The 72,089-nt window shown below is 38.8% G+C and overlaps 1 protein-coding gene and 1 long non-coding RNA gene across 13 annotated transcripts; both read right to left on the reverse strand.

Annotated features, from left to right (window-relative positions):
* Window positions 1-3,621: 3,621 nt before the first annotated feature.
* On the reverse strand, window positions 3,622-39,871 carry LOC110785816 (pheromone-processing carboxypeptidase KEX1). 12 transcript variants are annotated; one of them, XR_008922526.1, is made up of 5 exons: window positions 39,036-39,864; window positions 32,466-36,207; window positions 28,747-28,807; window positions 6,891-6,951; window positions 5,503-5,760 (listed from the first exon to the last, which is right to left on the reverse strand). XR_008922526.1 is itself a non-coding variant. In XM_056830561.1 (4 exons), the coding sequence occupies exon 4, from the start codon at window positions 26,464-26,466 to the stop codon at window positions 25,780-25,782; it is 687 nt and encodes a 228-aa protein (XP_056686539.1). In that variant the 5' UTR covers window positions 26,467-26,474; window positions 28,746-28,807; window positions 32,466-36,184; window positions 39,317-39,871; the 3' UTR covers window positions 25,606-25,779. The 12 variants fall into 12 exon arrangements, 6 of the variants coding, with proteins under 6 accessions (XP_056686539.1, XP_056686538.1, XP_056686536.1 ...); XR_008922530.1 differs by lacking the exon at window positions 32,466-36,207 and having other exon boundaries at window positions 3,622-5,760; window positions 39,036-39,841; XR_008922528.1 differs by lacking the exon at window positions 6,891-6,951.
* Window positions 39,872-41,231: 1,360 nt separating this feature from the next.
* Window positions 41,232-42,731, reverse strand: LOC130464113 (uncharacterized). The gene is made up of 3 exons (XR_008924428.1): window positions 42,711-42,731; window positions 42,498-42,567; window positions 41,232-41,290 (listed from the first exon to the last, which is right to left on the reverse strand). It is a non-coding gene; the product is annotated as an uncharacterized lncRNA (long non-coding RNA).
* Window positions 42,732-72,089: the final 29,358 nt, after the last annotated feature.

Raw genomic sequence — 72,089 nt, forward strand, 5'->3', positions numbered from 1 at the left:
ATCCTTTGATTTTTGGAAAAGGATAAACCGGGAAAAATTATCGCTGCAGCGACTAAGGACCTGCGTGGTTAGTGACGCAGACCTCGCCCGCTGAAGGTGGGCGAGCCTGTCCGCTGAGGGTGGACGCCCCGTCCGATAGAAGTGGACGAATCTGTTTTGATGTTTTGAAAATAAGGACCTACGCGGTTTGTGACGTAGACCCCGCCGGCTGAAGATGGCGAGCCTGTTTTTGTTTTTGAAAAATTTATTTTCTTTTCATTTTCGAAAACTGAGGACCTGCGCGGTTAGTGACGCAGACCCCGCCCGCTGAAGGTGGGAGAGCCCTGTCCGCTAAGGGTGGACGCCCCGCCCGCTGGAGGTGAGCGAACCTGAATTCGTCTTTTCGATTTGGGACTCGCGTGGTACGTGCCGCGATCTTGCCCGATTGAGGTGGGAAAGTCCCTATTTCATTTGTTCTTGTGATTTCTTTTGAGTATTTCTTTTTATTCATTCTTGTAAGAGCGAATTCTTTCGAGGGATGCTCAGATTTAGTTGCAACCTGAATGTGGGTTGACAACGTGCTTAGACGGACCATTGTCTCGTGGTCATCATCTTTCATGGTTTTGAGCTAGTCTTTACGGCTCAATTTTGCCACTACCTGGGTCCTTGATTAGGGGACTATGTATAAGTATCAACGGCGACCTTTGTCTTGAGGTCGTAATCCGGTTTTATCTTTTGAGATTATCCAAACACGGGAATTCGTACAGCGTAGTCTGGGAATATTGTTTTAACTTTGCATATTCTCTTTTGAAATATATATTTTCTTTCGAGCCCCCAAGCACTCGTGCTTGACGGTCATTTCTTGTCAAAGAGGTTCCTTGGGGATACGCATTTTGTAATGTCCTTGATCGTGTTTGGGATCGTGCTCGTAAGTGCGAGCGATCTTTGTAGTGGTGTGCTACTCTTAAGAAATCGGCAATTTTTGAGTCGGATGGATACGGCAGGAGCCTATAGAAGTCAGGGCTTCTTTTGGGCCTGGGCTCATTTTCGGCGCCCAATCCTGGGCGTTAGAAATAATTCACGCCCAAGTGGGGCGTTGAAAATATTGTTTGGGCTGGTCTTTTGATGACACAGTTGGCCTCTTGTTCGTTCGTTTATTTCACTTGGAAATTTTACGTATTCTCTTCTCTTTTGTTTTTCTTTATTTTTGGAACGTAGAATTTTATTAGAGATCACAATGAGTTGAGTGATCATGAAGATTTCTCGAGAAGCCGTAACCGATTGGTGGACTACGGTGTTTGTCTCTTTGGGGCGATTATTGAAAGGAACTGTCGCTCTTAAGGCGTACAGTTATTGCAATAGTTGGGCGAGTCTATATGGCCCGAGGAACATACCTTGAGGCGTAAGATTTTGATCGCGTATATATTTTTATTTTGCTACGGTCGTTTTGTAGCTTGGAGCCCCCAAGTATGCATGTTGGGATGCTTCCTTTTGGCGTACGATTTTTGTAGGTTCTTTCGAGAAAGATGCCTTGGGGTCCTGCTCGTGTAGGTACGAGCTATCCCTTCCGTGGTAGGTAATATTTTGCTACCTTTAATCCTTAATGTAGAAGTCATGTGGCTTGCATTTTGAATTCGGGCAATAAGTAGTCTTTGCCTCATACTCTTGGTCGTGCCCGCATTAGTGCAATATGCCTTACTCTTTTTTTTTAGACTTGTACCGTGGGATGGTTGAACTTATGGTGCGATGTAGGCTTGTGTGGCCTAACAGCGTGTCTTAGAATATTCCTCTAGGTGTTGGGATATCATTATTATTTTTTGCATTGGAGTACTTCATCACGCCTCGTTCAGGTGCTCGAACAAGTGTAGCACCTTCTGCGTGGGTGTGCACGGCTTATTACTTCGTTCGATGCGAGGATTCATAGATGTTTCTTTCCTTTTTTTATCCTTGATTTTTCTTTTGCTTTTGCTTTGGAACGACGTAGACTGTGTAACGGGCGCTTGTAGGGCGAGCGTTATGTGTAGTAGTTTGATCGGAGTTTTGGTGACTCGCGATTTTCAGTTACCCTTGGTAGTGGGGTGACTTTATATATTCTAAGTAGCGCTTAGAATTTGGGAGGGGTTGTAGCCATTCTAAGGTTCGTTTTACACGATCAAACCTTAGGATTGTGCCCCTATGACGTGTGTATAGCATTAGCGTCGAGAATTTGCGATAAAATCGTTATTTCGAGCATTTTTAGAGTGTCTTTCTCAAGCCCCCAATTGTAGCTACGGGATTGGCTTGGTGCTATAATGCTTGGCATACGTTTTTATGCATTCATGGTGACATCGATCATGAATAGTTTGAACCAGACTCGTTTAGTGCGAGGTACGTTGGAGTAGTGATTTGCTACTTCTCTTGTAAATGTCGTATTGTGCGACATTGCCATGGTTAAGGTAGTCACATGTTGAAGTGTGCCTTGACCAAAAGCTAGGTGCCTTTCTTTACCCATAATCATATTTAGAAATCTTTTTGACTCACTTGCAACATCGAGATAAACGCATACTTAGCTTAAACCAACGACACTTTATTATGTTCGAAGAAATCTTTGAAAATTATTTGAAATCCGAGTCCTACTGTGTACAATCCGAGGTGTCCTAAGTAAGTTGACTTATAGAAGGGTTCGTACAGGATTACATGAGTGAATCATAATACTGTTACGATTTTCGGAATGCTGTCTAAGGATTTGCTGTCTAGTGGTGAAAGAAGGTCTTTAAGTGAGTTACTTTGCTTTAGGGAGGGTCAAGTCGAGTACTTTAGAGGTCATGGACGCTCGCGCTAGCCCCCATTCAATTGAGGCAAAGCGATCTTTTGAGTATTGGCTAAGTGCCTAGGAGTGTGAGTGCTCCTTCTGGCAAGGGTACGTGCCCTTATTATTTTTCGATGTGTGCTCATTTTGGCATCTTGATGACTTGGATTCTTCCTTAAATTTTTCTTTCGATTTGGATTGCAAGTAATTAAATTACAATAAGGGACTCTATTTTTTATTCTTGTTATTCTATATGCTTTAACATTTTTGCAAATTGGTTGGACCGAAACATGGATTGCCACGTATCCGCCTTAAATAGATTTAATTTGGAATCAGGTCTTGCGTAGTTCTTAGCCAGAAAATGGTTTCTTAGAATGCCAATTTTAAACAAGTACGTTCGAGTGGAATCGTAATGTTTGAAATAGGGTGAAATATTTTATATGATCTTCTACCCCCAAGTGTTCGTTATTCTTCCGCATGTATATAGGAAAATATACGAACACTTTTAGGAATTGGGAGTTGAAAAGTGATAAGCAAGAACGGCGCCCAGGGCTGGGCGTTATTATTTTTGGCGCCCAGGTCTGGTCGTTGAAAACGCGTTCTGGGCTACCTTTTTGTGCTGCTCCTTTTCGTTTTGTGCCAAATATTTGCGAATCTTTTTTTGTGCGCTAAATGCTTTTTTTTAGACGAACTTTAAAGGCGCTTTGCAAAGTTTTTATTATTATTATTATTATTATTATTATTATTATTATTATTATTATTATTATTATTATTATTATTATTATTATTATTATTATTATTTTACGTTAATCGTAGAATGTACTTTTCATTTGTCTTTTTTTTTTTTTATTCGTGACTCAAGACGGCTTGAAAGATGGGTTGAATGAGATAGGATAATTTGTATAGGTATTAGTCAAGCATGAGGACTGGAAAGGGTAGAAGATCGTAGAACTTTATGTAGTTTTTGTGGATTGGTTGACTCAATTCTTTTCCTTCGTGTACTTGGGTAAATTTCGCACTTTGGGAGGTACGGGCTAAGTATTTCATGGCTCGCTCTTTTCGCTCTCCCTTTTCTCTTTCTCTTTTTTCTTTTTTGCTTGGGATTCCTCCCCCTTTTTATTTGGGCTAAAAGGTGGCTGGTTGTGGTCTTTGAGTCACTAGGCGAGACTGAGTGAGCCTCGTTTGGTAGGCCTATAGTGGACCTTTAATTTTAGTAGGCCTAGGGTGGACCTTTAAATTGTCTTACTTTGCAAGCGTTTTTAGTTGTTTCTTATAATGTGCAGATAGAGTAGATTCAAAATGTTGTTTTTACTTTATTGAAATATAACGAAAGAATTACATCGAAAATATTTTTTTGCTTCTTTTAAGATTCCAGTTTTCGGGATTTATTTGGAAGTTGCGATTTAGACTCGAACTTTCATTAATTTTTCTGATTATAACCCGTGTATGAATACAAGGAGGTGGCCTGGACTCAAAATAATGACGTGGCGTAAGCCTATAATACTTGACCAAGCGACTTTCAGACTTAGGCTAATTGGACCATAACTTTCGTTGGTTGACACTTTAGATTTTAACCCTTGGGTGTTCATTTGTCATGCGCCATTTTGCTTAACGTTGGCATGGTAGTTAGTTGGGGAGATCGAATTTTCATTTTTGCAAGACTAGAATCATTAGTGCGGCTTCCCTCTTAGTGTGTATTGCTTTACCCCAATGGTAGCCTTATGGCATGCCGACTTGGGTATTTTCATGGTTCGTCATGTTGCATTCATGGAAAATCTTTTAGTCCGTACTTAGGAGTACTTCAAGGAGCGAGTGGCTCGAGAGGACTATGATAGTCGTGACCCAATGTGATCATAAGACTTGAGGCCATTAATATTTTTTTTTTTTTTTTTGCCAATGGTATTGACACCTTAGGCTCACTTTGGGGGTTGTGCGACTATGGATGAATGATTTTCAGAATGTGACTGTTTCCATTTTGCAAATACTTGAATTACATAATATATTCTTTTTATTGGTGAGAGAGAGTATTGAGGCCGTAGATTCATAGCAAGGGATGACAATTACATATGGGTGCTTATTGAATTCTTTTAAATGTTAGGAAGGGAGACTCAATATGGTTTAACCTTTTAACTTGCAGAACGACACCAAGCATTAGGACCGATTCTATGTATAAGACAACTAAGACTTAGGATTTAGATTGTACTTTGGCATAGCCTAGTCTAGACTCGGATTTATTTATTTTTTATTCGAACATTATTTTTTGAACACTTTGCCCATGTGACATTCAAGGTCATTTAATCAGCGTGCTCGGTTTAGTGCCGAACATAGTCGTCATAGGAGGCCTAGTAACGACACAATGAGTTGTTTAGTTTATAAGTCGTGTTTCAAAGTCGAGTGCCTTTTTTCCAATACGTCCTTGCAACAGATTTGTCGCTCATTATTCATTTTTTTTATGCGCGGGCACCAAAGCTGCTGGGCCTGACCAGTAGGCCATGCAGCAACTTCGGCGCCCAGGCTGGGCGTGGGAAATGATTGGCGCCCAGCCAGGGGCGCTGAAAATGCGTCCCTGGCTGGTACTCTTATTCTGTTCGCGTATCCTTTTTTCGTATATACGACTTGATTTTGCGTGTTTGCCTAATAACGTTGTAACACCGTAATAATTCCTTGCTTTTATAAAACCATTTTCCAACTTAAAATAAAGGAATTACTAAAGCATTACCGCCACCGTGATAACGGTTAAGGCTATTACCAGAATTACGCAGTGGAATTAAATGTCAACTAACTTTTAAAAACCATAATTAATGAAATATTGAGGCCTCCTACAATTTGGAACCATAATGGCCCAAAACCCAAAGTATAAATAATTCAAACATTTCAAACATAATTAAAATATTAAATAAAATAGTTTTAAAGAACGAAAGCATGCAACTCTCTCAATCAACCCAAGCCACATGATTTCGATCGTACTTGATCTACCAACCTGCTATATTAGTCTACTCCCCAACAATGCAAGTGCAAATGATGGATCATCATAGGGTCATTAAGGAAAAGGCCATGACCAGAAACACACAAAGCACATAGTCAGCAAAAGCTGAGTACTTACAAGCATAGAGTAAATGAAACTAAAACATGCATCACTCACTAAGTACTAATCAACATGCAAAAGCCATATAATAACAAATCAAACAATCATGAGATCCAAGACTCGACTCTTGACTCGACTCTTGACTCACAATTTAATTAGAATAACCTTCGAACGGGCCAAAAGAATAATCCACAAAGGGAAAAGGTGATGGGAGCCAACCATACACCAAATATATTAATAATAAAATCGGGCCATACCGAGTGTCGGGCCATACCGACGGAATTCCTGCGCATAGTATAAATGAAACAACGTCTTGTATCATTAGTAGGAGTACGAGCTTTCCGGCAAGACTCCCCCCATTGTTCATACTCAAGGTATATACGTTCCAAGAGTTTTGAAGCTTGTTCCGGTTGCACTTTACGTTTATTAATATTTTATTAAAGGCGAACTCAAGACTCGACAACATGCATACATACCATTAATAAACAACAACCAAAACAATCTTATTTTAATGCTTTAAGACTTGTGATCAACCAAGCAAGACACTTGTGATATTACTACCATGTTCCTCCTCACCAAAGTGAGACTCCACATCATGCATATTAACATGAGGGTTGTGCCCTTGCACGAAAAATCCTAATTCATTTCATACATAATATTCCCAACTGAACCATACATGTGCGGTGGCTTACGTGAGCTAACCCTTCACATTGGTAAAATAAATAGTACAACGAGGTACAAATAAATGGCTCAAAGTATGCTAGACATCCCGTACAATAGCATACAAATAATTAATCCATCCCTTGCATGTGAAATAAACCATACATGCATAAATATTGAACAACATGATTGATAATGAAATCCACACTCATAATAATTTCAACATGCTTGTTCAACAATTAATCCAATAAATCCAACATCACCAAACACATGCTCGTTCACCAAAATAAACATGATTCCACATAATGTAATTCACATCATCAACAATCATGTAATGTCATTGACAAAAAGGTGTGGTCGCCCTAGACTTGTACTTACCTTGAATACCTAACCGTAGGGGCCACTTTGCAATAACGAGCACTCAACTAGAAATCACCTCCTATCATTAAAATAATGAAACTTAAATTATTTCCATGTTCATTAAATTTCCAGCAACTTTATAAAAATTAAAACTTCCTTTAGACTTTAGAATTCAATCGTTTTTCAATAATAAAGTCGTCTCAATTTGCAAAATCGATCCCTAGTACGAAAACATACTTTTTCTACCTTTAAAATCAATAAAAATCGATATTTTAAACCTTTATTCAAATCTGAAAATATAATTGATTATCATAATTAAAATCATCACCTAATTATGCTAATCATTTGACTCATTAGGTCTAGGTTAAAACCCTAATTTGAAAATCCCAATAACACTAGTTTAATATCATAAAAATCAATGCTTTATTAAATAAACAAATCTGAAAATTCATCCTTTAATAATTAAAACAAACCTAATGAATCACAACAACAAATCCTTAAACCACGGTATTCATAACCGGTTCCCAGCATTTTAATTACTCAAAACAATATTAATATAATAATTTAAAAATACGGAATTTAAATAGAATAGGTAAGTGTGAGGGGATCGAAAAAGCGCGAGGCTAATGCGTGACCTGTCCCTCGTGGGTGTGACGATCCTTTTTATTCAATCAAGTGTAATTGGATTTCCTGTGAGTATACACCCAATTGACTAGTAATATAGGAGTCGCCATTCAGTTTTTAACAACAATGAGAAAAACTAACAAAACCCGGTTATCGTGACATAAAGGGAGTGCAATTATGTTTGACCACGACGGCCGTAGGTTCCCTTGTGATCCCTGGTGTGGGGATCTCTCAATATACTTCCGCAAGGTAGAGATTGAGGGTTCGGGGGACTGTAACTACCGAGAGGAGTAATTCGCTCGTCGATAACTCCAGAGGCAGGATATCCTTACTAGCTCAGCATAAATAATTGAAGGGACATGCGTTAACTATTAAACTAATCTGAATTGATTTTAGCAACATGCAGCATATAATACTAATTCGATCGTGATTATCTGATTTAAATAGCATTAACGGACCTAGCATGATAATCCGATTTCCCAAAAATATTATATTTATTAGGCGTGATAGAACAATCATATTAGGTTAGTTTAACAGTTCATAAAAAGGGTGAGGAAAGCAGTTAAATCATCGAAAAGGGACACATTACGACGCACCCTTGAGAGGTGCGTCAGGGTTCTCAGAAAAATAACCACTTTGACTTTGCTATTTCTCCTTTTTATTTAACGAATCTCGATTATGGGACAGGATACGTTCTGTTCGATTTATGGATCGATTGCGACAGAACGCGTGAACAGTTTCGCAGCGAGAGGCTTAGGCTAAGGGGTTTAGAGTCAATAATCAGAATATATTATGTGTTGTTGTCTTGTTTTACGTCGAAACTAGGGGCCTATTTATAAGGAGGAGTTCGTGGAAAGATAGAATTGCAGAGTTCTAATCCGCAAAGAATTAGGAAAAGAAACGTACCCATGTATTTTCAGCGCCCAGGCCTGGGCGCCGAAGATTTCGGCGCCCAGAGCCAGGCGTTGAAAATAGGGTCTGGGCAGTTTTTGTTTAGTCAGATTCGGATTCTAAAATCCGTAGAGTTTGAGATTAATTTGAGTCTTTTAGCGCGTATCAATTTGTGACGGAATGCGTCTAGGCCCATTACGAACTCTAGGCTCGTTAGGATTTAAATTAATACGTAACTCTTATTTCCGAATCCTATTAGGAATAGGGTTCTCGCGGTTTTCTATCTCATTTATGATTTATGTTGGAGTGCAACACCTAATTCTGACAGGTTTCTATCTTTTATGATTTGCCACTTTAGACACTACCTTTTACGGCAGTTACTATTTTTAGCAGGTTTCCATAAATAGCAAGTTTCGGGTGAAATGAAATGGGGAATCGAGATTCGTTTATTTTATAGGAGATGCGTTGTCAAGTGGAGTTTTTATGCTTTCATCATCGAACCTTTCCCTTGCGGGAATGGGGACAAAAGTAGGTGTCTACAGTTAGCCCCCACTTTGACTGAGTCTTGGAGTAAGACGATGGTCAGAGTATTAGACGGAGTGCGTCGCACAAGCCATGGTGTATGTGACCTGTTTTGCGAGGGTCTCACGAGCCCCCGAGTGATAATATTTGACTTAAGGGTCATCACTTGAAGTGTCGACATATCCCTCACGTGTCATTGGGATTTGTCAACTGATAGTATAGAAACTTCCTCACTTTGTCATTGGAAGGATCTAAAGGTGCGTAGAAACCCCCTCACTTTGTCATTGGGAGTAACTACAGATGTTTTCGAAATTAAAGCTGTAAAGTGTAATTGGGCCTGGCCAAGCCCAATCACGAGGTAGAACGTTTTTAAAGATTCTCATTTTCAGGGCTGGCTAAACGAGAAAACCCCCTTGTTTTTATAGGATGTAAAACGAAGGAAAATCCAATACCCTTGTTTTTATAGGAAGTAAAACGAAGGAAAATCCAGTAAAAGTTATCGCTGCAGCGACTAAGGACCTGCGCTGTTAGTGACGCAGACCCCGCCCGCTGAAGGTGGGCGAGCCTGTCCTCTGAGGGGGACCCCCCGTCCGATAGAAGTGGACGAATATGTTTGATGTTTTTTTGAAAATAAGGACCTACGCGGTTTGTGACGTAGACCCCGCCCGCTGAAGGTGGCGAACCTTGTCTGCTGAGGGTGGACACCCCGTCCGATAGAAGTGGACGAATCTGTTTGAATTTTTTTTGAAAATAAGGACCTACGCGTTTTGTGACGTAGACCCCGCCCACTGAAGGTGGCGAACCTTGTCCGCTGAGGGTGGACACCCCGTCCGATAGAAGTGGACGAATCTGTTTGATTTTTTTTTTTAAAATAAGGACCTACGCGGTTTGTGACGTAGACCCCGCCCACTGAAGGTGGCGAACCTATTTTAAATTTGAAGTTTTTATTTCTTTCGAAAACAGAGGACCTGCGCGGCTAGTAACGCAGACCCCGCCTGCTGAGGGTGGGCGAGCCCATTTTGAATTTCTTATTTTGCCTATGTAGAAGGGCTATTGTGATTACAACCTGTTGGTGGGTCGTAATATTTCCTGATTAGATGTGTCCTATAAGTGGGTCCACATTGTGTATGTTTAACAATATTTTTTGAGATATCCAAACATGTTATGGCGCGTGGCGCAGTCTGGGAATGTGATTTTGATTGCACGCTTTGTTGGAGTCCACTTTTCGCGAGCCCCCAAGTGTTGGGGCTCGTTGGTTGTTTTTCGCGTCTTGTAATCATGTTTGGGGTCACGCTCGTATGTGCGAGCGATCTCCTATAGTAGTGTGCTATTTTAGTGAAGCCGTGGAGTGCGACTTTAGCTTTCAGGCGACATCCGGTTTCGGCTTGGCCCGGATTATCCCTTTGACAGACAGACATTTTCTATTTGGAAAACCAATGACTACATATTTTTGGTGTTTCGAAGAATGACCATGATATTTAACTTGCTTTTTATTTTTTGAAAAGTGTACATGAGCGTTTTCTGAGATGAGTCTAAGTTTCGACCAAGTTTCACTGTTATTATTTTTTTTGCTTATTTGGGAGCTAAAGGTGCTTTGGGCTTGATCTTACTTGCAATAGGGCCTCGTGTTTTAGCAACACGGTCTTAAGTCCTTTCCTATTCCGTGTTTTTGTGAAATCTGGGCCTTGGGCTGCATTTTCAGCGCCCAAGCTCCGGCGTTAAAAATTTCGGCGCCCAGAGGTGGGCGCTGAAAGTTCTTTCCTGGTAATATTTGATTTTCGGATTTCTAAACACGTTTCCGAATGGGATCAGGATGTTTATTGGGTGCGTTCAGCTATATATAGGGGGCTAGGTACGTCCTTATTTTCCACCACTCTCAAATTCTTTCTCTCTTTTTTGCCGTGCTCTAATTTATTTACTGCTTTTGCCATGTCGACCCCTACTTTCTCACTCCAACGGACTGTTAGGCGTTGGCTACGAGCCCTTACTCCCACAGAAAAAGCTTTGTTAAAAGAATACCACTTAGAGGCACTTTTAGGCTTACAACAAATTAATATTGATTATAATTTTCTGCATGCTGCCCTAAACTTTTGGGACTCCGATCATCATGTTTTTTCCTTTCGGGGCAATGAAATATGTCCTTCATCCTTGGTTATCCTACTAATGCTACTCCTGTTACCCCTGGCACTATTGAAGAGGGTAAAACAACCATAAGGGCTTTCCTAGGGCTAGATGATAACATGTTTGCTAAACTTGTTGTAGACGATAAGGTTAACTTGGCAAAACTCGTAAAACATCATTTTAGGCCTAGTAAGAATATGACCGAACAAAAATTGAACATTCGAGCCCTTGTATTTTGCTTGTTGAATCATTATTTGCTGTCGAATAATAACGGTGAGTTCGGTGACATAAGGCTGATCCCCTTGATTAGCAAGATGGAAAGTTGCTATTCTATTATGCCGTTGGTTGTTGCTGAGACTTTGCTGAGTGCGGATGAGCTGAAGAAGGATGCCAAATCCGAAATTTTTAAGGGAAGCCCCCTGTTACTGCAGGTAATCTACTTTTTTCTTTGCGCACATATACGCCACTTTTCTTTTTTTTTTGCCTGGGGCTGAGTTTCAGCGCCCAGGGCTGGGCGCTGGAATATTCGGCGCCTGGTCCTGGGCGTTGAAACTGCGCCCCAGGAACCTTTTTTCTTTCTTTTCATTTTTTTGATTCGATCATACCTGTTTTTGCAGATTTGGCTTGCGGAACGGCTTAGACTTTTGGAAGCTCCTGCCGATCCTAAACATTATCGCCCTATAGCTTTGGGTAACCGAAAATACTTGCACCAAGGCCAGGACGAGGCCGAATGGACCTCCTTTTTTACTTACGGCATTTGTTCTATTAAGTGGGTGGTACCATGGTGGGGTTTGACTACTATGACAGGGGGGTCTGATGTATCGGTTTATATTTCTTTGTTGGGGCTATCTTGTCCCATTTATATTTTACCTTACCGAGTCATGCGTCAATATGGTTTAAGGCAGACTATCCCCTTTTCTGATACGGTACCACCTAAGGTAGCGACCTTTGCTCAAACACGGGTCTTAGCGTGGGCTAGGTATTATGATGGTCTCCCACGTTGGGCTGTAGCTACAAATGGGTTTGTGGGTCTTTCTGAAAACTATAAGTTGTGGATGAGTTCCGATGATAAGGATGTGAGGACCGAGGCTCGTAATGGGGAGCCGGCTGAGCTTTTGATACCTCGTATTCGTGTTAAGTATGAGGGTCCTGATTCTGCCAGACCTCGTACCTATAGTTTTAAGACTGTGAAAGCTCGTCCTGATCGAAAGCGAAAGGAAGTTCTTCCCCGTTCCAGTGTCAGGCCTAAAAAGGTGCCTAACATGAAGGGGCTTGCTGTTGTTAAAAGAAATGCAAGCTCTCGCGGAGATCGTCGCCGGAACAATGTATGGGTTAGGAAGGCTCAGCCGCCTGTAGAAACAGTGGCTGGTCCAGTCGATGATAGTAATCCTTCTCCCACCACTGTTTGTGCCCTTGAGGCTGAGCAGGCTATAACTGAGAATGTTTCTAAAGCTTTGGCATCTTTGGAAGTTAGTGTCTAGGAGCCAGTTCTTATGGAGATTGATATTGGGGCAGCGCAGAAGACTATGGGGATGGATCCTGCGAACATTGCTCTCTTCAAGACTTTATTTGATGATTTGGAAGAACTAGAGTAGTGTAGTTCTTTGCTAGGGTGTAAGTGCCCTCTATTTATTTCAGTTGTGTTTGTTTTTATTCCTAGCACTTTGTTTTCCTTCTTATTATATTTTAATAAAGGCGTATTTTTAGTTTCCATTCAATTTTGTTTATATGTCTAACACTTTTTTACACAAAGAATATAATTCTGTTATTATTATTATTTGGACCGAATCCTTGGTAAGGATTGCCTACGTATCTTGTCAGAATCAGGTCGCGCGTAGTTCTTAGCTTTAGAATAAGTTCTAGTATGCCGGATCTCGGTAGATATGTCCTGAAGTGGAAACATATTACTTAATCGGTCAAATGAGTGAAGTATTTGCCATTATTTTCATCTGCCGTTCTCCATAGGTTGCGGAAAATTCGACCAATTTGTTGGTAAACCTATTTGGATACGCACTGTACCCCCCAAGTGTTCGTTATTTTTCCGTTGTGTGCGGATAAAATGACGAGCACTTTTCGAAAAAAGGAAAACTTTGGCAGGCAGAGAGTTTCAACGCCCAGGCTGGGGCGTCAGAAATTTCGGCGCCCAGCCCTGGACGCTGAAAATAACTTGGGCGGTCAATTTTGACGTTTTGCTTCACATGTTCTTGCGTTTATTTCTATTTCGTTTTTTGTGCCTTGATATTTTGCTTCATAGTTAAAGTTAATTTTGAGGCTGTTTTGGAGGTTTTTTACTGTTAGCGTGAAACGCATTTTTGTCCAGATTAATTTTTTCTATTTGTGACTCAAAACAGTTTTGAAAATGGAGTTAGGGTGCGGAACTTATGAAGATCTTTGTGGAGGGTATGATGGAATCTTATGTGAAAGCTGTTGGTGGATTCTACGTTTTATGAATTTATTTTTTTGGTAACATTTGCATTTGTTTTAAATTTTTGATTTCTTTTTGATTTTGGGTTGCATGGGTTGGCTCTCATGATGACATTGGTTGGCTTTTTAGGTTTTGAGGATGGGATAGTGTGGTTTATTTTGTGGGTTTCGGGAACTGGTTCACATGGCATTATTTCAAAACCGAGTGGGCTTTGTTTGTTGGGCCTATAGTGGGCCGCTTCTTTATTTTTTTAGTTTGCAAGTACATTTGGTGTTTATTTAGTGTTAGAATAAAATTTTTAGGAGAAATATTACGCCTTTATTGATTTGGAAAGTAAGGAAAACACACTGAAATAAAACTGACCCATATTCTAAAGGGCCTTAGGACCATCTAAAGTCTCTATTATTTTTTCTATCAATCTAAAGAACTACTAGGCGCTTTTTACTAATGGTGCCCTATGTGGCTCAAGCCTGGGGTTTAGTCTCATAAAACTTTGGTCCTTCACCGGTACTCATCTTAAATTTCATTCCTTTTTGCGTTGACCCACTGATATATCTTCACCCATCCGTTCCCGACCTCTTCTAGTGTTGATGCAGGAGAGATTAACCGGGTTGGATCGAAACCTTCATCTTGTAAAGCTAGGCTCGTTATCACAGTCTCGTTCTCCATAGGCCTCGATTCGTTAAACAATGTCCATAGAGCCTGGTTGTCCAATATTTCAGCTGTTTTAGTCTTGGTGAGGTGGGGTGCCTCATCCAAGGTGTGGCAGTCATGGAAAATTTCAAATCCGGGTTTTAGCAGGCCATCCTGAACGAAGGGTTCAGGGAAATCACAGCATGGGTGTTCTTCTCCTTCCCGAACAAACATCCCGTTAAGGGTCCTTTGATATGGGGGAAGGAGGGTGGTTTGTTTGGCTTTGTTAAGGCGTAGCCTAGATAGGCGGTCAGCAATATCTTCCTCCGTTGGTTCATAGCCTAAGCCAAAGGGAGTAGATTTGTCGGGAAAAGGATGGAATGTGCATTCCTTCTTCCTTATGCCCAATGGGGTTCCTGGAAAATAACCTTGAGCCAACAGCATTCTAGGGATGACTCGGGATGCATGCGGGTCTAGGAATGCTGGATCGATCATAATCTTCGATGAACTGGATTGCTTCTTCCATTTGAAACCCATAAAGGTCATCTGTAGTCTCGGCTGTTCTAACCATAGTACAACTGACGTCGAGAGAAGGGGCGCGGATTTCTAGTATTACCCCGTTATGGTTAAGTTTAACCATTTGGTGCAAGGTAGAAGCCACACCTCCTAAGTCATGGAGCCAAGGTCGCCCCAAGAGGAGGTTGAAAGTGGGCTTGATGTCAATTATTTGAAACTCCGTGGTGCGTGCCACAGGCCCAGTTTGTATGGTAAGGTTGATTTTTCCCAACACAGGCCTTCGGGAGTTATCATAAGCTCGTACCCCTTGTGAGGAGGTTTGGAAGTCATCGCTTCCTAGCCCCAAGCAATGAGCGGTTTGCAATGGGCAGACATTAACCGCCGAACCATTATCTACGAGCGCTAGGGGGATGTTTTGTCCTTTGCATCCAACCACTAAGTAAAGGGCTTTATTGTGAGCACCCCCCTCTTTGGGTAAGTCTTTATCAGTGAAAACTATGGCCTTTTCTCCGGCATCTCTCGTGACATGGCTAACCAGTGAGTCAGGTGTGATATCTGTGGGTACTGAGATGAGGTCAAGTGAGCGAATAAGCTTTTCGCGATGTTCCTTTGAAGTACACATAAGATCCCAGATGGTAATCTCAGCCTTGGTTCTTTTCAGTTGTTTCAGGAGAGGATTTTCAATGACTTCCGCGACGGTGGCGTGCCGCCCGTTCTCAGGAGTTTGCCTAACCGGGATGTCGCCCATAGGAGGTGGGTGAATATCCGGTTGGTATATCCTTCCGGATCGGGTGAGGTTGTCGACCTCGGGCTCCTGAGGGGTGGTGTCAATGAGAGCATACCCGGGCCAAGTTTCAGTGAAGAGGTCCTGGCCCGAGACTTGAGATAGGTAAATATCTTCAGCATCATCGTTCCACACACCGCACACTTCCCCCTCGATTCGATCCATAGGTACCACAGCGAGTGGTGCACCTTGAGGTGTAATATACACCGTGGGGTCGAAATTCTCTGGTTGGTCGAGAGAGATGTGACAAGAGCCGAGTGGGCTCTTGTTGTTGTTGGGCTTGCCAACGTTAGGGAGAGGTATTACTTCATCCTCTATCATGTCCTGGATCGTATGTTTTAGATACCAGCAGTTTTCAGTGTCATGCCCATTTCCTTGATGGAATTTGCAGTAAGTACCTTCGACCCAATATTTGTTTTTGACAGGAGGGTCGCGGGTGGGGCCTATAGGTCTCAACTTTCCTTGATTGGTTAGTCTTTCAAAGGCTTGTACCAAAGTTGACCCGAGTGGGGCAAACTTTCGGTCTCGGACCCATCTTACAGGGTATCTTCGGGCGGGAGCCTCTTCTACAGCATGGACTTCTTGGGTTTGGGGTGTGTTACCCCGATTATAGGTGTTGGTCTTATATGCAGGTTTGCTCTGTATGGTTTTGGCGAGGTCGTCCTCGATTTTTATTCCCACATCATAAACTCTTTTGAAAGTGTCGAGTCCCAGGTACCTAAGGTGTTGTCTGTAAGCCGGGTCTAAGTTATCAATGAATTTTTGGACCAATTCTGTTTCGGAAGGCCTATTGATTAGCTGGGCCGCCTGGTCTCTCCATCTAGCAAAGTAGGTTGTGAAACCCTCATTTTTCTTTTGGAAGAGAACTTCCAGCTCGCGCATGGTGACTTGGAAATCCAAGTTCGACGAGTATTGCTTGATGAAGACATTGACAAAGTCTTCCCAAGTGGGGAAGAGCTTAGGGTCCTGGTGATAGTACCATTTGAGAGGCACAGGTTCCAAGGACAAATGAAAGGCAGGTAGGTACATGGACTTGTCCACGCCTTTCAAGTTCATGGTGTTCACAAAGCTCAGTAGATGATCACGGGGGTTATCCGTGGCCTTGAACTTTGGTAAGTCAGATGAACTGAACTTTTCTGGTAATTTGCCAGAAAAGGGTTCAGGCTCGAGGGAGAAGTATTTGCTCCCCATGGTTTGCTGTAGGACCATTTTTTCGATCCTCTTCTCGTTTTCGAGGTCATTTTTGGCTTGCGCAGCCGCTAAGGCTTCATTTTCCATTTTCAGTTGGCCCATGAGTTGGGTCATTTGGACCATCTGGTCTCGCAAATCTTCGATGGACATGTTTGGAGGTGCGAATCGAGGTTGGGGAAGCGGAGATCCTTGAAATGAGGGACGACGGACGGAGCTTGGAGTTTCTAGACTTGGTGATGTATCTTCGAGACGCACTAGCCGTTGATTCCCTGATCGGCATCAAGTGGCAGGACCGGTCCTAGGCATAAGATAAGCTAAAGTTTAGGGTCCCAAAGTTTCAAGCATTACTTAGTCTAGACTTCGACTCTCTAAATTGGTTTTTCACTTTTTCGGTCTTTCTTCTGTCGGTACACTTTTTGGGGGGTTTTTTTTATTTTGGTCATTCTTTGGATTTTCGAAACACTTGCCTGTGTGACATTCATAGTTGTTAGCATGTTCGATTTTGGTGCCGAGCATTGCCGTCGTAGGAGGCCTAACGACGACACAAAAAGTTATTAATTTTTCGCGAGTCGCCTTTTGAAATCGAGTGCTTTTCTTACGCCCTCGTAGCAATTCTTTTGATGAACATTTTTTGTGCTACGTACTTTCTTTTTGCTTAGGCACCGAGGCTGCTGCGCCTGATCAGAAAGTCAAGCAGCAACTTCAGCGCCCAGCAGTGGGCGTGAGAAATTTTGGCGCCCAGCCAGGGGCGTTGAAAATGCGTCCCTGGCTGGTTCTCGTTTTCTGTTTTCTGTTTATGCGACTTCGATTTGCGTGCTTGCCTAATAACGTCCTTTACGTGTGACAACGTTTGTGGGATTCGTTACAGGCCATCCCGAGCGTCGCTTGTTTTGTGGCGATCATTCGGGTTTGCGGAACACGTGTTTCGGTATAACTCTTTGGCAAATTAGTCTATGAATGTTTGGGCAATTTTTAAGGTCATTGGTTTTCTAGGATAGTTTGTCACACACAATCACATATTTCGCTACACATAACTACATTACAAACATGGATTTGAAAATTAAATATGCCACGTAGTTTATGATAGGCTTCTATGGGTAGTTTGTTTGCGCCTGGCTTGGTACCGCTTCTATCGTAGATCCAACACATGCCCCGGTCGAGGTAGTGTATTCAACAGACGAATTTCGTCTAAGAGGCCAACCCGCAAGTGCAAGCCAAGGGGGCATGCAGGCGAGAGGGACCTAATGGGGGAGCGATTAGGTTCGGGATAGGTGTACTACCTGCACCAGTACCGAGTGGGAAACATGCGCGGCGTATGCACCCCCCTATTGGCGAAAAAGGTATCCTTAGTCCCAACTCCCGAGGGAGTCGAGATTCGTTATGATGTTCTGCCCGTTCACATTAATATGCTGATTTTCAGGTCGTCCCAACTTGATGGGGAAATAAACGCGGGGTAGGATCGTTTCACCCTTCGGCTATTTTGATTACCTACAAGCACGAGTATTTCCTTCACTATCCCCAGTGGAGTCGCCACTGTGAGGGGGTCGAAAAAGCGCGAGGCTAATGCGTGACCTGTCCCTCGTGGGTGTGACGATTCTTTTTATTCAATCAAGTGTAATTGGATTTCCTGTGAGTATACACCCAATTGACTAGTAATATAGGAGTCGCCATTCAGTTTTTAACAACAATGAGAAAAACTGACAAAACCCGGTTATCGTGATATAAAGGGAGTACAATTATGTTTGACCACGACGGCCGTAGGTTCCCTTGTGATCCCTGGTGTGGGGATCTCTCAATATACACCCGCAAGGTAGAGATTGAGGGTTCGGGGGACTGCTACCGAGAGGAGTAATTCGCTCGTCGATAACTCCAGAGGCACGATATCCTTACTAGCTTAGCATAAATAATTGAAGGGACATGCGTTAACTATTAAACTAATCTGAATTGATTTTAGCAACATGCAGCATATAATACTAATTCGATCGTGATTATCTGATTTAAATAGCATTAAGGGACCTAGCATGATAATCCGATTTCCCAAAAATATTATATTTATTAGGCGTGATAGAACAATCATATTAGGTTAGTTTAACAGTTCATAAAAATGGTGAGGAAAGCAGTTAAATCATCGAAAAGGGACACATTACGACGCACCCTTGAGAGGTGCGTCAGGGTTCTCAGAAAACTAACCACTTTGACTTTGCTATTTCTCCTTTTTATTTAACGAATCTAGATTATGGGACAGGATACGTTCTGTTCGATTTATGGATCGATTGCGACAGAACGCGTGAACAGTTTCGCAGCGAGAGGCTTAGGCTAAGGGGTTTAGAGTCAATACTCAGAATATATTATGTGTTGTTGTCTTGTTTTACGTCGAAACTAGGGGCCTATTTATAGGGAAGAGTTCGTGGAAAGATAGAATTGCAGAGTTCTAATCCGCAAAGAATTAGGAAAAGAAACGTACCCAGGTATTTTCAGCGCCCAGGCCTGGGCGCCGAAAGGCCTGGGCGCCGAAGATTTCGGCGCCCAGAGCCAGGCGTTGAAAATAGGGTCTGGGCAGTTTTTGTTTAGTCAGATTCGGATTCTAAAATCCGTAGAGTTTGAGATTAATTTGAGTCTTTTAGCTCGTATCAATTTGTGACGGAATGCGTCTGGGCCCGTTACGAACTCTAGGCTCGTTAGGATTTAAATTAATACGTAACTCTTATTTCCGAATCCTATTAGGAATAGGATTCTCGCGGTTTTCTATCTCATTTAGGATTTATGTTGGAGTGCAACACCTAATTCTGACAGGTTTCTATCTTTTATGATTTGCCACTTTAGACACCACCTTTTACGGCAGTTACTATTTTTAGCAGGTTTCCATAAATAGCAAGTTTCGGGTGAAATGAAATGGGGAATCGAGATTCGTTTATTTTATAGGAGATGCGTTGTCAAGTGGAGTTTTTATGCTTTCATCATCGAACTTTTCCCTTGCGGGAATGGGGACAAAAGTAGGTGTCTACAGTAAGGAAGAAGAGAATTATACCAATCCGGCCTATAGCACGGAACAACCACGAATTAATGTGATTGGGCGAAAAAGAAATCAAATACGAACACACACACACACACACGAACGTGTGTGTGCGCAGCAAGGGCGACGAGCGCGAGCGGGGAGAGGGGGCGCGCGCGCTGGGCGCAAAGGAGAGCGAGAGGGCGAGCGGGCAGCGCTGTGCGCGAGGGCACGAGCGAGAGAGAGGCAGCAGGTGCAGCGCTGTGCGCGAGGGCACGAGCGAGAGAGGGGCAGCTGGTGTGCACAAGTGCACGAGCGAGAGAGGAGAGGCGAGGGCGAGTGCTGTGGGCGAGGGCAGGCACGAGGGCACGAAGCCGTGCGGGCGTGCGGGCGCAGCACGAGGGCACGAGCCTTGAGGGCGTGCGGGTGCCGAGCAAAAGAGAGAGAAGAGATGGAGTGAGGGGCAAGCAAAGTAAAAAGGGGCTTTATGAAATTTTAGGGGTTAATATAATGATGGGGGAGTCTATTTATAGGCTCCCTAATCCCTTGATGGGCTAGGCTTAGGATATTTGAGTTGGGCTTAGGAATTAAATGAATTGGGCTAGCTTAGGATTTAAATTAAACTGTTTGGATTGGGCTTGATTAATAAAACGAACTGGACTTTTTATTTAAAACCCGAAGCTTTAAAAATCATTTGCAACTCATTTAATTTCCCGACTCAAGAATTTAATTCGTTTCGTAATTAATTAAAATAATAAATATTCTAATTAAATTAAAATACATTAAATAAAATGCATTTAAATATTATTTAAATGATAATAAATCGTAAAATGCTTTATAAATATAATAAAATATATTTATAAATGTTATAAAAATACGAGGTATTACAGTCTACCCTCCTTAAAAGAAGTTTCGTCCCGAAACTTTGGTTCGGAAATCAAAATTCAACTCAAAACTTGAGACTTTCTGAGACTTTCAATACGTTCATTTACCAAAGTTTTAAGTTGTTGTACTCTTTACATGATTAAACAGGACAATAATAAGTGCAAATTCAATAGAAAGCACTAAATTGGGCATAAAATAGGGAAAAACAAGGTAAAAGCGCGAAATTCTACCGCACTCTACCCCCCTTAAAAGACACGAGTTACGACCCCGTAACTCAACTAACCTCGGGAAAAAGCTCGGGATATTTCTTTCTAATTTCGTCCTCCGCTTCCCAAGTGGCTTCCTCAGATTCTTGATTAGACCACAACACTTTGACAATTTTAACATCTTTAGTACGCGTACTACGCACTTTGCTATCAAGGATTTTGACAGGTCTTTCCTCAAAGGTTAGACTTTGGTCTAATTCTATGGTCTCCGGTTGCAACACATGCGATTTATCCGGGACATATTTCCTTAACTGAGATATGTGGAACACATTATGCACTCTCTGCAAGTTCATAGGCAAGGCTAGTCTGTAAGCTACCTTTCCGATTCTTTCTAAGATCTCATATGGGCCTATGTACTTAGGGCTTAACTTCCCTTTCTTCCCAAATCTCATGACACCTTTCATTGGTGACACTTTGAGCAACACTTTATCACCTATGTTGAACTCTTCATCCCTACGTTTCAAGTCTGCATATCTCTTTTGGCGATCCTGCGCCGCTTGAATCTTTGATTGGATGGTTCGGATTTGGTTCATGGTGTCCTCTATCATTTGGGGTCCCAACACTACGGTTTCACTAATATCGTTCCAACAAAGTGGACTTCTACACTTTCGTACATACAAAGCTTCAAATGGTGCCATTCCAATGCTATCATGATAGCTATTGTTATAGGAAAACTCAATCAGATCTAGGCTATTTTCCCAACTTCCTTGGAAATCAATAACGCATGCCCGAAGCATGTCCTCCAGGGTTTGGATAGTCCTTTCAATTTGTCCATCCGTGGCTGGGTGGAAGGCTGTACTCATTTTCAATGTCGTACCAAAACTCTTCTACACACTTTTCCAGAAATTCGAAAGAAACCTTGAATCCCTATCTGATACGATATCCTTAGGAACTCCATGTAACCTCACAACATTCTTAATGTAGGCTTTAGCAAGTTGTTCCATTTTCCAGGTTTCCTTCATTGGTATAAACACTGCTGACTTGGTCAACCTATCTACTACTACCCAAATTGTATCATTCCCAGTCTTTGACTTCGGTAAACAAGTGACAAAGTCCATAGAAATACAGTCCCATTTCCATCTTGGAATCTCTAAAGGTTGGACCTTCCCTTGAGGTCTCCTATGCTCAATTTTCACCTTCTGACAAGTCAAACATCTAGCCACAAATTCAGCCACTTCGTTCTTCATCCTTGGCCACCAATAGACCTTTTTCAAGTCCTTATACAACTTGTCACCCCCTGGGTGCACATAATATGGCGTATTATGCCCTTCTTTCATCAATATCTCTTTCAGTTCTCCACACTTTTGAGGCACGCACCACCTGCCTTTGTACCTCAAACTTCCACCATCATGGATTCGGAAGTCTATCTCCTTACCTTGCGAAATCTTTTCCTCGATTCGCTCCAACTTCACATCACCAGCTTGATTCTCTCTAATCTCATCAAATATTGACGGTTGGATGGTTAAGGCATTCATTATTCCCACAAGGCTTTCACCACTTACTATTTCAAGGTTCAAACGCTGCATGTCCTTACACAGCTCGTTAGCAACTACTAACGCATTAACATTATGACTTAATTTCCTACTCAAGGCATCCGCAACTACATTGGCTTTTCCCTCGTGGTATTGGATATCCAAATCATAGTCCTTAACTAACTCCAACCACCTTCGTTGGCGCATATTCAAATCCTTCTGTGTGAAGATGTATTTTAAACTTTTGTGATCCGTAAATATCCTACACTTCACACCATACAGATAGTGTCTCCATATTTTCAATGCGAATACTATAGCCGCTAGCTCTAAATCATGGGTAGGGTAATTGGATTCATATGGCTTCAATTGCCTTGACGCATACGCAATAACTTTCCCGTTTTGCATCAATACACACCCCAAACCATTCTTAGAGGCATCACTATACACATCGTATGCACCACTCTCATCTGGTAAGGTTAACACTGGCGCGGTTGTCAATCGCGTCTTTAAGGCTTGGAATGCTTCCTCACACTGGTCACTCCATTCAAACTTGGTTTCCTTCTTCATCAAGGTAGTTATGGGGTTGGCTATCCTAGAGAAGTCTTGAACAAATCGTCTATAGTAGCCAGCTAATCCCAGAAAACTACGAATGTCAGTCACACTCTTGGGTGTAGGCCATTCACTAACATCTTTGATCTTAGCAGGGTCAACTGCCACTCCTTTTGACACAAAATGTCCCAAAAATGCAACTCTTTCCAACCAAAACTCACACTTTGAGAACTTGGCATACAACTGGTTATCTCTCAAGGTACTCAACACCGATCTCAAGTGTTCCGCGTGATCTTCTTCACTCTTTGAATACACTAGGATGTCATCTATGAAAACCACTACAAACTTGTCCAAATAGGCATGGAATACACGGTTCATTAAGTCCATAAATATTGCAGGGGCATTGGTTAACCCAAAAGGCATAACAGTGAACTCATAATGTCCGTATCTAGTTCTGAATGCAGTCTTTGGTATGTCATGGTCAGCGATTCTCAATTGATGATAACCCGAACGCAAATCGATCTTAGAAAAGATTCCTGCTCCTTTTAGTTGGTCAAATAGGTCTTCTATCCTAGGTAATGGATATTTGTTCTTGATTGTGACCTTATTGAGCTCCCTGTAGTCTATACAAAGCCTCATACTTCCATCCTTTTCTTCACAAACAACACTGGTGCTCCCCAAGGCGATGCACTTGGCCTAATATAACCTTTCTCCAATAGATCCTCTAGTTGGCTTTTTTATTCATTCATTTCTCCTGGAGCCATTCGATAAGGTGCTTTTGAAATAGGGGCGGTTCCAGGCACTAAATCTATGGTGAAGTCAATAGGTCGATTGGGAGGCATCCCCGGGATCTCTTCTGGAAATACATCAAGGAATTCATTGACTACTGCAATATCCTCAGGCTGATCCTTGATCACATGCTCTAAGTTCCTTACATTACATAAGAAAGTTGGGTTCCCTTTACTGACTAGCTTCACGAGTTCCATTGCCGTGATGATTCCTATGTTCTTAGGTTTACCAAAACGACGATATGACACTACTTTGCCTAGGCTAGACCTCAAGTGAACCTTCTGCTTCTCACAATCTATTTTGGCTTTGAACTTGGCCAACCAATCCATCCCTAGAATTACATCTAGCTCTCCTAACTCGAATTCGATTAGTTTAGATAAGAATACGGTATTGGCTATGGTCATAGGCACATCTCTATGGATTTTGGTACACTTTACTATACTACCAGTAGGTATGACTATAGGTACTTCAATCGATTCAGGCTCTTTCAACCCTAATATCCCCAAAGCATCTACTGATATAAAAGAATAAGTCGCACCAGAATCAAATAGAACTTTAACTGAAACGGAATTAATAGAAAAAGTACCCGCTATGACGTCAGAGGAAGTCTCCGCTTCTTGCCTAGATATCACATTCAAATTTCCTTGGGCAACTCCTTTGTTATAGCCACCTCCATTGGTGTTCCCATTGTTGTTTCGATTCCCATTCTGCTGTTGGTTCCCTCCAGGCTTTCCATGGTTCTGGTGATTGCCATTGCTATTGCCATTGTTACCACTTTGGTAGTTCCTTTGATTTCCACCTCCATTTCCCCCATTCCGGTTCTGATTATTCCGGTTATTGCCTTGGTGGTTACCTTGATTAGGCTTTCCATTCTTAGAATCGCATTCATACTCCCTATGGCCTAACTTTTGACATAATCTACAAGTCACCAAATTCCCATTACAATCTTTTCCAGGGTGATTCATGTTACAGTGCCTACATTCGTAGGTCCGTACTCCATTCCTTCCAGACTGATTTCCACCACCTTGGTTGTTGCGATTACCACCATTGTTAGCCCTAAACTGGAAATTCCCATTTCCTTTGCGCTTCTTAAAATTCCCCTGATTCTGATGGTTATTTCCTTGATTCGAGCTTCCACCATCCTTTCTCTTTTCAGCACTACCATTCTTCCTTTGCTGTAACCCATACAGGTGAGCAGCTTTCCGTACAGGGTGTCTAATGAGGTAAAGGTCTCTCCAGACAACAACAGCTGTAAGTCCATGGTCAAACCATTCTTAAATCTTTGAGCCCTGAGCTCTTCCGTTGCCACCACTTCAGGTGCAAACCTAGACAGCTCTATAAACTTAGAATAGTATTCCGTCACAGACAGACCTCCCATTTTGAGTTCAATGAACTCCTGCGCCTTTTGCTTCTTCAGGTAGGGTGGGTAAAACTTGTTCCTTAGTGAAGTTTTAAATGCTTCCCATCCAAAGTTAGGTGTGGCTCTAAGGGTATTTTCACATCGTTGCCACCACAAATCAGCTTCACCTCTCAGGTAGTACACATCACTATTAACCCTAAGGTTTTCGGGGCAATTCACAGCTACAATGAGTTTATCAAACTCTCTCAACCAGTTCTCCAACACACTTGGTTCAATCTCTCCGCTATAGAGTGGAGGCTTGCTTTGAGCTATTTTCTTTAACATTTCCCCAGCCGGGTCATGCATTGGGTTTGCTCTGGTTTGAGCTAGGTCACGAACTACCTCAGCTAGGTGTCTAACCACTTCAGAAATCTCTTGGCTAGCCATATCCCTTCTCCTGAATAAATAAAAAGGCTAACTTTAATATTGGTTGGACATGACATCACTAAGGTACTGGTTCTACAACGAACCTACTCACAACAAGAACACACTTAAGAGCCACCTAGGGGGAAGAGTTGGCGCCATTTTCGGGCCTTCTCACCCCACTATTCGATGCAAGTAAATTTAGATGGTTGCTACTAAACCACCTTGCACATAAAATTTCATTGAAGAAATAACAAATAATCCCTTTGCGATACCCACAAGACTTAGAATTGAGAATTAAACTTAAAGAATAACGAAAATGGAAATTCTATTCTTTTATTAAAACTCCAATGAATAAGTCTTACATCCACTAATGCCATAACATTTATTCTCCAACTATAATAAACTAAAACTATAAATAGTAGCTTTGCCACTTTATTAATCAACGAAAAAAAATAAAAAATAAAACTAAGGATTACATTTCTCTAGAGACTAACGTCATCACGACGATCATTTCTTTCCTTGTATTGCTCTGGAGTAAAGTCTTGATCATTAGGATCATCCAAGTCTTCTTCCGGATCCGAGTCTTCATCCATAGCCTCATCATTTTGCTGTGGCTCACTATCAACCACATTATTCTCTTCAAGCTCATCTTCAGATCCACTGGATATCTCAATGGTTGGTTCAGGAATTATAGGGTTAGGATTCTCAATCTCTACTACATCATCATCACTATCCTCCTCAACATCACTAGCTTGCTCATCATGGATCATGCCATCTTCACCATCACTTTCTATTCCTCCATAGCCCATACCTAGACCCGCAGAATACTTTCCATCCTCATAGCTAATTTCCGCAACCTCTAGGATAGTAGCAAGAACCTCAGAATCATACTTCCACCTACCATCACTAGTCCCATATTTGTACCAATTAGGGGTACCATCACCATAATGCATGTCACTGAACCTATTGTTGAGGTCTATGTAAGGGTTCTTATGGGGTAAACAATGTATAATCATACTAGCCATCATATCTTTGTGCCTAAGGTGGGGCATATTCTTGGTCGAAGCCAAATAGTCACAAGCAAACACGATCTTCTGAACATACGTGCGAGGAGTCTCATTATCCATCTTCTCTAAGTATCCTAGACTGGTGAACTTAGAAGGTAGCATCCTTAATTCCCGAAAATTCACAACTCAAAAGTCTTACTAACGCGTTTCCATAGAAATTCCAACCCCAAAAGGATACAATAAATAGTTCGTGGAGCCATACAATTTCAATGCACAAATATATGCTCAACATGAAATATGATGCAATTAAGAAGCAAGATAAAACATAGTTAAAACATATACATGGCACTTAATAATCACATTGTCACATAATATGCATTCTTAGACTAATATGCCCTTCTTAGTCTACCCAATTCTCACTTGAAAATAATATTAATTTTCGAAATTAATTAAGAAATAACTCCTAACTTTGTTGAAATTGTTTAAATTAAAATCGAAAATTAATAAGAATTATTGATTAATTAAATAAATAAATAAATAAATTACGGATAAATAAAAAAAGAAATCCGAAAATTTTAAACATAAATTCGAAATAATATTCGAATAAAATAAATAAATAAATAAATGATTAAAATAATTCGGATAATTAAATAAAATAATTTCCGAAATTAATAAAATAAATTTGAAATTAATTCGAAAAATTCAAAAAAATCGGAAAAATAGAAAAAAAATTCGTTAATTAATATTAAATAGTAATCCGACTTTTCCACTAATTTCAAACGACCCACAATAATTGATATTTGACCTTTAAAATATTGAGTACTCAAAATAATACGTTTTGACTTTAGGAAAATAATTTTCGAAAATCCTAAAGTTCCGCAATCGTAGTTTAAGGATTTACCACTTTGCACTATTAATTAATGCAAAGCAGCTCTCAAACTAGAGCTCTGCAAATACCACTTTGTAACACCCTAATAATTCCTTGCTTTTATAAAACCATTTTCCAACTTAAAATAAAGGAATTACTAAAGCATTACCGCCACCGTGATAACGGTTAAGGCTATTACTAGAATTACGCAGCGGAATTAAATGTCAACTAACTTTTAAAAACCATAATTAATGAAATATTGAGGCCTCCTACAATTTGGAACCATAATGGCCCAAAACCCAAAGTATAAATAATTCAAACATTTCAAACATAATTAAAATATTAAATAAAATAGTTTTAAAGAACGAAAGCATGCAACTCTCTCAATCATCCCAAGCCACATGATTTCGATCGTACTTAATCTACCAACCTGCTATATTAGTCTATTCCCCAACAATGCAAGTGCAAATGATGGATCATCATAGGGTCATTAAGGCAAAGGCCATGACCAGAAACACACAAAGCACGTAGTCAGCAAAAGCTGAGTACTTACAAGCATAGAGTAAATGAAACTAAAACATGCATCACTCACTAAGTACTAATCAACATGCAAAAGCCATATAATAACAAATCAAACAATCAGGAGATCCAAGACTTTACTCTTGACTCGACTCTTGACTCACAATTTAATTAGAATAAGCTTCGAACGGGCCAAAAGAATAATCCCCAAAGGGAAAAGGTGATGGGAGCCAACCATACACCAAATATATTAATAATAAAATCGGGCCATACCGAGTGTTGGGCCATACCGACGGAATTCCTGCGCATAGTATAAATGAAACAACGTCTTGTATCATTAGTAGGAGTACGAGCTTTCCGGCAAGACTCCCCCCATTGTTCATACTCAAGGTATATACGTTCCAAGAGTTTTGAAGCTTGTTCCGGTTGCACTTTACGTTTATTAATATTTTATTAAAGGCGAACTCAAGACTCGACAACATGCATACATACCATTAATAAACAACAACCAAAACAATCTTATTTTAATGCTTTAAGACTTGTGATCAACCAAGCAAGACACTTGTGATATTACTACCATGTTCCTCCTCACCAAAGTGAGACTCCACATCATGCATATTAACATGAGGGTTGTGCCCTTGCACGACAAATCCTAATTCATTTCATACATAATATTCCCAACTGAACCCTACATGTGCGGTGGCTTACGTGAGCTAACCCTTCACATGTGGTAAAATAAATAGTACGACGAGGTACAAATAAATGGCTCAAAGTATGCTAGACATCCCGTACAATATCATACAAATAATTAATCCATCCCTTGCATGTGAAATAAACCATACATGCATAAATATTGAACAACATGATTGACAATGAAATCCACACTCATAATAATTTCAACATGTTTGTTCAACAATTAATCCAATAAATCCAACATCACCAAACACATGCTCGTTCACCAAAATAAACATGATTCCACATAAATCAATTCACATCATCAACAATCATGTAATGTCATTGACAAAAAGGTGTGGTCGCCCTAGACTTGTACATACCTTGAATACCTAAGCGTAGGGGCCACTTTGCAATAACGAGCACTCAACTAGAAATCACCTCCTATCATCAAAATAATGAAACTTAAATTATTTCCATGTTCATTAAATTTCCAGCAACTTTATAAAAATTAAAACTTCCTTTAGACTTTAGAATTCAATCGTTTTTCAATAATAAAGTCGTCTCAATTTGCAAAATCGATCCCTAGTACGAAAACATACTTTTTTCGCCTTTAAAATCAATAAAAATCGACATTTTAAACCTTTATTCAAATTTGAAAATATAAATGATTATCATAATTAAAATCATCACCTAATTATGCTAATCAATTGACTCATTAAGTCTAGGTTAAAACCCTAACTTGAAAATCCCAATAACACTAGTTTAATATCATAAAAATCAATGCTTTATTAAATAAACAAATCTGAAAATTCATCCTTTAATAATTAAAACAAACCTAATAAATCACAACACACAAATCCTCAAACCACGGTATTCATAACCGATTCCCAACATTTTAATTACTCAAAAAAATATTAATATAATAATTTAAAATACAGAATTTAAATAGAATAGGTAAGGAAGAAGAGAATTATACCAATCCGGCCTATAGCACGGAACAACCACGAATTAATGTGATTGGGCGAAAAAGAAATCGAATACGAACACACACACACACGAACGTGTGTGTGCGCAGCAAGGGCGACGAGCGCGAGCGGGGAGAAGGGGCGCGCACGCGCTGGGCGCGAAGGAGAGCGAGAGGGCTAGCGGGCAGCGCTGTGCGCTAGGGCACGAGCGAGAGAGAGAGAGAGGGCGAGCGGTGCAGCGCTGTGCGCGAGGGCACGAGCGAGAGAGAGGCAGCAGGTGCAGCGCTGTGCGCGAGGGCACGGGCGGGAGAGGGGCAGCAGGTGTGCACGAGTGCACGAGCGAGAGAGGAGAGGCGAGGGCGAGTGCTGTGGGCGAGGGCAGGCACGAGGGCACGAGGCCGTGCGGGCGTGCGGGCGCAGCACGAGGGCACGAGCCTTGAGGGCGTGCGGGTGCCGAGCAAAAGAGAGAGAAGAGATGGAGTGAGGGGCAAGCAAAGCAAAAAGGGGCTTTATGAAATTTTAGGGGTTCATTTAATGATGGGGGAGTCTATTTATAGGCTCCCTAATCCCTTGATGGGCTAGGCTTAGGATATTTGAGTTGGGCTTAGGAATTAAATGAATTGGGCTAGCTTAGGATTTAAATTAAACTGTTTGGATTGGGCTTGATCAATAAAACGAACTGGACTTTTTATTTAAAATCCGAAGTTTTAAAAATCATTTGCAACTCATTTAATTTCCCGACTCAAGAATTAAATTCGTTTCGTAATTAATCAAAATAATAAATATTCTAATTAAATTAAAATACATTAAATAAAATGCATTTAAATATTATTTAAATGATAATAAATCGTAAAATTATTTATAAATATAATAAAATATATTTATAAATATTATAAAAGTACGAGGTATTACAAACGTCCTTTACGCGTTGTGCGGCGTTGTGGGATCCGTTATAGGCTATCCTCGGCGTCGCTTATTTTTGTGGCGATCGCCCGGGGCTGCGGAACACGTATTTTGGTACAACTCTTTGGCCAATTGGTGTTTATGAATGTTTGGGAAATTTTTAGGGTCGTTGGTTATCTAGTATTATTTGTCACACACAATCACATAATTCGCTAAACACAACTAACATTACAACATGAAGCAAAATAATATGTCACATAGTTTATGATAGGCTTCTATGGGTAATATTTGCGCCGGCTTGGTACCTCCTCTATCGTCAATCCAACACATGCCCCGGTCGGGGAAGTGCATTCACGAGCGAATTTCGTCCCAAGAGGCCAATTACGATGTAAGCCAAGGGGGCATGCACCAATGAGAGGGACCTAGTGGGCGAGCGATTTGGTTTGGGATAGGTGTACTACTAGAGAAAGTACCGAGTGGACAACATTCGAAGCATATGCACCCCCCGGGTGGCGATGGGTATCCTTATTCCCACCTCCCGAGATGAAACATGCCAAGGGAGCCAAGATTCGTTATGCGGTTCTGTCCGTTCACATTAATATCCTGATTTTCAAGTCGTCCCAACTTGATAGGGAAATAAACGCGGGGTAGGATCGTTTCACCCTTCGGCTATTTTGATTACCTACGAGCACGAGTATTTCATTAACATCCCCAATTGATTCGCCACTGTGAGGGGGTCGAAAAAGCACGAGGCTAATGCGTGACCTCGTCCCTCGTGGGCGTGACGTTGTCAGATCAAGTGTGATTGGATTTCCTGTGAGTTTACACCCAATCGACTAGTAATATAGGAGTCGCCATTCAGTTTTTAACGACAATGAGAAAAACTGACAAAACCCGGTTATCGTGACATAAAGGGAGTGCCATTATGTTCGACCACGACGGCCATAGGTTCCCTTATGATCCCTGGTGTGGGGATCGCTCAACGTACACCCGCAGGGCAGAGATTGAGAGTTCGGGGGACTGTAACTACCGAGAGGAGTGCTCATCGATAATACTCTAGAGGCAGGTTATCCTTACTAGCTCAGCATAAATAATTGAAGGGACATGCGTTAAACTATTAAACTATCCTGAATTGATTTTAGCAATATGCAACACATAATACTAAATCGATCGTGATTATCTTATTTAGATTGATTTAAGGTACCTAGCATGATAATTCAATTGTCCAAGGTATTATCTTATTAGGCGTGATAGATCAATCAAATTAATAGTTTAACAATTTTATAAAAGGGTGATGAAAGCGATTAAATCATATGAGGGACACATTACAACGCACCCTTGAGAGGTGCGTTGTGGTTCTCAGAAAACTAACCACTTGGCTTTGCTATTTCTCCTTTTATTTAACGAATCTCGGGTTTCCAAGCAATGTTCCAGTATTTAGGCTTAATTCATCAAGCTACAAGGGGCAGGATGCGTTCTGTTCGACTTTTGGGTCGATTGCGACAGAACGCTGGATCAATTTCACAGCGTGAGGCTTAAGCTTAAGGCTAGAGTCAATACTCAGATTATGAAATTGTGTGTTATTTTCACGTCGATTTTAGGCTGTATTTATAGGAAAAGAGTGTGTGGAAAGATAGATTTTAAGATACGAATCCAAAAAGAATCTGGAGATAAAACGGCCCCAGGCACTTTCAGCGCCCAGGGCTGGGCGCCGAAGATTTCGGCGCCCAGATCCAGGCGTTGAAAATGGGATTTGGGCCGAGTTCTTTGTCAGATTTGGACTCTTAGAACACGGAGCTTTTGAGATTTATCCGAGTCTTTTAGTGCGTATTAACTTATGACGGAATGCGTCTGGGCCCGTTACGAACTCTAGGTTCGTTAGGAATTTAATTAATACGTAACTCTTATTTTCGAATTATACCAGGAATGCAAATTCTATCTCTTTTAGGATTTATGTTGGAGTGCAACACCTAATTCTGACAGGTTTCTATCTTTTATGACTTTGCCACTTTTAACAACTACCTTTTACGGCAGTTACTATTCTTAGCAGGTTTCTATAAATAGCCGCTTTGGCTGAAATGAAAGGGTGATTGAGATCCGTTATTTTATAGGAGATGCATTGCCAAGTGGAGATTTATGTTCTCATCATCGAACCTTCCCTTTCGGGAATGGGGACAAAAGTAGGTGTCTACATATATAATGGGCCCAAAAATAATCTTATATAGCCATACCTTATAAATTGTATCTTCTTCATTGAATCTTCTTTGTCTTTTTCTTTATTAACCAAAGAAGGAGAGGAGAAGCATAGCAGCACAAGGCAGAGAAGGACAATTCACAACGACAACACACATCGGCAATAACCACCAACCAACAGCGATCGAAGCACGACACAAGTGGCACCAACACCGGCAACAACCACTCTTCGGCGACGCCGACAATTTTGTGCCTTGTCGACGACCACCAGTGGAGGCGGCGGCGCTGGGACAGAGCACCGAAAACGGAGGGGGATGCGAATGGTATTGTTGGTAGAGGAGAGAAAACCCGAGAGAGGGAAGAGAGCTGGGGTTTTCGGTGGAGCAAGGGTGGTGTTTATGGTGGTTCCCATTGACCAACATAGGATCCCAGTGAGAGGAAGGATATGGAATGTTCTTGAAGGTTATCTCTCTTATTTTTATTTTTTTTCATTTAAGAAGTGTTGAAAATGAAATTGGGGAAAGGTAGCTTAATTTGGGTGTTTTGATTAATCATTAAAGGAAAAGAAAATGAGCCAAGCCACTTGTCCACTAATAAACATAATTTGAGACACCTCATATGTATTTAAAATAAGGTGATAAGAGTTTTGTTGAATAATCATAAAAATACAATTACAAAATGAACTATTACCTCTTAAAAACATTTATACGAAATGTTAACACTCAATTTAACTAATAAAATATATTTATCAATTAATTAAAAGCTGCTTAAAATTTTGGGCTATTACATTCTACCACCCGTAGAATAAGTTTCGTCCTCGAAACTTCAAAACATAAACTTTAGATCATTTGAGAATAAAATACCTACTATTTTGAAATTATATCTCTTCAAATTACAGTGTATGGAATAGACCAAGGTAATTTGAACACTTTCACAGATACGAGTCGTATATGAGTATTAGATTTCGAATGCAATGAATGGATTGGGGATTAACGATACTCAACCTGATTAAAGAAAAAGGAGAACACATATATAGATTGAAAATCGCAACACACTGGAATACTTGATCAGGAGATGGTGTAAAGAACAATATATTTTATAATCAGCTTAACCAGACTCTAATTACATACCTCGAACAATCTATTCTAATCTCTATTTATAGTTATTCAATATGAGCGATGGAATTTGATATCCTTAATCCATCATTTCCAAATACATAACTGTAGGGGGTTTTTTGTGCAATACTTGTTTCCCGTTCTACAAGAGGGGCGGTTCTTTAGAAAACCATAGAATTTTTGTACCTCGAAGGAGTCGCCACCAAACATTGTTTAAAGTCTCGTTCGGAAAGACCGCAAGTGACTCTATTTTGGATAAGACTTTGAATCCTCGAAACGGATGGGTGAGATCCGGGCACGGGAACAAAATGCTTATTCCGCGAGCTTTAGAAATATTCAAGTACGTTGGCACAACATTTTTTCGAAAATATACCCTAGATTAGACTATGTGGGTTTGAATTTAGAGCAAATAGAATCTCTAATTGTATGGTGGTCACTTTGCTTTAAAGATTGATTTAAGGAACCTAAGGCCGGTTTGTCCAAAAAATTATCTTTGTTAAGCGTGATGTAACCTTTGTACTTTGTTGTATTTAGCATGTGCGGTGACGAAAGCAATAAAGCAAATAAAACAACATCACAATACTAAATGAAGTGCGGATTTAGTAAATACAAGACCCCCTAGAAAAGGACTAAGGAGTAGGTCCACATTGCCTAGAAATGGACTAGGCAAGTAAAGATGCGGAATTGAAAGTGCGGAATTGAAATCGCGGTATTGAAATCGCGGTATTGAAAGTGCGATATTGAAATTGCGGTATTGAAAGGTGCGATATTGAAGGGTGCATAATTGAAATTTGTACTTGGGCACATGAGATTCGAACGCCAAGCGACTCCTTAAAAATAAGTGCGCCCGACACGAATTCAAAGCCAAAAATCTCAACTTGGGAGAGGTTGCTCAACCCAAATATCCTAGATTTTGCATCTGAAACTTGAACTTGAAAGCTTGAATATTGAAGTTTTGAACTTGAAATAATTGAAATTTGAACTTGAAAGGATCCTAGTTTAGGGAAGTAACCATGAACAACCCTAAACATGGTGAGATCTTGAAAATTGAAAACTTGAACTTGTATATTGAAAAATGGAGTTTTGAATCTCAAAAGACTAAACCTTTAAATGTTAAAAGGTGTCATCTTTGATTACCCCACATTTGAAGGTGATTCTAGTCCAAAGAGGTGATTGTAAACAACTTTGGACATCCTTGAATCTTGAAAGTTTGCATTTTGTATTTTGAAAAAGTTTGTATTTTTGGAAAACATGTATGATTGTTGCAAGTGGTGTTTTTAATGATTAAAAAAAACACCAACTTGCTAATCATTTTGAAATCAAAGCAACATAGTTGATTAGAATGGGATTCGGATTTACCTAGTTAGGTTTAGGCAAGAGCTCCCAATTGCTTTTGAATTTAGGAATTTTGTATGTGTTTTTGAGGAGTTTTTTGAGTTGTATTTTGAGGCGTAATGTCAAAATTACGACGTTGTATTGTTGTTCTCCTCCTCATTATGCTGAAAATGAGTGGTATTTATAGGGGGAATGGGTGCAAGGTGCCAGCACACGCCAGCGCAGGGCGCTGGACCAGCGCAGTGCGCTGCTGACGTGGCTTGAATGCCGCCAAAGCAAGGACGCGGGCTCCGTCCTTGTTTCGTCTTGTAGTGTTGTACTTGTTGTACGAATAGTACTACGTTTGGCGTTTTGTATTTTCTTGGAGGTTAAGGCATCATTTAGCGTCTAAAAACAAGCCTTTCTCGGGTTTTGAATTCCGGTTTTACGGGACGGGGCCAGACATGCTCGGTTTTGTGGGTCGGCGCCCGAATTTGAGTTGCCTTACGTTTTTTTGTGTGGAAAAGGCCTAGTAAAACCAATGGGATGGTCTACTAGATGAGATTGTACTTGGATTTTGAAATTGGATTTGGAAAGTTGTATTTTGTACCGAGAACCGAAAGGGGAACGGTCTCGGGGGTTGGATTTTGGATCTTGAATTTTGGAAGTATTCTTAGCAATTGGGATTTCCGCCTGGAGTTATTCCAATCACCTAGTAAGGATAATGGTATCGTCATCATCCCAAAGGGGAGACACAAATTAGGTGTCTACAATAACCAAACTAATGTCTATAATCCCAATTTAAATCCTCTAACACTTCTTGCCTTAATGCCAATGAAATCACCATAATTCCAAAAACATATGTTTAGAATATAACAATTAATTCCTAAATTTCAAATTCCCAAATAGATATTCCACAAGCCAAATATCATCAATCTAGATCTTCATTTCAATTCAATAATTCCTCTTTTGAAGACAAAAGTCTTCGAGTTTGTCATCCCAGATGTAACTCATATTCTCATTGACTCTTAATAAACCCAATAAACTTATTTTCATCTCATACGCTATGATATGAAGATCATGGCAGACCCAAAATCAACCTTGACTCTGATACCACCTATAACAGCCCGCTCTTTTGAGCTGCTAATTAGACATACTTATCACTGACTAATAAATTACGAGATAAACCTGAATTAATTCCCACAATTGAAATTCTCTAAACAAAGACAACTCAAACTATTACAAATCCATGGATCTCTCACAATATTCCAGACAATAAGTTTCTTCCACATTCACCTCCTTGATCTATATCTGAGCCTTCCCAATACCTGCAAAATCACTGAAAATGAATCTGCCCCCACCAGGACAGGTTCAAAGAACAAAGTCATGGAAACTGGGTACACATTGTCCAACCTGAAACTTGTCTTGGTGGCTTAAAACATGATATTGTGATCCATGTATTTCAAGGAAAACATGAATAAAATAATATTTCAAAAGCTGTCCGGCAAACAAGTTGCAACAACTTAAAACATTTCACAAGAAAGCCTTGAATCATAAACTTGAGTGTTTTATAAAATAAGCCAAGCAAGGCTATTGACTTATGCGTCAAAAATTATATTACTCACAACTTCCACATACTCATACAATAGTCACGAAAATTGATATCTATACACCCTTACTGGTCCAACTCGGATTCTTAACTCTCTTCTCATAATTCTCATGGAATTGACATAATCTCTAGTATAGCTCAAAGCGTAATATCCATCATTAGGTACAATAATAATCATTCTCTATTTCGTATTTCTCACAACCAAAACGTAATTCTCTTAAATATATTTCCTTTGAAAATATTGATACTCTATCACTGATCCATCACGACAACTTTAAAAATTCACTCGCAATAACTATAATTATTTTAGAAAATGTTTATTTATGGATAGTAAATAACATGGCGAAGCTTACTTAGAATTTTATAAACAATATATGTTTGTTATTTCAAAACACACAAACACATTAATTTTTTTTCACAATATTTGCTTATTCTATGAAAACCGAACACATCTTGTCTTCAAAACCAATATGTTAATTGGGGGAAGAGAACACGAATAGAGAAATGTACAATAACCACTGTCTCCAAGCTTCCAGGGGTCGTCACCCACCTTTTTACACATGCTTGCAAGACTTTTAGGACATGTCCCCACACAGATGTACAGATGTACATTTACACAGATGCACATAAGTGCATTTACACAGAGCACACAAAAATACACAAGTGTTGTTCATGGCCGTTGTTAATTAACGGCTTCTTCCCCACTAAAATCACAGTTAAAAACATATCTTAAACATTAAAGAAATCCATAAAACACAATTATTCACAATCTCATTTCGCAAACAAATCTTATACAAATATCCTGAATACACACTGAAATCTTGTAACAAGATTATGATAATTATGTCCAAAATATTGTTTAAAAATAATAACAAAATATTCACATCTTTTCACAAACTTTGTATACGTGAATCTTGAAAAACGTATTAAGTTTAGTGCACACATATATATAATTCAATTTTCTTAAAAGCCCTCAAGTACAAGCGTAGCCCAAGGCATATCCGAGGTTCATAACTTATCTCAAACTATATACTCACGACCCTAAATACGGCAAAAACTCAATCTTAGTTCCCCAAAATCCTTAACCTTAAAACGCACACTTGTAATTCCATTCCAATTCGGTTTGTAACCCAAACATCACACTTTCCAGCCATTCAAACTCACATTCACAAATCACAATAGTAAAATGCTTAATATAGTAAGCTTAAAAACTCAATTATAACATGCAACCTCCATAGCTTCAAGTATTGATCATATGAATCTCACTTATGGATAATACCAGATGCCTAGGAGTTATACTACATCAGCCCAATAGTTCAAATTAAACAAGTCAACTTGATTTAATTCCCTTTTCCATCGCATATAGTTATAAACTCAAGTTAAATAATATATCTCTCTTAAGTTTTTATTTATCACAAAATCGAAAATTCTTATCAAGCATAAGACACATAGAACTATACATATAACTCCCTCAATCGAATCTTCAAAGTATAAATAGCTTATATTGTATCATACATAATCAAGTAATAATAATAATCTTTCAAATTCTAAAGTACCCTTTAAAGAAATCACATTAAGATCTCAAATTGAAATATCATGTTAATCAAATTTTTTTTTTTAAAAATATATTAAATATCAAATCATAATTAGTTAAGCAAAGAATAATTTGGTAAATACAGACTATAGTGTATAATTGGAAAATCAGTTAATTAATTAAAACAACATAATATGTTGGAATACTCAAAATATATTTTTTAAAGATCACATAGATTATTTCTATAGTTCCAAACCTATCAAATCGAATAAAAGAAGCTCATTTCGAGTATACTCGTATAAACTACTAACACAAGTTAAAAATCATATAATAACTAGTAATACTTCAACAACTGAGTATCGTTTAACTATAATTCATAATTCTCTAGTCCATAATACCATAAGCAAAGAGAAGAATAATTAATCCATAGAGATAACTTATAAACTTCTTAAATACTAGATTAGATTCACGATTCCACAGTAAATAATTAAAAATATAATCAAAAGTCCCAACCTTGTATTATATCATATCGTAACTAGTAGTCCTTACCAAAAATAATTCAAATAGAACTAATACAAAATTTTCATACTCATTCGTATGATCTAGCTAGAAAACAATCCATAGTTGTTAGAGATACGTCACAAGATCTCTTATAAAGATAAAGTTTTGATATCGCTCCTACAAATGAGATCAATAGATTCTAACTCAAATCCATAACACAATACGAACTTCCTTTTGACATAAATCCTATATATATCTCACAACATAAACCCTATATATAGCACACACACGGATCGTATATGTCTTACATATAATCAAGTCAAGCATAGCTCTTAGTATTGGAACACTCATTTTTAGGTTCAATAAACTTTTATAACTTTCAACCAACTTATTTTGCAAAATCTCCAGAAATATATAATCATATTAGTTCGTAAAACACAATTTGTAAGTACCAATTCTTTGATATAAAACACAATTTAAAAGAAGTGAAGTAAACACCAATTTTTCACTTAGAAGGTGGAAGGACAATGTGTACCTTAATCAACTCCCTTCACAATAGTTATTATTCCACGAATCCATAATACTTGACTTGATCATCACACTTGTTCTATTGAAACCCATAACCATTTCTTGACAATTCACCTCACAACAACGGTAATCAATGAATTATTAACTTGATCCATAGCAATTGAATTGACAACCTTAATTAATAATTCTCCTCTTAAGAACCGTAATTACTTGATACAATGGGCCTTCAATATCACAATTGACAAGTAAATATATAATGGGCCCAAAAATAATCTTATATAGCCATACCTTATAAATTGTATCTTCTTCATTGACTCTTCTTTGTCTTTTTCTTTATTAACCAAAGATGGAGAGGAGAAGCATAGCAGCACAAGGCAGAGAAGGACAATTCACAACGACAACACACATCGGCAATAACCACCAACCAACAGCGATCGAAGCACGACACAAGTGGCACCAACACCGGCAACAACCACTCTCCGGCGACGCCGGCAATTTTGTGCCTTGTCTACGACCACCAGTGGAGGCGGCGGCGCTTGGACAGAGCACCGAAAATGGAGGGGGATGCGAATGGTACTGTTGGTAGAGGAGAGAAAACCCAAGAGAGGGAGGAGAGCTGGGGTTTTTGGTGGAGCAAGGGTGGTGTTCATGGTGGTTTCCATTGACCAACATAGGATCCTAGTGAGTGGAAGGATATGGAATGTTCTTGAAGTTTATCTCTCTTATTTTTATTTTATTTTCATTTCAGAAGTGTTGAAAATGAAATCGGGGAAAGGTAGCTTAATTTGGGTGTTTTGATTAATCATTAAAGGAAAAGAAAATGAGCCAAGCCACTTGTCCACTAATAAACATAATTTGAGACACCTCATATGTATTTAAAGTAAGGTGATAAGAGTTTTGTTGAATAATCATAAAAATCCAATTACAAAATGAACTATTACCTCTTAAACACATTTATACGAAATGTTAACACTCAATTTAACTAATAAAATATATTTATCAATTAATTAAAAGTTGCTTAAAATTTTGGGCTATTACAATTAGAATTTCCAAGTTGGAAATAAGGCTATATTTCAATGTACTTTGTCACTTGTTTGCCCAAGTCAAAGTTAGGAAATGACACCAATTGGGTTGTGGTAGATAGACTGACCAAGCTAGCAGTGTTTATACCAATGAAGGAGACCTAGAAATATGGAGTAACTTGCTAAGGCTTACATTAAGTATGTTGTGAGACTACATGGAGTTCCTAAGGATATCGTGCCAAATAGGGATTCAAGGTTTCTTTCAATCTTCTGGGAAAGTGTATAGAAGACTTTTGGTACGACATTGAAAATGAGTATAGTGTTCCATCCATCCACATATGGACAAACTGAGAGAACCATTTAGACACTTGAGGATATGCTTCGTGCACGTGAAATTGGTTTCCAAGGAAGTTGGGAAGATAGTTTAGATTGATTGATTTTCCTATAACAATAGCTATCATGCCAATATAGGTATGACACCATTTGAGGCCTTGTATGGAAGGAAATGTAGAAGTCCACTATGTTGGAGCGACGTCAGTAAGACAGTTGTGTTAGGATCTCAAATGATAGAGGACACAATGAACCAAATTAGAACTATTCAATCAAAGATTCAACACTATGACAGAAATTGCTTTTAATAGCGCTTAATAATGCTTTTAACAGCGCTCCTTGAAGCGTTGTTGATGGCTTCGCTATTAAAAGTAAAAGGTACCTTTAATAGCGCTTTACAAAAGCGCTGTCATATGTAGTATCTAGGATAATTCAAATGTTTATTTCATAGCACATTATAAACGCTATTAAAGAAACGCTATTGAAGATTTGGCGCCATCTTTCAAATTATTTTCTAATAGCGGATGTTATGAAGCGCTATTAAAGTTTTTTTTTGTTTTTTTTTTTTTAATTATTTATAATATCGCTGCCTACCTGAAAAGCATTTCATTTTTTCCGCAAAATAAAACCATATATTGAAGAGTAGTGAATAGTTGAATATTAATTTCCAAACCTCAATGGAAAGAATTTTTACAAGTCACCCTAATAAAACCGATTACATAGATCCAAAATAAAATTCTAAACATTAAACTACGCAAAATACATTAATTAATAAAGTTGTATGTTTGTTGGTTCATTCAACGTAACCTAGCGATTATAAAATTTGTTGAACAACATGACGCACCCACTCAGTTCTTACTTCGTCAATATGCTCCTTGTCATAACTTGGAAACTGACAATCTGAAAAGTACTGCGAAACAATAGGGGTATAAGATATTCATACATATATAGATGGGAAAAAACCCGTAAGAATTAGTATTACAATAAACAATAAGTGCCATATATGGAACAAAAAAAATCTAAACTTCACATTATAGGAATAGATTATCACTTAACATAGGTTGGTTGTGTTAGGTGAATTTGTATCAAACCTATCTCAAAGTGACCTATACAAGCCACACAATTACACTGTCTACCAACAAAATCAAATGAAATATACATCAAATATCCTAAAAGCAGCAAGTACATTGTGTGTTACAAGAAAACCTCTCGATGGAAAACCAAGAAAACCAAGAAAATCAACGCAACCTTGAAGAACAAGATCAACTTGCGAGATCAAACAAAAAACACAAACGCAAAATCACAAACTACATCTTCGACAAGTACATGGTTCATGATGATCAAATGGTGGATGCTAGTCCAACAGAAGTAGACCACCAGAAGGAAGTCCAACCAGTTATCGATACTCCCCCCATGTCCTTTCGAGATATGGTTCTTGGGACCCAACCCGCCCACCAAGTCATATCATCCTCCTTCATCGATGAGGAGGAAGACGATGACATCTCGGATGATGATGAGGCTCCTGACGAGATCGTTAACGATGAGCGCTGCCCTGCTATCCTCCTGACCAAAGACGAAAAACGAAGAATGCGCCGTCCTTGGAAAAATTCACTCATTATCAAGATGTTTGATGGAAACATCGGTTATATGGGATTAATGAGACGCCTAAAAAAGAAATGGGGGACCAAGGGTGAACTAGCTCTTACTGATATTGGGTGCAGATACTTCATTGCACGATTCACTAATTATGCGGATTATCAGTATGTCCTCACACAGGGGCCATGGATGATAGACGACAACTACCTAACAATTCGCAAATGGGTGTCGAACTTCGTACCAGACGAATCCCCTATTCGTATCCTCACTGCATGGGTGCGCATTCCCAACATCTCTGTGGATTATTTTAATATAAACTTCCTCAACAAAATAGGGTCGAAAATTGGTAAGGTCCTACGAGTTGATAAGAATACTGCAATGGACTTTGTATATATTGTATTGATAATGAACTTTGTTCTTTACACTTCGATATATTTATCTTATTATGAAGTACGGTTTATTAGATAAGAAGTAATAATACAAATCATCACATAAGCATAATAATTTACCAATAAACTCACCTGATACAAGAGAATATAGCAGCCATGAGAACAGGATATGTAAAGGTGCAACCCCAACATTTACGTCTCCCTGCGGGAATAAATCAAATAAATATCAAGAGAAATAAGCAGTATCTTTATAAAGAGAAACATTTACAAGAGAGAGTATATGCATTAAGAGGCTTTAGCCTTATTTCAATCCAATTGTTAAGACTTGTATGATAGTATATGGACCTCTTCTTCTCACAATAAGATGCATTCTTGCTGAGTTCTTTTAGATTCCTGCCAGATAGTTCACAGAAGAGAAGGGGAAAGAACGTAAGAACTAAAACTTGTCTTTTTTTTAGACAGAACCCCAATATAAGTAGTTGACTAGCATGCCAAAGATTTATGAAAAACATCAAATGAATGAGACCCTTACATAAATAATTGCCAGAGCATTAGTTAGGACTTCTTCAGTACGAACACCACTGTACTCATCATAATTCTCGAGTTTTAATGCATAACCTATGTGTCAAACTTAACAAAAATTTAAGGCATCAAAATTATTTTCAGGCTCCACACACAAATAATGACAATGAAAGATGCTACATAGATGCCATTATTTGACCTGGTGATCATCAATAGAGGAGCCACGTAGTAATAGGCAGAGAAATGACCAAAACCTTAGGACTTTTGCCATCTTTTACTCCGGTCTGTGCTCCAGAAACCAATGAATTCCTATTCCCCTAAATGAGATTGAGCAACACTAGTTTCCTCCTAAAATAGTGCAACGAAGTTTAATATCAATATACGACACTAAAAACTCAGGTCATATACGGTACGAATCAACGGAACTCTCAATCGTATAATTGGAAATGCAATATAGAATTACCACAATGAATAATTACCACTACAACACAAACATTCTAAGTCACATTAAAAACCAGAACACTATAACATAAATAACATTAGAATAACCAAACACCAACAAAATTAGAATAATAAAACATCAAAATTAAGTCTGCTACTAACTCCTTGTAATATAGTCATGATCAAGAACAATATGATTATGAACATATCAAATGGCCTGGCAGAATCAGAAATCCTAGACTATTGATTTTTTTCCTCACCTCTCTTCTCCTCTTTTGCAATCTGTTCTAATCTAACAATTAGATTAAAATTTCAATGTTCCCACAGATCAAACATCATCAATGGTGTTCCTGCCCAACAATTTAACTATGTAACTGAATAATGTTCTGTGACATACCAAACTAATATATATCTAGAAAAAAAAAACCTTCAGTGATAATTTTCTCCATAAAACATCCCTCCTAATCACTTACCTCAATCTAAGTAAACCCTTGAAGAGAGTTATATCACTAAAATAGTTTTCAATGATGACATATCTCAAACTCTATTCTACTGAAAATTCAATCTCAAATGTTTCAGATCAAAAGAATGGTGATTATGGAACAATTCACATAATAATCACTGCAACTTAGTATACACTTAAAACATATTATGAGCAATTCAGAAACTACAAATTCATTCAGAAAATTATTTCAACATTAGAGAAAATTATGAAATTACAGAGGATATACATGTATTACACCCAGGAAAAAAAAAATAGTGTTGCTGAGGATTTGATATAATTTGTTACACTTGATAGTTGATAACTATGGCATATACCATTACAAATATATCAGCGCCTAATAAAAAAGCTATGAATTTGATATTCATAATTAAAAATTGTTAATTTCCCCAATATACAAGCACTTGGACAATCACAATTAATTTACAAGCAATAGATATTAGAATTAAAAGCTACAATTCAAGATGCAATTCTAAAGAAGTCAAAATTTAATCTAACTCGTTAAATTAATTGAAACTACCCATTAACCAAGCCAAAGTAATTGATTAAATAGAAATACAATTACCTTTTATGAACTTTAAGATGAAGAAATTTGTATCAGGTACTTTACGAATTTCTCATTAGAGGAGAGATAATATCAAATAATTAAACAAAATTATTGTAGAATCGATAACTGATAGGAATTACCCAAACAAAGCCCAAATCGAAACCCTAATCTAGGAATTACAAAGCCACAAGCACCGAAATCAACACCCACAACGCCACCGTCGCCACACCGTTTCCATAGACGCCAAAAGATCAAGGACGGTAGAGGAGAAATTGTGAGGAAGAGAGAGGGGATGATCTAAGGAGGAGAGAGATAGAGATGTGAGGAGGTGAGGATGGAGGCGGGTGAGCCCGTGACTCTGTGAGGGTAATGACATATTTTAATTTTCTAGGCGGTTTTTTATTTAAAATTTTTTTTCTTAAAGGATTTAATAGCGTTTTATTTGAAATCGTTGTAATATAAAGTAGATATGACAGTGCTTATTTTAAAAGCGCTATTAAATGTCTTATTTGATACCTTTAACAGCAAAAGGGGTAAAAGCGCTATTAAATTAGCGCTATTAAATTAGCGCTATTAAAGCATATTTCTGTAGTAGTGCAAGTAGCGCAAGATCGCCAAAAGAGCTATGCATACTTGACAAAAATTTCTAGTGGGTGACAAATTGTTACTCAAAGTTTCACCAATGAAAGATGTTATGAGATTTGCCAAGAAAGGAAAGCTTAGCCCAAAGTATATAGGCCCATATGAAATCCTAGAATAGATAGGAAAGGTAGCTTATAGACTAGCCTTAGCCTTACCCATGAACCTGCATAGAGTGCATAATGTGTTTCATATATCTCAATTGAGAAAGTATGTTCCGGATAAGTCGCATGTGTTGCAACCGGAAACCATAGAAGTATACCAAATTTTATCTTTCCAGGAAAGACCAGTCAAAGCCCTGGATTGTAAAGTGCGTAGCACATGAACTAAGGGTGTTAAGATTGTGAAAGTTTTGTGGTCTAATGAAGTTTTGTGGTCCCGGGACGCTGAGGACGATATGAGAAAGAATTATCCCTAGCTATTTCCCGAGGGTAGTTGAGTTACGACGCCGTAACTCGTTTCTTTTAAGGGGGGTAGAGTGCGGTAGAATTTCGCACTTTTACCTTATTTTCCCTTATTTTGTGCTTAATTTAGTGCCTTCTATTGAAATTGCACTTCATATTGTCATGTTTAATTACTTAAAGAGTATAACAACTAAATTTTTTTTTTTGCAAAGAAAACGCAATAAAGTCTCATAAAGTCTCAAGTTTTGATTTCAAAATGTCAGTTCCGTGCCCAAGTTTCGGGACGACACTTCTTTTAAGAAGGGTAGACTGTAATACCTCGTATTTTTCTGTATTTATAAATATATTTTATTATTATTTATAAAGCATTTTTATGATTTTTATAATTTAAATCGCATTTAAATATTATTTAAAAGTATTTTTAATTAATTAGAATATTTATTATTTTAATTAATTACAAAAAGAATTTATTATTTCATGTTGGGAATTTAATTGGGTTTCAAAAGTAAAACGATTTTTAATTAATCTAGCCCAATTCAATTCCAAGTTCAAGTCCAAACAAATTAAGCAAACCCATCTTATGTTTAATGAAGCCTGAAAGGGAATCCTAAAGCCTAGCCCGTATTTGAGTTTCCTAAACCTATAAATATAGGTTCTCACCCTCAAAATCCCTCACTATTATTCATTAAACCTAAAAGTAAAACCCTAACCCTAAATTCTTCTTTCTTTCGTCGAAGTTATGTTTGGCCATTTTTCTCCTACTTTCGTTCGTTTTCAGAAAAATGTTTCTTCTTCAAAGTTGTAGATCTCAAAAAGGTCTTGAACTTTTCCTCAAGAATCGATAAATTCCGAGTTATATATTAGAAGTTATGAGCGATCTAAAATCCTATTGCAGTAATTCACTCCCTCTTTTTCTCTCGCCTCTCACGCCCCTCGACCCGCACAGCAGCACAGCCGTGTGCTGTTGCTGTGTGTTGTTCTTGTTGTTGCTGTGCGTTGTTGGCCTCGCCCACACACACTCGCCTCTCTTTTTCTTTCCCTCGTGCCTGTCGTGCACCAAAGCCGAAGCCCTGCTGCTGCTTCCCTTGTTTGCCGCGCACAACACACACTCGTGTGTGTGTTGTGTGTATTTTTCGTTGTTCCGTATACTCGGTATACTTTTATCCCTTTTCCAATTCTGTATTTAAATTATTATATTATTATTATTATTATTTTGGATTATTTAAATTGCTGGGAACGGTTATGAACACCGTGTTTTAATGTTTTCGTATTTAAATTAAGGAGATTGATTTTAATTATACGAACTATTATTTTCAGATTTAGTAATTAATTAATGTGTCAATTTTTATGGTCAAAACATGGTTTTATTGATGACCTATTGATAGGATTTTAATTCCAATTGTTTAGGCGAATGATTCACATAATTTAATGACGATTTAAATTATGGGAATCAACTTTAATTTTAAGACTTATTATAATGCTTTAGAATGTTGATTTTTAATGATTTTAAGGTCAAAAAGTCAATGTTTTTATGCTAGGACTTAAGTTGACTACTTGAGACTATCAATTTAATGAATAACGATTCATTTCTAATTAAAGCAAAGGTTTTAGAATCTTAAATAGTTGCTGGAAATTTAGTAAACATTGATAATAATTAAGTTTCTCCATTGTGTATAGGAGTTGATTTCTAGTTTTGAGTCGTGATTCGCAAAGTGAACCCCGTACTTAGGTATTTCAGGTACGTACAAGACTAGGGTGACCACCCATCCCGTGAGGACTTTATGAAGTATATTGATTGTGAATCATGTGAACTTAAAGTGTTGAGAATTCATGTTTGATGATTGGCAATGAATATGTTATTATTCTGGACTCATGTTTGATATTGGGAACGAACATGTTATTATTATTATGGAATCATGTTTGGTGTGTGAACAAGCATGTTGAGAATTGTTATTGAATCTATGTATCCTACGTGAATGAGCATGTTATGGATTGGTTAATTCTTTATAGATTCTATTGAACTATCATGTTATGGACTTTTATAATTGTTGAATTATGTCAAGCATGTTGTTCAAGTTGGTATGCATGTATGAGTGTTGCGCATGCAAGTTATTATGATTATGCTATAGTACGGGATGTCTAGCATACATTGAGCCTATTGAACATTGCCGCAGTGCATTGTTTATTCTACCGCAAGTGTAGAATACGTTTAGAGAGTCTATGTGAATTGAACTAAGGACTATTCGTGCTAAGGGCACACCCCGCTTGTTAATAGGCAATGTCGGGTTATCTCAAACAGTGTTTTTGAGAAAGAACAATGGGAGTAATTTCACTTGAGTCTTATGTTTGATCACAAGTCCTAAAGGATTAAAATGAAGCGTCATTGTTGGATTGTTTAAATGTTTAATTGTTTGCATGTTATGTCTTTTGTAGAGTCTTGAGTCGCCTTGAATATAACATACTAATTAACGTAAAGTGCAACCCGAATGAGCTTCAAAACTCTTGGAACGTATATACCTCGAGTATGAACAATGGGGGGAGTCATGCCGAAAAACTTGTACTCCTTGAATGCTACAAGACGTTGATTCATTCTTCTTTTTATGGTGTTATGCATTGGAATTCCGTCGGTATGGCCCAACTGTCGGTAGGAGTCCGACTTATTATTATTTGGTGTATGGTTGGCTCCCATCACCCTTTTCTTTTCTTTGGAGGATACTTTATTTTACCCGTTCGAAGCGAATTCTTTATTAAACTGTGAGTCAAGAGTCGTGTCAAGTGTCGAGTCTTGTCTCTATGTTTACTTGTTTATTAGTTGGCTTTTGCATGTGGATTATTAATTCGTTGAGTGAAGCATGTTAGGATAGAATATTATTCAAGCTTGTTCGTACTCAGCTTTTGCTGACTTCGTGCTTCAAGTCTTTTGGTCATGGCCTTCGCCTTAATGACCCTATGATGATCCATCATTGCATTTGCGTTGTTGGGGAGTAGATTTTTAATAAAGCAGGTTTGTAGAGATAACTCGCGGGAGAAGTTATCATGGGATTCGTGCTTGAGAGTTTAATTCTCTTCCGTATTTTATAAACTTTATTTAATTTCTAGTCATGACTACTACTTAATTTATTTTGACTATAGTTAATGGATTTTAAATTATTTAATACTTTGGTTTGGGCCTTGATGGTTCCACGTTGTTTTAATGACCATTAACTATTTAATACGTTTTGAAAGTTAGTTATTTCCGCTGCGTAATTCTGGTAAATAGCCTTAGCCGTTATCACGGTGGCGGTAATATCTTGGTAGTTCCTTTGTTTTAAGTTGGAAAATGTTTTATAAAAAGCAAGGAATTATTAGGGTGTTACAACGAGAGTTAGTTGTTTGATTAAACACTAAAAACAAAGGATTAATTTTAATAGAATTCTAATCGAATTAGTAAATTGAATCCTAGTTGAAATCTAAGTCCGATATTTCCTCCCTATAAATAGGTGATACATAATCACAACTTATAACAGATCAATCACAAGTATTCATATAGTTTAAGATTAAACTAACTTAATAATTTGCCAATATAATTAAGTTTCGAATAACATAAAACCGTAGACTATATTCTAGTTAATTGAATCTAAGGCGGATCCGAACGTGCTGTGGACTATCTACGGAGGGACGACACTTGGAGTCCTAAACTTGTTCTTGTTTGGTTCGGGAGCAGCTAGGGAAGGCACGCGTCACATGTATGTATCCTAAATTATGCTAATTGACTATGTGGCAATTAATTTGGATTCCTGGCTTTATGGTTTTTTCGCATGAAATATATGTTTTATATTTGTTATAACCTAAAACAGAGTTTAACTGATCAACTAAACAGATAATCATAGCCTATGATTCATCTGAGCACGGCCATGCATTTTACAGTTTCTAGCTCTCCGAGTGGCCTTGTACAACTTTCAGCATCTCATCCCGATTTATTGGAGGACAATCCCAATCTTGTGATCTTCAGGTTAGACTTCGTTTGATAGGTGATTACCTGAGCGTTGCCGTTATAGTCTCCTTTTACGGTGCGACGGTTGACAACGTCAAAGTAACCAGTTCTCAAACAAGTAATCTCAAATCACTCAGGTATTGAGGATCAGTGTCTAATAATGTAATGAAATTTACTTATGACAGATTTTCTTCTTTTACAGTAAAGTTTCATAGGTCTGTCCGATACTAATCTTCTCAAAGTAAGTATCTATGCAAATGAATGCGACATTGCCATGTCCACATAGTTCAAGACACATAACTACTAGTCATCTTGCATTCTAGTCGTCTAGCGTTTTCTATGCGTCCACATTTATAGAAAACTTCCGACCAGGGACGTTTTTCAACTTTTGACATTAAAGTTCACTTGATAGACATTTCTTAGTCACAAGACTGGTCCTGACAGTCTATCTTGAATATATCGTCAAATTGAAAGGACTCATCATTTAATACTAAACCAAGATGAAATGGAATATGAAAATACATTTCATATATGATAAATGTTCAACCCCGGTGTTTTACAACCATGGGCCTCTAACCTATCTTTAAAACAATTAATGGAATTTCAAAGCTATGCTTGATTTTCAGTGCTACAATGTGAGTGTTGCTTCTCACCTGTTGCATAGGTTAAGTTATCATGCTTTGCCAATCTTTAATATCCCTTTCATCGAATGTCTTTCGAGATAGGATGATAAGATCTTTTGAGTTTGTTTATTTTGTGATCTAGTCTTTCTTGCTACAAGAGTGGTTCTACACATTTTGCAATGAAGAACCATCAAGTCAGCAGACATGTAATCTACCCAAGTTCAGTGAAGAACTCTTTAAACATAAACAACCCTGTTTTATTGTTTCTTAGGCAATAAGTACTTTTACTTCAACTGTATAGGTTGCTAGTGATGCTTTGTTTGGATTTTCTTATCCAAGCAGTTCACGGATATGTGGAAGACTTTCCAGCTGTATCTTAGAACATAGAAATTAATATTTAATTTCCCACGCAACAACTCATGGTCTTCAATCCATGTTGCCATTTCAAAGACGATGCTCTATAGCTCGTTCTTGCCAATGGTTAACTCCAAAGGGATCTTGCTTGATCCTTTGCTAGTGTTTATGCGTGTAGCATCAATATTTAGCATATCTTTATTTCCTTGAATCAAGAACTATTCCTATGTACCTTTTCAAGTACCATAAGTTTTTCTCGATCCCAGTCTACTTGATCTTTACTTAGACCAATAGAGATTGGTATGTGTTCGTCATGCCTAAAGCCATACGATACAATTTTGGTGATCCTCGTATTATATCATACATGATAAATTCTTTTGCAGAATTATTCTCAATTGAATTCTATTCATGTAACTTTAGCTCATCTAGTTTCAGTAGATACTAATTCCAGCTAAATTCTTTGACATATAATACAGGTTTAAGAATCTCATTTAGATCCTTTCATGTTTAACTTAGTAAATGCTTATACATAGTTCAAACATTCTTTACTTAGATTTATTCATATGGGCCGAATATCTCCAATGGAGTCTTTCGTGTTTGATTTAGTAAATGCCATTACTTAATCTAACAATATTCTAAGATCTTTTGAGTATAGATCTTAATACCCAGTATGTACTAAGTTTCGCCTTGGTCCATCATTGATGAATATTTTCAAATCTAAGTCATTAGCATTTGAATGTTATTTCACAATAGAGAGATATGTGTGTGATACACATAGGATCAATTACGTTTTATGTAATCCCACTAAACGTCTTATATATCTATAAGAATCATGTACATTTTATGAAAATAAAATATTTATTAGCTTCACTAACGTACAGTTCCAATTCCCAATTGCTTGCTTAAATCCATACTCGAACTTCATAAGCTAGCATTCATTACAAGCATTATTTGGATCCACAAATCCTATGACATGCCATGTACATAGTTTCTTCCAACATTTGATTGAGGAATACGTTTTGTCATCCAATTGCCATATGTACCAATATGCAATCATTGCTTGATTAAAGACAAGAGTATTACGGTTTTGAATGAGGTTTCAACACAATCCACGCCATGAATTTGCTTGTAACCTTTAGCAACTAATCTAGATTTGTGTGTGAACCCAATTTCATGTTTGATGGTTTTTATTCTTAAAACCAATTAGCAACCAATAGGTGTAAACCATTCTTGCAAATCAACAAAAATTTCTATTTTGTCATCAAAACATTGATTATGTTTTATGGCCTTTAACCATTTAAAACATTGAGTCTATATATGGCCTCTAACCATTTTAGGGAATCTGGTTTTCGTCATAGCTTTCTTACAGGTCACAAACTCATTAATCTACATGATAATAGTTTGACTGCAAGTAGTAGGTTTCTTCACTATCTAATAGAAGAATCTCATAGTTTCAGTGACCTGAACTCTATGCCTACATGGGTATAGAACATCAAACAATAGAATATCAATAGACACTTGAAAGTCCTTTGACTATTCTGTTCTCCTTGAAGCACTTGTAAAGTCTTCTAAGGGATGTCTATTCTTTAAAGCCACTTCTAAAGTCCTTAAAGAATAAGTGTTCGGATTTTCTAGAAGAACTTCGAAAAGCCTCCGGAATGTCCGTTTATGTTTGTTGTTCGCCTCAGAAGACTTTCGAGGTCTATTTTCTCCCATTTGTCATTTTGGAAACGAATCTCCAAAAGGAAATTATTTCGAGCAAACAAACATTATGTTCTCAAAAATTCGTGGTAGAAACAATACCCTTGTGTCTCATTTGAATAAATCACAATGAAACATATATCTATGCTTGGGCCTTAGTTTGTCGAATAACAAACACTAAGCTCACACTGAGTTTAGGAACTCTTTAGATATATATATTATGAAACGATATTCTGAAATTACTTTTCAATAGCTTTGACGAATTTGGTTTAGTTTGGTGGTAGTTGAGCATTTTGTTTATAGAAATTATAGGAAAAAAAACCTGTTATGATTCATCATTGATCGAATCACGTACTAATTGACTTCGATCATTCCAACGTTGATATTCCATATCTTATGGAGCTAGATCGTGAAATTACAACACACAATCATTGATGATCATTTTTGGTCTTAAAGTAATCATCGTCATGATCTAACCTAGATATTTATGATTTCTTGCCAAGTGGATTTTATACTTCTGAATCTTTGAACTAGCCAAACAGATTCAAACTTATATCACATTGAGTAAATAAACCAATATTCACTTTAATCTAGGTAAAATAATAAAGTCATAAAATCTTTCTTTAGCTTTGAACTCTATTGTCTAGGTGTTCTAAAAATAGTTCATATCTTTTGTTACTTTCAATAAGTAAGAATTGCTTTGTCTTGAATGATCTAGAAATCAATCAACTTTCAAAATTCCATCAAAATAGAGCTTTTGAATGTTAACTTGTTGACATGGTCTAAGAAACAATGCTAAAGGTTTGTGGAACTCAGATCAAGAGATTGATTTGAACCTAGTAAAGTTCTTATTGTTAAAGAGTTGTTTGTTTCAATCAAGCATACATGACTCAACCCATAAATGACCATTTCATCAAAATAAACAAACAAACATTGTTTTCGTTTTTCTTGCATGTGAGTCTTTTATGTTTGAAGCAGAAATTTAGGTATGTTGATTATGGAACAAAATAGCCATTAAGTTCCAGCCTCGAAAGGACTTAAAACAAACTAGATGACCCTACAACTAATGTAGCAATGTCATGCTTCATTTCCCACTTGTAGGTCATTAGTGTAGCCTAGCTTCCATTGTTTGAGTCATTATCGAAGTAAGAACCTCAAGCGGTATATGATACGAAGGAATTTTGATTGCTAGGTCACTTCTCTTTGAACATAAACTTATAGGTGGAAATGGAATCGTAAATTCCTTTTATTCTTGTTCATCGTTTTCCTATTTCTTGTACCATTTCTTATAGTATTAAGAATTGAATTCTCTAGTCTTGACTTATATACTTTGTTAGACATGTCCAATGTCACTCCAACAAAGTTCTTACCATTTTATTTATGTTGAATATTTTGCTTCAACTAGAGGATCTTACCAGAAGCTTCTAAAGTTCTCTAAGCATCGATCTATTCGAATGTCTAGGGACTAGACTCATTCGAGAATTAAATGGAAAAAAGATTTTAGGTTGTTAACCATTGGTAAAGATGAGCGTTTAAACTCAATGCTTTATGATCTCAAAACTACATTGTATTTTTGAATTCACAAGCACCAATCGGTTTGCCATTCGACTTTGATACTCGAAAACAACCATAAAAGTCGCTAAAAGAAACGTACATTTTAAATTTCTCACTTTCTCTCATTTCCGTGAATCGTTCTTGGATTAACTACCAATCGAGGGAATTTACTGTTACCTTCTAAAAGGATTTATTGCAGTAAAAGATATTTAATTATAAACAATAATTAAAACATAAATTGAAGCATGCAAAGTGTAAAACATTTATCATGAGTAATAACTTGAAAATTAAAGCAATCATGCAATTTAAACAAGTCATTAGCATTTTATTTGAATTTATTGTTCCGGCAGGTGTGAATAAAATGAATCCAAGATCCTAAATTATCGAAGAATTAAGCACATTATGTATTTAGACTCAATTCTAAAATATTTCAGGTAAGAAAATCCTTTGCTAATAGTCTAGAATCTACTCTTGGTTGATAGGTACGTCTAAGAACTTATTAGGTAAACCTATCTGTTTTTCCAAGACATAAAAGGACTTCTTAGTTATATCGTTGAGTTTCACCAAAACTAACATGTACTCACAATTATTTGTGTACCTTACCCCTTTAGGATCAATAAGTAACACCTCTCTATGGCGGAAAACTATTACTAAGATTGATGTAAAGGTTATCCAAGTAAGTGTTATTTTGGCATGGTACCTTTTAACTCAATTTTAAAGTTTGGAACTTAAGGCTCTTACTATGTTGGTTAGATTTTAAGTGAACTAAAATCATTAATCATGCAACATAATCAAGCCACAATCTCATGCATAATCAACACATATTTACAGCAATAAATAACTTAAAGCATGCATAAGATATAAATGTGATCTAGTATGGCCCGACTTCATCTTGAAGCTTCAACTTCAAACTCCGTCTTGAAAATGGATTTAAAACTCCGTCTTCAATTTCACCATGGAAGGCGCCATTTTCTTCAAATAGGATACGCTATAATTGAAATTAATTATAAATATTTGATGGTAGGCAGACCATATTTAAAATTAAAAACTTTGGTGCATTAGACCAATTTTACATTCAAATTAATGGTACACAGACCATATTTTCTATCCTATTTGGGCCATACTAGTCACTTTCCATAACCTGCAAAACAGTACATTTACAATATACCATTCACCCATTCATTTATCAATGAATGACCCACATAGCAAGTTAGTAGAACATATAATTCATCACACAAATATTTGCAACAATTAATCAAGGGTTCCAATAATCTACAAAATATTAAATCCTTATTTATTCTAATCGAGTTGTTTTAACCTTAAAGGAATGCAGACCTAATCAAGAGTTTATGACTAAAATGCTCCCACTAAAACCAAGAAATTTACATGCTTTACGAATTTTAAACATAAATTGTATTTCCTAGTCCAACCGAAAACTTACAAATTTAATTAAAATTTGAAGCTCATATAAAATATTTTTTAAATCCTTTATTTTTATTTTCAGTTGATTAAAATTAATAAATTTAAATTTTATCAAGGTTTTAATTTTAGTAAAATAATTAGTATAAATAAATTTATAATAATTAAATTATTCAAAATTAAATTCCCAGAAAAAAATTAAATTACGAAATTAAATTTAATTAAAATCGTTTTCAACAGAAAAATTAAAACGAACCAACGGGCCAAGACAAAGACATAGGCTTGCGCCCATGCCTCGTCGAGGCCTTGTAGTAGCAGCGCCCATGGGCCGCGTGCAAGAGTGCAGCGCCCATGGCTTGCCACTTCGATGGTCGTAGCGCAAGCATCGAGCAAGCCACGCATAGCACGAAGCAAACCCAGCAAGCCACGCACTACGCGCAGCAGGCATCCCTCACTGCGGCGAGGAATCACTCGCTGGGCGAGCCAGCGCTCGCAGCCCGCGCTCGCGACCTCGGATGCTTGTTGCCTTCGTATCGCCTCTCCCTCACATGCACACAGCACACACCGCACAACAGCGTAGCCCCGTGAGCGTGTCCGTGCCTTGCTCACTGCCTAGTACCGCATGGGTGACGAGCTCCCTTGCTCGTCGTCGCATGCCCGCACTATGAAACACCCCTTAAGGGATACACTTAGCTTCCATTGCTTCGTGCGTGCAAGATTCGTGAACGATTTTCATAAAAATTAAAACTTTTATAATTTAAATTTATTGACAAATTAATAGCTCATATTAATTTCATAAATTTAGGCGAAAAATCGAAAATTTATTATTCAAATTAATTTCCGTTTATATTTATTTTCATGGATTCAAATCTAGGTCATAAAATTTTAAAGCTTTTCAATTTTAACAAATTTTATGGTGGTTTTTAATCATAGGATCCTAATTAAATTGCTAATATAAATCATATATTTCATACGGAAAAACCATAAAGCCAGGAATCCAAATTAATTGCCATATAGTCAATTAGCATAATTTAGGATACATACATGTGATGCGTTCCTTCCCTAGCTGCCCCCGAACCGAACAAGAACAAGTTTAGGACTTCAAATGTCGCCCCTCCATAGATTGTCCACAGCACGTTCGGATCCGCCTTAGATTCAACCAACTAGGATATTCTCTAAGGTATTATGTTTTATTCGGAAAGGTTAATTATTAATTTAGACAAATTATTAAATTCCCACTTGAACTTAATCTATATGAATACTTATTGAATTGTTGTATATAAATTGTTATTATGAAGCACGTATTTATAGGGTGGAAATAACGGACTTAGATTTCTACTAGGATTCAAATAACTAAATCCATGAGGATTCTAGTTCAATGAATCCATTAGAATTTAATGTTTAATCAAACACCTAAGTGTTTCAGATTTAACAAAATATTCAAATTGAGTAGAATTAGGAAAACCAGTTTAAGCAATCCTAAACGACCAAGGAGTTGGTCGTACGTAGCATAGCAGCCACGCAGCCCACAAGGAACGTTGGTGCGCGGCTTGGCCCAAGGCAGGGAGCTGGCAGCACGCGGCCCATCGTGGGCGCTGCTGCTGGGCCTTGCTTAGCTCGCTTGCTGCGCTGGGCCTGCTGCTCGCTTTGTGTGCGCGGGTTTCTCTAGGCGCGGGCCTGGTTTCGTGTTGGGCCTTGCGTCTAGAAAGCTCGTCCGACGATCGTTTCGTACGTCGCGCTTCGGATTCGTTTTCCAATTCTGGAATTCATTTCCGATTTGAACAATATTTAATATTTCCGATTCCGGAATTTATTTCCGATTCCGACAATATTTCCGATTCCGGTAATATTTTCGATTCCGGCAATATTTCCGATTCCGGCAATATTTCTATTTCCAATAATATTTTTCGATACGTACCCTGTTTCCGCTTCCGGCAACATCTACGACTTGGATAATATTATTAATTCCACTCGAACTGAAGCGGCCTCTAGCTAGGCATTCAGCTGACTTGATCTCACTGAATTATAAACTTGTTTAATTAATTAATACTGAATCGCATTTAAATTGTGGCTGCTGATCGATGACTCGGACTGACCCTGTATTGTAGCGAGTTCATAGCTTTGCCTTGGTTGGGTTTTTGTATGAGGATTTTTGTATGGATATTTGTCGATGTATTTGTATTTGGATTTGCATGGTTTGTATTTTGGATTTTGTATGTTTTGTGTTGGTATGATTTGAATTGGTATGGTTTGCATTTGTATGGTTTGAGTTTTGCTATGTGTATTTTTGCAGGGTTTGAATTGAATTTCGTGTGCGTTGTGTGTGCATTTTGAAATTTGTGGCTATATGTATGCATGAAAAATGGATAAAATAAATTGCCCATTTTTTCGGGTGTACATACCCACTAGAAGCCACCACTTTGGCTGAGGAAAAAGCGCAAGTCAAAGTATATTCAACTTTTGCTTATGCACATGCTGACACTAAAAAAAAAAGTTGCCCATTTTTTCGGGTGTACATACCCAATATAAGCCCCAACTTTTATTGAGGTTTTTTGGCTAAGCGCAAGTCAAAGTATATTCAACTTTTTCTCATGCATATGCTGACTCGTCTTAGGACGCCGATCTAAGACTAGAATGCTTTGAATTTTGAACAGATTGACCCAAAATTTACCCGAGTGCTGATTCAGACTGCTTGATATAGCGCGGCTTGCAGCTTCTGGAATATTCGGATGAATTATTGGGGCTGATCTGGTTGCCCAATGCTATAAAGAGTGCGTACTTGGAGTCATAAAGAGGACATTGAGGTCGTCCTTCTTGCAGGCCCTGCGCCTGGCACAGGCTTGAGGGCCCAGCGCAGGTGGTCCTTTCGAGTACCACCATAAGTGCTTGTTTTTGTATAAATAGGGAGCATTCCGGATCACATTTCTTGCACCAATCCTTCTCTGCTCTTCTTTACCTTCTACTTCTTCACAAAAGGGAAAGCAAATGGTTGTATCCTTTGAAAATGCCTTGAACTCTTGGCTTGGTTTATAGGCAAACTAGAGAAAAGGGAGCTGGATGGCATGCATCTTGGGGTGCTCGTCTCTTTCCGGTTCATGAAACTAGACATGCATATCATTCATTCTGCTTTGGAGGCTTGGGATCCGAATCACCATGTTTTCCGCTTTGGTAATAACAAGGCATGTCCCCTCCCTGAAGAGTTCAGTGCCATATTGGGGTGGCCCCTTATGATAGAGCCTTGCATGCCTAGTGTTGAGGAACACTTTTTCTTGGCTTTTGAGAGGTATTTGGGCCTGAAGCCCCCACTTTTGAGTGTTGTTGTATATGGCCGAGGGGTGGATTTGTTCCTCTTTGTCACTTATTTTGCTGGACTTGATGTCCCCAAAGTCTACCGCTTGAAGGCTTTGAGTTTTTGTATCTTTGCTCGCTTCCTTTATTCGAAGCAGGGGGTTGGCAATGGCGATGCCTCCCTAATAGAGATCGTGGAGCAGTTTTCTTGTGGTAGGGACCCAATGCCGCTTGTGATTGGCGAGACATTGTTGGGCCTTGATATGTTGAAATCGGACCCCTCTTCTATACCGCCGGGAAGCCTGGTGCTACTCCAAGTAAGAATCTGGAGTTTCTTGTATGTTGAAATTCTTACTTGTATATAGAACATTGAATTTTGAACTGCTTTCTTGCATTTTCCCCAAGGCCTGGCTTATGGAGAGACTCATGTTGGTGGCACCACCAGAGAACATGGCAAGCTATAATAGGAAAGGATTCACTGTGCGGCCCATGATGTATTGCCGGCTTTCAATGGATAAGTGGCGTTGCGCACTCTCGGGGATTGGATCTTGTATCAGGTGGGTAGTTCCTTGGTGGGGATCTTGTATGGCCGTTCTGGATCTAAAGGAGGTTCGTCATCCTCCCGTCTTGGAAGACTAGCAAGTTCCTTCTCCCGTCGCTTGGGCAAGGGGAAGATTAATGAATGATTGCAAGGAAGAGCCAGGGGATAGTACTCAAGGTGCCAAGACTCAAGAGCATAGTCTCCTAACTTTAGATCTTTGTAGGCTTGATGTGCTTGAAATGGCATTTGTAGGAAGTGTGTTTTAAAGTGTTTTTAGAAAATGTGTTTAGAAAGTGTGTTTAGTGGAAGTGAAAAGGCTTTGAACTTTGCTTCACTTGATTCCAACTTTGTAATCAAATTATCTTTGATTGAGGCTTTTAGAGCCAATAAAAGTCATTGTGTTAAATTCCGCTCGAACATGCTTTGTGTTTGATTTGCACATTTGGAATAAAAACAACAACAATAATTGAATTTTGAATTTTGAATTTTGATTTGATTTTCAGGATGCCCTTAATTGAGGAAACTTTGAATTTTTTTTGTATCAAGGTGGCCGGGCCCCAGAATGAGGTTGCCTACGTGTCCCGTTAAGGAATTAGGCCGAAGGTAGTTCTAACTTACAGAACTTTTTGAATTCGACTTTTGAATTTTGAATTTAGAACTTAAACATAGAACTTCTTGAGCTTATCGAGGTTCGTCAAAGAACGGAACTCAGTCCCATCGACATTTGTTAATTCGACTGCTTCCCCAGAGAGGATTTTCTTGACAATGTATGGCCCGACCCAGTTAGGTCTGAATTTTCCCCTTGGGTCCATGACGCTCTTACAAAGGGCTTTCAGGACAAGCTCCCCTTCCATGATGTTTCGGGTTTTGACCCTCTTGTTGAAATGTCTGGCCACTCGGCGCTGATAGACTTGTACATGGTGAGCGGCTTGAAGTCGGCGCTCATCGAGCATGACTAGCTTGTCATATCTTGCTTGTACCCATGTAGCTTTTAGAATTTCTCTTTCAAGGACTATCCTTAGAGAAGGTATTTCCAGCTCAATAGGTTGTACCGCTTCCATTCCATAGACCAATGAAAATGGGGTTGCGCCAGTTGATGTGCGAATTGAAGTTCAATACCCCCACAATGCGAAGTGCAGCTTCTGGGGCCAGTCTTTGTAATTTGTTGTCATTTTCATGATAATGGTTTTGACATTCTCGTTGGCTGCTTCGACTGCCCCATTAGTTTGCGGGCGGTAAGGCGAAGAACGGTGATGCTGAATTTTGTACTCGGTGAATAGATCTTCACACTCTCCTTGGAAATGGGTTCCCTGGTCACTAATGAACTCGTGAGGAACGCCGTATCTGCATATGATGTTTTCTTGTATGAACTGGGCCACTTGCTTGGAACCCAAAACTTTGAATGACCTGACTTCGACCCACTTAGTGAAATAATCGATTGCAACCAGTATGAATTCATGACCCCCAGTGCCTGTTGGAGTGACTTTGCCGATGACGTCGATACCCCAAGCTGAGAATGGCCATGGTGATGATTGAGAATATATAAAGGATGGGGGAATGTGCTTTAGGTTCGCACACTTTTGACAGATAGGACATTTCTTGACGAAGAAGTAGCAATCTCGCTCTAGGGTGGTCCAGTAATATCGAGCCCTGATGACTTTGAGGGCTAACATCTTCCCATTCACGTGAGTACCACAGACCCTGGCATGCACAGTGTCCATGACTCTTTGTGCTTCATGCTTGTCAACACATCGGAGATTGGGGCCGTTAGAGGACCTCTTGTATAGAACGCCGCCTTCTAGGACGAAGTTGGCTGATTGTAGGCGTAAATCCCTTTGACTTTTGCTTGAAAAATGCGTTGGATACTCAGAGTTTGGTAGATACCTTTGAATGTCTATAAACCAAGGCTCATCTTTGTCAGGCTCAACATCGTCAATAGCATGGACATATGTTGCTTCTTGTCGCGTTTCAATTGTAAGGGGCATTTCGGCCATGCCATTTGGAAAGTTGATCATTGATGTTAGTTTTTCCAATGCGTCGGCGAATTGATTCTCCTCTCTTGGGAGGTATGTGCAACGAAGCTCTTCCACTTGCTCAGTTAGCTTCTCGAGATATGACTGGTATGGGGTTAAGCTTTCGCTTCTGACTGATATCTAAATGATGATTAGGCAGGAATCCTCGTATACTCGAAGTTTCTGGGCACCCAATGCTAAGGCGGCTTCCAGGCCCATAATGCATGCTTTATATTCGGCCGCATTGTTTGTAACATTTAATTTTAATTTTACTGATATGGGAATGTGAGTTCCGTCCGGAGCTACCAGGATTACCCTGACACCACATCCATTTTGATTAGATACACCGTCAACGCACAGCGACCAACTGTCATCGCTTGTCATTAGAATTTGCTCATTGGGCAGGTCGTAATTCTCCCCTCAGGCTTTACAGCAAGTAAGGTAAAGCCTGAGGGGAGCCCCCGGTATTGTTGGGTTTAACACTGGTGAATTTGAAAGATAGTCCTTGATGGTGTCAAATTAATGTTGACAGTCTTCGTCCCATACCTTGGGCTCACTCTTGCGGAGTTTTTGAAATACTGGCTCACAAATCATGGTGAGTTTTGAAATGAATCTGCTGATGTATTGTAACTTGCCAAGGAACCCCCGAATTTCTTTCTCATTCGCTGGCGGTTTCATGTCTATAATGGCCTTGAATTTTGATGGATCAACCTCGATGCCCCGAGAACTAATGACATACATGAGTAACTTGCCTGACGTTACCCCGAATGCACATTTTTGAGGATTGAGCCTATATTGTATTGTCTGAGCCTGTCGAAGAATTTTCGAAGTGCTGTTGCATGCTCATGTCGCATTTTGGATTTGACTGTCATATCGTCGACATATACCTCGATTTCTTTGTGAATCATGTCGCTCATAATGGTTGTGGCTGTTCTTTGATACGTAGCTCCCGCGTTCTTCAGTCCGAACGGCATAACTGTGTAGCAATATGTACCCCACTGAGTGATGAAGGTTGTTTTCTCCATATCCTACTTTTCCATGGGAATCTGATTGTAGCCTGCGTACCCGTCCATAAAAGAGAGCAAGACATGATTTGCTGTGTTGTCGACCAAGATGTCGATGTGAGGCAATGGAGAAGCGTCTTTAGGGCTAGCCCTGTTAGGATCTCCGTAATTAACGCACATTCGAACTTTGCCATCCTTCTTTGGAACTGGGACGACATTTGCAATCCATTCTGGATACTTGGCTTCTCGAATAAACCCGGCCTCTAGCTGCCTAGAGACTTCTTCTTGAATTTTGAGGGAAACATCCGGTTTCATGCGACGGAGTTTCTGCTTGACGGGCATTGAACCTGGAATGAGGGGAATTGTATGTTGTCTGATGCTTGGATCAACCCCTGGCATATCATGATAGGACCATGCGAAGATGTCAATGTACTCTTAAAGTAGCCTGATAAGATCATCCCGCTCTGCTTGAGATAGAGTCAAACCAATCTGAACAAGTTTCGGATCACTGGTGTTAGAAAGGTTAACTTTTTCTGTTTCCTCAATTATGGGCGTCCTGTTTCATGATTTTCGATAGCTTTTAAGATGTCAAGGTCAGTTTCTTGTGAAGCAAAGTTGTTTGGATTAGGAATGTGTTTTTAATTTGGACTTGAAGAATAGGAGGAAATTGAAGTATTATTGAAATTAGCAATCATTACATGGACAACTTTAACTTGAAGTTCGACCTTTAGAGGCTCTTGATGGATGCAAGACTCTAGTCCTAGACTCTTAGACTCATCACTAGACTCGAAAAGTGAAAGACAGACTCTGGACTTGAACATAAGAAACTAATCATAGAGATAGTTCTCGGGGTACTCCCAAACGTCCTCATCACCATCATCATCATAGAAAAGGTTACATCCACATATTTTTGAAGCTTGATCCCAGACTTGATTCCAGGTAATGTACGGAAATGAAGCAAAGCGGCTCTTGCACTGATTATCAAGGCATAGGAGAAACATCCTTACCATCTTTCCTTCTGGTAGCTCAGGTTGAACTTCACGAGCAGAGGCATTCCACCTATAGTAATACTCTTGAACACCCTCATCCTTCTCTTGGTGCAGGGCCGGTGCATGTTTGACAGAAGTTCTATTGTAGTTAGAGCCCTTGGGTGTGAGATAGGCAGGACCATCTAACAGCTCCTCAAACCAAGGTTCCCCGAATAGGAGGTCGAAGTTGGCCGGTATATCGATGACCAGGAATTCAGCATTGTTATAGTATGTCTCAAAAGAGAAAATCAGATCGAGGACCCCCAAGATCTTGTATGTGATGCCATGGAATTTGACGGTCCGCTCTGTAGTTAGCATCAGATCGTACTCAGAGAAGCCCAAAGCTTTTAGGGTTGCTAGGGGACAAAAGTTTTCTTGGATGTCAGTGGTTACCCTGGGTTCGGGGATCACCCAATCTTGAGTCAGCGAAATGAGATGGTAGAAGCTTGGAATCATCAGTTCTAAGTTTGGCTTGTACATTATGGAGATTAAGTTGCAAGGGAAATCTTCCTCTTCATCCTCATAGTCGTAGGAGATAGCTTGTACCGAAGGAGACTGTTTGGCTCCTGGAGGTAGGGGTAAAGTCTTGTTGTCGACCATATTCTGGATCAGATGCTTGAGCTTAAAGCAGTTTTCGATGTCATGCCCGTTCCCCTGGTGGAACTTGGTATAGGCCATGGGGTCCCAGCTTTTGGACCTCTTGTCAGCTGGAGTATCCGCGGTGGGACCAATGGGAGTGATGACTTGCTTCTCGGCCAATCGGTCAAAGGCGTCGCTGTAGGACATCCCGAGGTTGGTAAAATTTGAGGCCTGCTATGGAAATTACGATGATTAGTATTGTTCTTGAAGTTGCTTAGTTTCGGACCTTGAGGAGCTTCTAAGGCGTTGACCTCGTGGACCTTATGTGTTGCTTTAGCTTTCTCGCCCTTCCACTTCTCAGCTTGTCGAGTTGGTGCCGCGGGTGCTTTTATGAGGTCAGCTTCTATGTCAACCCCGATATCATATGTTCTCTTGAAATATTCCAGGTCAAATATTTCATATAGGTGTAATACTTTGGAACGAGCCCAGCAATAAAAATCTTGACCAGTTCTCTCTCGGAGGGCCGAGTAACCATTTGAGATGTCATTTTCCTCCCCTAGTTGAGGTAGTTAGTGAAGCCTTCCTGGGGTCCTTGCCTGAGAACCTCCAATTCTCGAAGAGTGGTTTGAAGTTGTATGTTGGGTTGGTATTGTTCCATGAACGCTTGAGCTACCTCATCCCAAGTGCTAGTTTGATGGTCCTTGAGGGAGTGGTACCACTTCTGACAGACTGATTCTAAGGACATTGGGAACACCATGGGATAAAACTCAGGATCAACCCCCTTAATGGCCATGGTGGCTCTAAAATTCTTGAGATGGTACTTGGGATTGTCAGTTGACTTGAACTTTGGGATATCATTGGTAGAGAATTTGTCCAGCAAATTAGCCCTCCCCTTGAGACTATCCTCCATTGAAGTGTCAAAATAGTTCTCTTGATTGGTTACCTTGTTACCTATAGGGGAATATAGTTAAATACATATTCAACATAGCGGAACAATCCCCAAAGCCAGGAAGCAGTATAAAGTACAGATTAAGCAAACTTACATTCGAAGCTGTTTCCCTAGTTCAACGATTCACGAACACGAACAAATAACTCCAATTGTCGTTCCTCTATTTGGTTCACCGACACGTTCAGATCCGTCTTGAGATTCATAGCTTAGACGTCACTCAAGAGTTTTTGCTTTTGGGAAGAACACATCCATGGAGGCTAAGAGAGAATTAGGGTTTCTCTCTCCTCCTTAGGGTTTTATGTGTAAAACTAATTTTTTTTCATTAGTGTGAGGAAAAAAATATTAGAATACGTTATTAAAATAACCTTTCTAATGGACCAAGATAACCGGCCAAGCACAAGGCTCAACCGGCCAGCAAGGCCCACGAGTGTGCGAGCAAACGCAGCTAGCTTGTTGCTGGGCCGCGGGCCATAACGCAGCAGCTGCTGCCCCTTTTGTGCACGCATCCAAGCAGCCAAGGCCATGGGCCAGCATTGTAATCATGGGTGGTGCGCCCATGGGCCTTGCACCTCATTTGCTTGGCTCGTGGGTTTGCTTTCGTATTTGCGATTAAATTATCCTTCGACAATTTATTTATCGTTTCGTACTTGACGATCCATTATCGTACGATACGATTATTCGTCTCGCCTAGCTTACGAATATATGCAATCACGATATACGATTTTACGATCCAATGTTAAATCGTATAATTATGTTTTTCAAACTAATTTCCCGAAAAGCTATTAAATGAATATGCGATTCATTTAATCAGATGATCTGTTACATGCCAATGGTGTGATCTTATAGGTTCAGTCAAGAGTAAGTTGTGAGCCTAATATAGATTAGAACTCACTGATCGGAAGCATTGCTCCAGCTAGCTGTTCCGATTAGTTGATTCACTGAATTAATTGTTCGTAATTAATCTGAACCTTGGTATTAGACTAATGCACCTTAGGTGAAGGACATATTTCCTTCAGTCTCCCACTTGTCATTCAGACAAGTGTGCATTCCGATTCCTTTGTCTCTTGGTGTTACTTACTGAATATAAGGTAAGATCCAAGCCATCCTTATTTGGTCCAGAAGTGTTTCTCGAATTACGGAGTTCAACTGTTAAACTTTTACAAAAGGTTAATCCTTAACCATTCTGAGCATGGCCATGCATTTTCACAGTATCTAACTCTTTGATAGGCCTTGTACAACAACAACACCATATCCTATCAAAGATAGGAGGACAATCCCTTCTTATAACTTATGAACAACTTACTTTGATTCATAGTACGCCTAATAACTGCTTTTAGTCTCCTTTTACGATGTGACGTTTAGCGAGCATTAAAGCGAACTAATTCTCAAACAAGCAGCCATAACTACTCAGGTTCTGAGGAATAGGTTCCAATCACCATTAATGGGAACTACTCATGACATGACTTTAATCTCTTAAAGTGTTCTCATGGTCAATCCGATACAAGATCCAATAAGTATCTATGCAAATAATTTCTGACATCTAGTCCATCTAGTTCAAGAAAAAGAACTATAAATCAACTTGCAATCTAATCTTCATTAGTCATTGGTCGTCCAACCTTTCAATGACCTGGATTAGGGATCCTTTTGTGATTCAATATTCAAGTTCACTTATGGGTGTTTCTTTGTCAAATAATCCATCTTGACATCCAATTTGAATGCTTTGAATCACTTGGACTTCATCATTTAATACTAAACCAAGATTAAATAATCTATGAAATATAATTTCATAAATGATAAATGTTTAAACCAAATGCTTACCAATTTGTGGGCCTCTAACCCAAAATCAAGCATTTAATGTTTTACAGATATAGGCCTTTCACCCAATATTTAAAACATTCATGGAACTCAAACTTGATTCCATTTTTGCATATGAGTGTTGTATCTCATTCGATGCAGAGGTTTAGTTTATCATACTTTCCTATTCTTAGCATCTTTTCTATCGAAAGCCTTTCGATGTAAGATGAAAAGATATTTGAATATGTTTATAGAATGATCTAGTCTTTCATTGTTGTTTAGAATGAGAATCATATTTAAAGTAGAAAATCATCCAAATAGCAGACTTGTGATCAACCTGAGTTCATTGAAGAACTCCCACTAGACATAATTCGCTTTCATTGCTTCTTAGGCAATGATGAATTCATTTCAATTATGTAGAATTGCAAATAATACTATTCTTTTGGAATGCTCCAACCATTTCACAGAGATGTGGGAGATACATCTTTCAACTTAGAACTTGGAAACTAATCATTGATTCAGTTTTCCACGCATCACATATTTAGAACCTATGTTGCCACCTTTTAATCACGACGCCTAATTGTCCGTGTATGTTTGTGGTTTGCCTAACAACAAGATTCAACTTTTGCTTAGGCAAATGCATGTAGCATCAAAAATTTAGTTCATCTTCACTTCCTCTTATCAAGTGCTCATCCTACATATCCAAATGTATAGGATGTTCTTGATATTGTTCTAATGATCTTTGATCTAGATCAATAGAGATTGGTATAAACTCGTGACGATCCAATGTTCACGAGTTATCTTGGAGATCTACATATCACAACACACATGTTTGATTGTAATGAAAAAACCATTAGCATTTTAAAATCTATCTATGTAACCTTTTAGCTTATTTAGTTTTAAGAGATACTGAATCTTGCTAAAATCTTGGCGTTGCCATGTGATATAAGGTGGAGGCACCTCCTCAAGGTCCTTCATGTTTAACTTTAGTAATAACAACCTAGCTTTATACTTAGTTAAATCATTCATTACTTAGACTTACTCATATGGGTTGAGAGTCTCTTTTGAGTCTCTCTATTGTGTTTGATTTAGTAATTACTTTTACAGAATCCAAACAACGCTTTGGATCCTATCCAATAGATCTTTAACCCAGTATGTTCTAAGTTTCGTCATGGTTCTAATATTGACAAATACTTTCAAATCTAACCATTTAGAATTTGAATGTCATTTTCAATAGAGAGATATATGTATCTCATATGTAGAACCAATAAACATGACTTAGCTCCCACTAAACTCCTCATCTACAAGATGATCCATATTTTCATAAAGTTATGATTGCTCAATAGCCTTGTTGAAAAATATGGTCCAATTCCCACTTGCATGCTTTAATCTACGAATAGATTTCTTAAGCTTGCTCTTTTATCTAGAATCCAAAACTTTTACATTGCGTGATGTACACAATTCCTTTCTACGAGTCCAATTGAGGAAGGTGCTTCGTTTTCCAATTGCCATATTACCATATGCAATGATGTTAGGTTATGATACATATGAATAAATATAAATCATGCGGAAAAACCATAAAGCCAGGAAACATATTATTTACACATAATCATATAGCATAATTTAGATGCATACACTTTATAGCGTATCCTCCCTAGCTGCGCCCGAACCGAACAAGAACAAGTCTTTAGGACTCCAAGTGTCGTCCCTCCGTAGATAGTCCACAGCACGTCCGGGTCCGCCTTAAGCTTGACCAACTAGAATCGCCCTTAAGGTTACTAGGAATTTCGGCTAATATGGGTTGCAAGTGTTTAGCTGATTTTTGCTTGAAAATCTTACCTTTTGAATACTTCAAATCTCGATGTAAATATGTGACCCTAGGCACCTATTTATAGAGTTTATGGAAAGGAATTATAATCCTACTAGGATATGGATTTATTAATTAGAATCGTAATAGAACTCTAAATAATAAATTTAATCTTTTAGGATTAGGATTTAATCAATGCACGAATTCCGGTAGGATTAGGATTCGTTACGAACAAGAACGTCGCACGACCACGAGGGAAGCACGCACCGCGTAGGCCTTGCGGCCCACACGCATGAGCGATGCCTCGCAGCCCACGAGCACGCTCAGCGCGCGCGCCAGCAGCCTTGCTGGGCCTGGCCTTGCGTTGGGCCTGGCGAGGCTTGTAGCCTTCGTGTTGGGCGCTCGGCTTGCTGGGCGTGGGCATGGCTTCGTGCTGGGCCTTCGTCTAGCAAGCCTCGTCTGATGCTAATTCGTACGATGCGCTTCCGATTAAATTCCCGGTTCCGGAATTCATTTCCGATACGACCAATATTTAAAATTTCCGATTCCGAAATTAATTTCCGATTCCGATAATATTTCCGATTCTGACAATATTTCCGTTTCCGGCAATATTTCCGATTCCGGCAATATTTCCATTTCCGATAATATTTTCCGATACGTACCATGTTTCCGTTTCCGGCAACATCTACGACTTGGATAATAGTTACATTTCCGATACGATCCATATTTCCGTTTCCGTCAATATCATCGTTTCCGGAGTATTCATTTCTTGCTTGTGACGATCTCAGCTCCCACTGAAACCAATATCCGTCGACTCCGAATATCCATAGATGGAGTATTTAATTCCATTAAATACTTGATCCGTTTACGTACTATTTGTGTGACCCTACGGGTTCAGTCAAGAGTAAGCTGTGGATTAATATAATTAATTCCACTTGAACTGAAGCGGCCTCTAGCTAGGCATTCAGCTCACTTGATCTCACTGAATTATTAACTTGTTAATTAATAATGAACCGCATTTATTAGACTTAATATTATATGCATACTTGGACCAAGGGCATTATTTCCTTCAGTCTCCCACTTGTCCTTAGGGACAAGTGTGCATTTCCTAATTCCTTTGTCGCTCGATGCTTGCTCTTGAACATAAGGTAAGAATTGTCATCCTTATTATGTCCAGAGGTGTTTCTCGGTTTCAGAGTTCAACTGATCAAAGAAACAGATAATCATAGCCTATGATTCATCCGAGCACGGCCATACATTTTACAGTTTCTAGCTCTCCGAGTGGCCTTGTACAACTTTTAAGCATCTCATCCCGATTTATGGGAGGACAATCCCAATCTTGCGATCTTGAGATTAGACTTCGTTTGATAGGTGATTACCCGAGCGTTGCCTTTATAGCCTCCTTTTACGGTGCGACGGTTGGTCAACGTCAAAGTAACCAGTTCTCAAACAAGTAATCTCAAATCACTCAGGTATTGAGGATTTAGTGTCTTATAATTTTAATGAAATTTACTTATGACAGATTTTCATCTCTTACAGTAAAGTTTCATAGGTCTGTCCGATACTAGTCTTCCCAAAGTAAGTATCTATGCAAATGATTATGATATTTCCATGTCCACATAGTTCAACAAACATAACTACTAGTCATCTTGCATTCTAGTCGTCTAACGTTTTCTATGCGTCCAATTTTATAGAAAACTCCGACCAGGGACCATTTTCAACTCTTGACATTCAAGTTCACTTGATAGACATTTCTTAGTCACAGGACTGGTCCTGACAGTCTATCTTGAATATTTCGTCAAATTGAAGGGACTCATCATTTAATAAACCACAAATTAAATGGAAAATGAATTCTATTCATTTATTGTGAATGATTAACCAATAATGTTTTACAAAGTTTTAAACTCTAAAACTTTAAAACATTAAATAAGGACATCAAAGCCATTCTCCAATATGCTTGATTCCCATAGCTGCAGTGTGCGAGTTGTGCTTCGCTTGCGGCAGAGGTTTAGTCAATGGATCTGATATGTTGTCATCAGTTCCAATCTTGCTTATCTCGACTTCTTTTCTTTCAACGAACTCTCGTAGAAGGTGAAATCTACGAAGTACATGCTTGACTCTTTGATGGTGTCTAGGCTCCTTTGCCTGTGCAATAGCTCCGTTATTATCACAATACAGGGCTATTGGTCCTTTAATGGAGGGGACTACACCAAGTTCACTTATGAACTTCCTTAGCCATATAGCTTCCTTTGCTGCTTCATGTGCAGCAATGTACTCCGCTTCAGTTGTAGAATCCGCAATGGTGCTTTACTTAGCACTTTTCCAGCTTACTGCTCCTCCGTTGAGGCAGAAGACAAACCCAGACTGTGATCTGAAATCATCTTTGTCGGTTTGGAAACTTGCGTCCGTATAGCCTTTAACAATTAATTCATCATCTCCACCATAGACCAGGAAGTCATCTTTGTGGCTTTTCAGGTACTTCAGAATATTCTTGGCAGCAGTCCAATGTGCCTCTCCTGTGTCTGACTGGTATCTGCTCGTAGCATTGAGTGCGTACGCAACATCCGGGCGTGTACATATCATAGCATACATTATTGAACCAGTCAATGATGCATACGGAATCCCATTCATTCGTCTACGCTCATCAAGTGTTTTTGGGCACTGAGTCTTGCTTAGAGTCATTCCATGAGACATGGGTAGGTAGCCTCGCTTGGAGTCTGCCATCACGAACCTATCAAGCACCTTATTGATATAAGTGCTTTGACTGAGTCCAATCATCTTATAGATCTATCTCTGTAAATCTTGATGCCCAATATGTACTGTGCTTCTCCTAGATCCTTCATCGAAAAACATTTCCCAAGCCAAATCATGACAGAGTTCAACATAGGAATGTCATTTCCGATAAGTAATATGTCGTCGACATATAATACTAGAAAAGCAATTTTGCTCCCACTGACCTTCTCGTATACACAAGATTCGTCTGCGTTCTTGATGAAACCAAAGTCACTGACTGCTTCATCAAAACGTATATTCCAGCTCCTGGATGCTTGCTTAAATCCGTAGATTGATTTCTTTAGCTTGCATACCTTTTTAGCATTCTTTGGATCCTCAAAACCCTCAGGCTGTGTCATAAACACAGTTTATGTTAAAACGCCGTTTAAGAAAGCAATTTTGACATCCATCTGCCATATTTCGTAATCGTAATATACAGCGATTGCTAACATTATCCGAATAGACTTTAGCATTGCAACTGGTGAAAAGGTTTCATCGTAATCCACACCGTGGACTTGCCTGTAACCTTTTGCAACCAATCTAGCTTTGAAAACTTCTAGTTTCCCATCCTTGTCCTTTTTCAGTTTTAAAACCCATTTGCTTCCAATGGCTTGGTAGCCATCTGGCAAATCGACCAAATCCCATACTTGGTTTTCAGACATGGAGTCTAATTCAGATTGCATGGCTTCTTGCCATTGCTTGGAGCTAGGGCTCGTCATAGCTTGCTTGTAAGTCGCAGGTTCATCACTTTGAAGTAATAGAACATCATAGCTCTCGTTCGTCAAAATACCTAAGTACCTTTCCGGTTGAGATCTATATCTCTGCGATCTACGCGGGGTTACATCTCTAGATTGTCCATGAATCTCACCAGAAACTTCTAAAGATCTCTAAGTTTCATCCTGAATGTCATCTTGAGCATTCTCTAGAGTTTATTGTTCGACTCGAATTTCTTCGAGGTCTACTTTTCTCCCACTTGTCATTTTGGAAATGTGATTCTTTTCCAAAAAGATACCATCTCGAGCAACAAACACCTTGTTCTCAGATGTATTGTAGAAGTAATACCCGTTTGTTTCCTTTGGATAGCCCACAAGGATACATTTGTCAGATTTTGGATGAAGTTTGTCTGAAATTAATCGTTTGACGTATACTTCACATCCCCAAATCTTAAGAAAAGACACTTTTGGAGGCTTTCCAAACCATAACTCATATGGAGTCTTTTCAACAGCTTTAGACGTAGCTCTATTTATAGTGAGTGCGGCTGTATTTAGTGC

Source organism: Spinacia oleracea, chromosome 6 (genome assembly GCF_020520425.1).
Source record: "Spinacia oleracea cultivar Varoflay chromosome 6, BTI_SOV_V1, whole genome shotgun sequence".
NCBI lineage: Eukaryota > Viridiplantae > Streptophyta > Magnoliopsida > Caryophyllales > Amaranthaceae > Spinacia > Spinacia oleracea.

Excerpts from the sequence above, each read along its gene's own strand:
- LOC110785816 (XM_056830561.1), bottom strand. The coding sequence starts at position 26,466 with ATGCTACCTTCTAAGTTCACCAGTCTAGGATACTTAGAGAAGATGGAT.